This window comes from Astatotilapia calliptera, chromosome 5 (assembly GCF_900246225.1).
Source record: "Astatotilapia calliptera chromosome 5, fAstCal1.2, whole genome shotgun sequence".
Taxonomy (NCBI): Eukaryota; Metazoa; Chordata; class Actinopteri; order Cichliformes; family Cichlidae; genus Astatotilapia; species Astatotilapia calliptera.
Window position 1 is genome coordinate 11912617 of NC_039306.1, and position 58388 is coordinate 11971004.

At 39.3% G+C, this 58388-nt stretch overlaps 1 protein-coding gene across 4 annotated transcripts; it reads right to left on the bottom strand.

Annotated features, from left to right (window-relative positions):
* Positions 1 to 248: 248 nt before the first annotated feature.
* Positions 249 to 56419, bottom strand: ripor3 (RIPOR family member 3). 4 transcript variants are annotated; one of them, XM_026167269.1, is made up of 26 exons: positions 56371 to 56419; positions 40729 to 40821; positions 25418 to 25516; positions 21668 to 21823; positions 21120 to 21198; positions 20997 to 21020; positions 20817 to 20870; positions 20327 to 20476; positions 16854 to 16917; positions 16699 to 16742; positions 15775 to 15900; positions 13837 to 13982; positions 12186 to 12312; positions 11796 to 11956; positions 11269 to 11505; positions 10486 to 10582; positions 9429 to 9683; positions 9200 to 9345; positions 8956 to 9121; positions 7825 to 7954; positions 7466 to 7630; positions 4926 to 5090; positions 2615 to 2817; positions 1037 to 1120; positions 813 to 903; positions 249 to 713 (listed from the first exon to the last, which is right to left on the bottom strand). In XM_026167269.1, exons 3-26 carry the CDS (start codon positions 25513 to 25515, stop codon positions 613 to 615), a joined length of 3069 nt encoding a protein of 1022 aa, XP_026023054.1. In that variant the 5' UTR covers position 25516; positions 40729 to 40821; positions 56371 to 56419; the 3' UTR covers positions 249 to 612. The 4 variants fall into 4 exon arrangements, with proteins under 4 accessions (XP_026023054.1, XP_026023053.1, XP_026023055.1 ...); XM_026167268.1 differs by lacking the exon at positions 56371 to 56419 and adding an exon at positions 53469 to 53783; XM_026167270.1 differs by lacking the exons at positions 40729 to 40821; positions 56371 to 56419 and adding an exon at positions 26575 to 26881 and having other exon boundaries at positions 20327 to 20389.
* Between the last annotated feature and the right edge of the window lie 1969 nt (positions 56420 to 58388).

Here is a 58388-nt window from a genome sequence, read left to right on the forward strand (position 1 = left end):
TAATGTGGATTTCATTAATCTGCCAGGGTTTAATATTCATGTGATTTTTTTTTTTTGTTTTATTGTAGCTGATTATTGCTATAAACGAACACACACACACACACACACACACACACACACACACACACACACACACACACACACACACACACACACGCTTGCAAGATTATGTAAAATAATATTATATTTATCCTTCATGTCCCAATAAGACAGTCATATCGACTGGTTGGTGAAATAACTCCCAGCACTAGAAAAAAGTCAGACTACAGCTGACGTCTTCTTTAAGAAAAACTCTACATATCTAACAAAAATAAATTCAAATTCTGAGTAAAACAATACAGGAGAAATAAGAAGTCATTAATCAACATCAGTGAGTGAATGATCCATCCAGGGAAAGCTGAAGTCTCCATCATGAGATCTTCCTCTGCAGTTGTTGAGGAAGATCTCGTAGCACACGCACCACAGATTCTTAAAAGAAAATTATGTTTTCCCAGAAGGTGCGACGTCCTGACAGGTTTGTAAACTTTCTCCATTTTGACATAGGCTTGGTTTTAGTCTCTTGGCCAGCATCATTACAACATTTGTGCCTATTCTTTGATCCAGATCTGTTTCCTAAAAAATCGTAATCTCAGTCTCTTGGTTCTGGTAAGCCTCATCCTGCATCTCAGTGTCTAGCTGGTCCATCCTCTGGTAGGCCTGGTATCCCTTTTTACCTGCAGACAGATTGAAAGAAAAAGTAATAAAAGAAATAAAAATACAATATAGGTATATAAAAAAAATAACCCTGTGATGAAAAGGGATAACGCTTGTACCAAAGGAGAGGACAGTTTCTCTGGCAGCACTACGCAGATCTTCATCTGTTGATCTCCATAAATCTGCTATGTGGTCCACACTCTCTGTCGCCTGACAGAAGAACACAAAACAAAAACAAACAAACAAACAAACAAACACTTATGCTAGCTGATAAAAACCAGAGAGTTCTGAAAACAGGACTTCCGAGTGTTGCTGTGACTGTGTAGAGTTGTGTTCTGCTTACCCGGAGGCATTTGAGAGCCAAACAGGAGCTCTGCTGGATTTTAATATAATTGCTTTTCAGGCTTTCTGTGTAGTAAAGCACCGCCTGAAGAAGAAAGTACACACACACACACACACACACACACACACACACACACACACACACACACACACACACACACACACACACACACACACACACACACACACACACACACACACACACACGAGGTGTCACTTATGCTGCTGGATTGGCCTCATACACTGTATATAAAAGATGGCTGTGGCCACTGTAACATAACCCACTGGTTTAGTTTAGTGATGTTGCTGCCACCATGTTTTTGTTGTTGTTGTTGGGTTTTTTGGAGCCCGAAGTTACCACATCTGGAGAGGAGGGTGGAATGCTAACTTATCAGTTAATGCCAGCAAAATTATCAAGCTGCATTAATAAACTGAATGGTTGCAATACACGTAACTGTTAATTCTAACAGACTAAAAGCACTAACGATAACAGAAGCACATCTGTCTTTGTCGTACATCAAAGCAGACCATATTATATGTCAGACTACTCAATTGAAATAATTCAAAAGGCTCCAAACAGCACGTTAGATCTTCGGGAATCCAGTTGAGTGACTGGAATTAAAAGGTGGAGATGGCTACAGCTCCCACTACAAGCAACAATATCCTAACTTTAAGCCTTATCACTATGCAAATTAGACTTTTTATTAAAAAAACAACAAAAACTTTTATATGTTGCTATAAAAGGAAGAATCACTGACAAAGGCTAAAATGTTCTTTTATACCAGGCTGTAAGCATGCTTTTTTTAATGCTGTAAAGTTAGACATTTTGACATGGAAGTCAATGGGGATTGACTCATTTTTGGAACAAGCCTTAAGTTGTCATAAGAGTAACTGCAGTATAGCTTAATTTTTCAGCTCCAAGCACCACAAACTGTCGATATGACAATATTAACTACAGCAAATTAAGGTTCATGCAATGCTAGTAAAAGGGACAGTTAGGCCTGTGATAAACTAAAGCACCTTACAAGCTGTCGAGTCCAAGTCTACCCCACCTCTCACTCTCACACGTGGGATAAAGGCGCTGGTCATTTGTTTTATTGATATTCACACTGGTAGCCATAAACCAATGTTTTGGACCCCAAATCCTTCCCTAATATTAAGATGTGGATTTACATTGTAGCTGTCATATCAAAGTCCAATCAATAAAGTTCAAATCCTTCAGAAAGAATTATCCACTAAGTGTGCTATAAAAAAATTTCCTTAGAACTTATTAACCCGAGTTCCTCCAGTGGAAATGCACAGAGAGCTCCTTCACTGGCTTGCTGTAAAATACCTCATTAGTTTTAAAATTCTGCTTCTTACTTTCAAGTCTCTCCATAACCTCGCACCTCTACATCTCTCTGATTTTCTGCATGTTGCTCTTCCTTCCTGTATTGAGTTTTGATATTGTTATTATATCCATACTGTGATTTTAATATTTCATTGCTTGTAAGGTGTCTTTGAGTGTCTTGAAAGGGGCCTATAAATAAAATTTAGTATTATTATTAATCTCTGCAAAAGATGACTTGTTTTCATGTACCTTGTTCCTGAAGGCCTTGCAACCAGCAGCTCTGGAGATGCAGTTGGTGGCAGCTTTGCAGACTTTGTGGTTGGAGTCGATCTGCAGGGAGGCGAGAGTCTGCAGGGTGCATCCCAGTGGAAGTAGCTCTGTGATCTTCCGGCCCCTCAGCTTATTTAAAGCCCGCCGCCGTTTGGGGCTACTCAGGGCTGAGAGGATGTACTCTGAAATGCACCAATGAATAATAATGAACAACAAAATAATTAACAACATACCACTGAGTGAGCTGAGTGAGGGGGCTCACATCCATTTAGCAGCTTTCATTCAAATCTCATGATCTTTATGAAACGTACTTATTACTGTTGGCTGAAAAGTTTTAAAGTTCACCCTTTATGGAAACCGGTCAGGAAAAGGAGAGGAAAACGAGGACCGTTCATTTAATAATTATAATAATAATATTTTTGGTTTAACTGTTTCCTTCTCTTGGTGCTGTATTAACATTCTTACACATATTTGTGTGCACTGTCATGGTCCTGACTCTTTGTTCCAGTATTTTTGTTCCATTTCTGTTTTTTGTATTTTTGTTCTAGTTCTTGAGTAAGTTTGTCTATAGTTCTTGGTTTCTTAATTGACCAAATTAGGTTCCTTTTGTGCCCAGTCTGTCTCAGCCTCATCTCTGCATTTTGTCACCCTTTTTGTCTCCTCAGTCATGTCCTCGTCTTTGTCTGGTCTCCCTGTGTCCCGTCTCCGCGGATGTCTAGTAAACATGTCTTCAGTCCCGGTCCCTGTGTTTATCCCTTCCTGTTCCCATTATGATCTCTCTGTGTTTCATCCTTTTGTCTCCCCACTCAGTCATGTCTCTGGTCCCTGTGTCAAGTTTGCATTTCTTAGGCTGGGTCTCTGTGTGCATTACTTCCCATTTTATTTTGATAGTCCCCCATCTCGGGTGTGTGATGTTCAATTTTGGCTCCCCCGTCTCGTCAGATTCTGTTAAGCCCACTCTGCCCTCCCACTCTCTCCTCCTGTGGACATATCATCTGCCTCTCCCTTGTAGTGTGTGTAGCTTCCATTGGTCCATTTTGGCTCCCTATTCCTACCCAACTCAGTCATTGTTTTTGTTTTTTGTTTTCTTCACCCTTTACCAGCGTTAATAAAACCGTGATTTTGAGTCATGCATCCTGGGTCCACTCTCTGCTGGCCACTGCTGGCCGGTTCACAACATGCATAATATTATCATGAAACAGAATATGCTTGTATTTTATTTTTATTTATTTATTTATTTATTTTTATTACATACTAGAACATTGTGTAATGTTTTTGCAGCATAAAAAGTAAATGATGTTTTATCTAATCTCTCTGGCACACTTTTTGTCTTTCTTTGTCTTGTAAACTCCACCCACTGAGATTTATTTCAGGAGTTATTTGTCCCCAAATGAACCAAGCATACAAATGCTGTTGTTGTTTTAGCATTTTTTTTCTCTTCAGTGCAGTGGTATGCAAACCAAATGCAGTTTAGCATTTAAATAAACAGAAGACATCTGTATACTGTAGCGAAATCTAGCAGATTGAACAAGAGGAGGTGGAGGAATGGAAAGAGCAAAGGGGAGGCGGAAAAGTTGCTGTGTGCTCATGTTTATAGTTTGACACCAGGAACTGTGTGTTTGTTCTTGAAATTTATTGAGCCTCTACAGAGGCTTGTGTCCCCCTGAAGTAAACACAAGTACTACTTCAAACTATTGACATCCTGCATTTCCAGGCTCCTTACTCCATCTGTGACAAATGCACGCCTAACGCAGACTCAATATTTCCTCATATTTTCCTCAAACAGTCCTTTGAAGGTCTGCTTACTATTCTTCACTACTGAAGAAATATTCTCACAAGATGTAAACCTCAAAATATTTCTCATAAACAGGCGTGCAAGAGAACACACCCTGTTTGTTTGGGGTGACCATTTGGCTGTAGAGTTAACAGATGGTCCAGATGCCTTTAGTGAGCTGGAATCTCTGGAAGCTTAGAAGTATAACACCATCCCATTCCTGATACCTCCAAACACAGTCTTTGGAAATGCCTCTCATGTATAACTTCTGTATAAATACTGTAAAGTTTCAAATATAAAACTATTAAAATGGGTTCATATGGAAATGAATTTCCATGTTTAATGTCCTACGGTGTTTGGTTATAAATTATAGTTATAAATACAATGTGGCTACTACTACTATTACTCACTGTGATATATGTTTATTTCACGAAAGTTTTTTTAAACGAATAATAAGTTAAGGTAGATAATAGTGATATATTTATCTGTTGACAGCTTTGTAAATTGAAGCTTTACCTTCTTTTGAGAGGCGGGAGATGTGCTCTCCAAGCTCCTGGAAATTCCAGCGCTTCAGGTAGACTGACAGCTGGAAGAGGGTGACTCTCTCCGGGCTGCAGACTGACCGAGAGCTGGGCACCACCCGGCAGGCCGCCTGAACCTGCTGCAGGAGCTGAGAAAACACTGCAGAGGAGGTAAAACACAAAAAATTAATACATCAAGGTGGTTTTGAGTCAACATTACATTAGAGTAAACTGTTCTTTAGAATCCTGCTTTAAGTTGGCTATAAAGCCAACTTAAAGCTTTGGATATTATTGGATAAACACGCTGAAGATTGTCTGAGCTACAGTGAGACTTCATGATATAAGCTGAGAAATATGATTTTAAGTATAAGCAGGCGTCTATACTGCAGAAATGTACACAAAGTACACGAGCAGCGCAATTTCAAATTGAACAAATGTATCCAAATTGTGCTTTTCACAAGTTGTTATTTTCCTGAACATTTTTCTCACTTTCTCAAAGAGTTATGAAGTTTACTGAGATATTTCCACATGGCTTACATTTCCATTTTTTACTTTTCTGCTGTTTCACACTTTTTTTATGATCTCATGCCAAAATTATTTTCCATTTTCTCTCACCGTAACTGTTACAGTAGTTTTGTTTAGTTTTTTAAACTTTCTGGATCAGCTGCTAATCGGTTTCAGTAGATATCCACCCATCTTTTTTTTGACAAACTTTTCTTTTATTTGTGGCAATTTCCTTCATATTTTCTCAGGTCTGCAAACCTTGCCACTTTCTAGTGATTCATAATATGCAGCAGTAAAACATTAGCTGCACTTAATCTATGATGACGGCATTCCTTGCTTTTTTATAGCCACTGGATAAAAGCCTGACTTTTATTACAGTGTGGGGCACTGTGAGATAAAAATGCCATGCATTCTTTCATAAAGTGGGACACCTGATCATCCCACTCAGGAGAGTCTGTAAATACAGTCCCGATTGAAAATTTAAGACCACTTGAAAAATTGCAAAATTGCAAAATAAAAAAATAAATCAGATTTTGTATGGTTGGATCTTAACAAGGTTATAAGTAGAGCTTCAAAATGCAACAAGAAGAATGGGAGTGAGAAAAAACATCTTTTTGAGCATGCAATTTATCAAAAACAAAGCTTAAACTGAAACAGGCTGTTTTACAGCTGGTCCAAAGTTTAGGACCACACCTCCAAAACCCCCGTAAACCCACTTATGAACTCAGTAATGAGTAGCTCCACCTCTTTTGTTGATAACTTCAAAAATTAATTGCGGCATGCTTGATGCAAGTGTTTCCATGAGGTGAGTGGGAAGATTTCTCCAAGTGGTGAAGACAGCCGAAAAAAGGGCATCTACTGTCTGGAACTGTTGTCCATTTTTGGAAACTACCCATCCCCAAAGCTTCTCAATTGGATTTAGATTGGGGAACACACTGAATGGTTCAAAAGAGTGATGTTATTCTGCTATAAGAAGTCCCTTGTCCTGCAGGCATTGTGTACTCCACCATTGTCCTGTTGGAAAACCCAGTCGTTACCACACAGGCTCTCCGCAACATCCGGACATAGCCAGCGGACGTTTGACGCCCCTGCACCTCCTGAAGCTCCATTGTTCCTCTGAAGGAAAAAGCACCCCAGACCATTATGGTGGGATCTGTTTGTCATGCCAGTATCGTTGGAAACTATCAGGATGACCAAGTTTGAATTTTTTTTCTCATCACAGAATAAAACTTTCTTCCACCTTTTAATGTCCCGTGTTTGGTGCTCTCTTGCAAAGTCCAAACGGTCAGTTCTGTGGCGTTCAAGGAGACGAGACCTTTGAGGACGTTTTTTGTTTTTAAAGCCCTTCAATCTCAGATGCCGTCTGATGGTTATGGGGCTGCAGTCGGCACCAGTAACGGCATTAATTTGAGTCAAGGATCGTCCAGTGTCTTGACAGACAGCCAATTGGCTCCTCCGGCTCAGTGTTGGTGAAATTTTTCTTGGGTCATCCAATTGACTTTTTTGTGGCATAACCCTCATCTTACTGTGTCCCACCTCAGCAGTGATAGAGCACTGTGAGAGTCCCTGCTTATTCAGTTCAACAATCTGACCACGTTCAAAAAGGGAACGTTTTTTGCCTTTGCTATCAGAATGTCATGACAGTGTGACTGCCTGACAGAAAATGACGAAGCCACGGTTTGTTTTTGATTTTTACAGATTTGGCCTTTTAAAGGCGTGTGGTCCTAAACTTTTGATCAGCTGTAAAACAGCCTGTTTCAGTTTTGGCGTTGTTTCCAATAAATTGCATGCTCAAAAAAATGTTTTGTCTCACTTGTTGCATGTTGAAGCTCTACTTGAACCTTGTTAAGATCCAACTGTGCAAAATATGATTTTTTGCCATTTTTCAAGAGGTCTTAAACTTTTGATCGGGACTGGATGTCCCGTTGTCTTTTAATTAACACTCATGGTCATAGGGGCCACTGTTGAGCAAAAAAAGGGGGTGAGACTTGTTCAAGCATTTGTAGTTAAGGCGATGAGGTGCTTTTGTACCTTTCTCTGATTGGCCGGGCTGCTTGGCCTTCACCTTGTGTGTGTAACGCTTCTTCAGTGTCTTTGTGAAGCTGTCGATGTGGCAACAGAAAGGAGAGCTGTTGTCGTGCACACACTCCTCCCAGAACAACAGCAGACCCCTCGTTCTCTGGGCCTTAGGAAGGACTGAGGATAAACAAAAGGAGAATCACTGTAAGAACCTGGACAAGGTTTTTATTGAAAATGTGAAATTGATAATTATAATTAAAAAAACTCAATTTATTACTCATTTGCTTTGAAAATAATGTGAATAAAAGAATGTGCCTTGTTTCATGCATTAACGGCAGATGTGGTTCTTAGATTACAGATTTTCCACTAACTGTCTCGTGTAGAGATGTTGTCATTCTTCTCCAGCAGCAGACAGCTGATTCTGTCCAGGACCTCAGCCTGGAGAGACATTTCCTCCAGCAGCTCCCTTCTAGACGGGGTGAAGTCGGTCGTTCTTATCATCTGAGGAAGCAGAGTTCACATTTGTTTGATTTAGAAAAGTAAGTTGGAGGTTTGACATAAATGAGAGTCAGGGATTTTGTAATCCAGTACACTGGAAGAAACAGATTACGGTGTAAGTGGTTGCCATCAGACTAAACAAGCAAATGCTGTCATGGTCACGAGGATTCAGTATTTGTTTTAGTTATTATAGACGTTTTGATTTAGTTTGTTCCCTTTTTATGTTCTGTTCTGTGCCAGTCTTGTATCAGTGTTTGAGTCTGTGTTTGTCTTTCTATGTTCGCCTGTCTTGTTCAGCCCCCCCGTGTTAACCCTACTCCTCTGCGCCGATGTTTTCTTGTATCAAGTGTTACTTTCCCAGTTTTATTTTGCTACTGTCTTCAGCTGTGTTGAAGTCCCACACGTCTTTCCTCCTCTCTCATCACCTCTTGCAAATATATCACCTCAATCTTCCTTTGTTTTTTGTTGCGTCATCCCCATAGCTGTGTCCTCTAGCTCTGTTTAGCCTGTGCTTGTTTACATAAGGATTGTGGACTTTGAACTGTCTTTGGATTATTGGTTTTGACTTTTATTAATCTCTGAACTTCAAAATTAAATAATCGCTTTGAATTCAACTTCAGCCTTCACATGTCTGCATTTGGGTCTGCTAAATTATCCACTATCCACACTGCACCACATGACAAATAGTCGCTTATGAGTGAACCCCCCCATATAATAACTTGATTACTAATTCCACTTTCTATTTGCCAGTTTTCTGTGGGTCATGTTTTAGGTACTAATAAACTATGAGTATGAGACATGGTTTACTGTAACAATGTTACTGTTGATTTATGTATTTATCTAAAAACTTACTACAAAAACATGAACAGCATTGTTCGGAAGAACTTGTTAAAGAGAGCAATGTGAAATGCTTAGGGGAAGACGTTGGACCCCTTGTGTGTATCTCAGTATGAAATTTCAAGTAAAGTGAGCACGTATCTGAAAATAAAATGAAGATTCTGTACCTGCAGCAGGATGCAACAGATATCCAGGTGAGTCTCCAGAGCTTGATCAAGACCCCAGTTTCCAGAGGTCAGAGGAGTGATGACTAGCTCTTCCTCAGAAGCCGACTGGCTGCCTTGAGAGAGAATTCCATGACTCCTCAGCGTGCTCTGCTGGAAAGAACTGATGCTAATGGGAAAAGAAAGTATGCATAGATCAGGCTTTTTGCAGGTCGCTGCGGACTAAAGTTTCTGTCTCTGAACTCACCCACTGTCCTTCAGTCTCAGGCTTCCCAAACAAGAGGCGTCATCATCTCCGTTCAGGTCGTTTGACAGAAAGTCAAAGCTACCCAGCACCTCCTCAACAGCCAGAGTCTCCTCTGATGATGAGCTTCTCAGCAGTGATAGGTCGTTCTGGTAAGACATGAGGAAAGAGAAGGTTCACTCACAGCATGTGTGTTTACAGGTGTTTCTACAGTTTTTGTATAAATACAAACCTTCAGTATGGTGGCTAGATGCAGTATCTGGTGCTCCAATGCTCTCAGCTCCTTGTCAGCACAGCTCTGATCCTGTAATATTTTCTCCAGCTCTGCAATAATGGCTCCCAGTCTGAGCGCCTGGGCATGACGTTGGACCCCGCTCACAGCCAGCCTCGGAGCAGCTGCTGCAGGGGAGGTTTGTGGTGCAGCTGGGGTTTGAGAAGGTGGTGTTGGCAAGGCTGTGACAGAGTATTCCTCACAATCTGTGGAGTCCTGGGACAAAGTAGGAAAAACTGAGTTTAAAAATGAGAAGACCAGACGAAAGAGACACGAGGTGACAAAACCGAGAAGGACACGTTTTCAACAAGCTGTGACAGCGAGAGAAGAAAAGAAGAAGAAAAGAGAGAAGCTGGAAAATAACACAGACAAGCAGAAAAGAGATGACAAAAGCTGAAAAATGAAAAGGCCACATGAAATGAGATAAAACTGCAAAAAGCGACCACAAAAATGCTTCATGTCTTATTGAAGGTTGAATAAATACATTTTTTCACCTCAGTGAAAAACATGCAGTCAAGCACTAGATGCACTCAGTTCTTTGTCTTCTTTTAAGAAAACTGGTCGAAATTTGTCTGACTCTGAAATATCTTTAACTCTAATTTGTTACAATTAGTTGCTAAAGCGAAACAGCAGTAAATCAATTGTCTTGTCTTTGCATTTAATGTTTTGTGCCTTTTCTCAGGGGTTCCCACAGTGTTCACGCCACCACTCGTGTATCATTCTTATATACAATTACAAAACACAGCAGCAGATCCAATTGTGACGAATCATCACTGAAACCGACACTGAAAGTACAGTCATTGTTAGATAGGATATATTAATAGGTTATTTTTAAAAGTGAAAACAACCCCCCTCAAGCCCACATTTAAATAGAACTCTGGAACAAGTAGAAAGCTAGGTCAAGGACATCAAAACAACAGCTACAGCTGCTTTTTTGACTTTTAATTATCGTTTACCATTGCAGTGTGAAAGTGACTGTCAGCAAAGTGTTTCTATGACCCGAGTGTGGGCTCTTTACCTGCCCAGTGACTGTGTCCTGACTTGGGGCTACGCTGTGGGTCTCAGGCTCTGCTTCTCCACATGTGTTCTTTCTCAGGATGTCTGGAGTGCTCGACCTGCATTAAAGGTAAAAACATTATTATTACTGTCCAGAAGTACTGTGCTAGTCTGTTTGTTCCTCTTCCACTGGCCAAGTTTAAGGCGTCTTTGCATCAAGCTACCGGGCTGGTACGGTCATAGTTCGTCCTCTGTTCTGACTTTCACCTGTGATTGTTAAAATGGATTTTTGCCATTCTTATGACACCAGAATAGATAACGAACAGATAAACAACAGGAAGGTTCCTGTTTTAGGCTCTTTTAGGAGTACCTCTTGTCATTGTTAATCATTGTCATTGTTAACTTTACATTTGAAGCTTTAACAAGTATTATCAATAAAGAGAGTATTGACTCAAAAAAGAAATTCATCTCAAATTGTGGGGTTTTGCATCTTTTAAAAAGCTGTTTTTTTCCCCCTTGTAAGTTAAATATTGTATCCTGTATTGTAACTTTGCTTACCACAAAGCTTTAAGCTTAGATATATCTTGTTGTTGTACTTCCTGCCTTTGCTCCGTTTCCTCCTCACCTTCTGGTTGTCTCACAATCATTATATATCATTTTTCCCTCCATCTCAGTTACATGCTGTTTCACTCCTGTAGTTGTGGCCTGTATTCCTTGAATTGCTTTTCACATGTAACCAATTCTTAGCTTCTGGGAACCAATAAAAACATATTTAAACATAGTATTCTCTTGAGTGAATCCTCACCTCTGTAAGGTCATAAGGGAGTCTGTTTTACTTTCTTCTGGTAAGGATGGACTCTCTAACACAACTCCCCATTCCTCCTTCTCCTCGTCTACCTTCTTGTCCACCCTCTTCTTTGTCTCCGACTCCTCTGTTGAGATCTCCAGGGATTCTTCCTCTCCGAGCGACAGCTGAGTCCGACTTCCTCCCAGACTGGTGTCTCGACTCGGGCTGAAAGGGTAGCTGTGAGCCCTTGAGAGACTGTGGACAGTTGACCAGAAAGCAGTCTTGACTAAAATAATTATGCTGGATAATTCCCACCACATTCAAATAAAACGGTGTAATAAAGCCAGAATGGTTGCACTAACTTCTTACGCTTATTATTTACATCTGAAATAAGGTTTTTTATTCTGTACAGCAACAATCCAAAAATGCTGTTAAACACTGCTTTATAGCTGATGAATACAAAACAGTTAATATTCCTAACACGTATTGTCTCTGTAGCCACTGTGCTCCCTTCATTTGAACCCTTTTAACTTCATACTTCATACCTCGGGGTGTATGGGCTCTGAGGACTGTGGCTTGATGCGATAGAGGTGTTTGAAGGGTTGGAGAGGTAGCTGAGCAGAGACATTCCTCCTCTGTTGGGATGACCTTTGGGCACCAGAGATGGAAGAGAACCTTCCTGATCCCGCAGCTCACGCACCATAGACTGAAAAAAGTAATAGGATAAACAGTCTGAGTGTGCTATGAATTTGAGTTATTTACATAAAAATGTAAGAAAAACTTAGGATATAGGATAAACAAATTTGGCAATATAACAAAACGGGGAATAAAAACAGAACTGAATGAAAAGGTTGATGCTGAATCCTGCTACCAGTACATGTGCTTTGCATTAATAAAACCCCTGAGTGCGTGCATGTGTGTGCACACATACGTACAATAAAGTATTTCTCAGTGAAGGAGGGGGTGCTCGGTGCCGTCCAGCTGTACACTGAACTCTTTCTGCTGGACACTGACTGCTTGTTTCCAGACAGCGGCCTCAGCTTCTCAGTGCCGTCAAATGGACTGCAGGTGTTAGCACACAGAAGGTTATACACTGCACAACAAACTGTATGATATGCACTGCATAAACATATGTTTTTATCTATTTGGTATTAAACTGGCCGTGATCATTAGCAGTCTGTTCAATGAGTTACTTTTCAGAGTTTTGCAACGTTTTATGCTGTTGTGGGCTTTTTGGTTACCTTTCCTCACATTTAGAAGCATTTCACAAAGTGAAGCGCTAACTGCTTCTGTAATTTTCATGGCCTGTTTTATTAGTGGGTGGTTTCCTCAAAAAGTGCAGTGCTTCTCAAGTTGATATGATAATATGCTAAAGCTATAATTCTGACTTGTATTTGACTAAAAACGTAATCATTAACAATCAAAAAGATGTGATAAAAAAAAAAGTGTTTTGGAGCATGAATGTTTTTTAAAATAAAAAACATTCGACTTGCTAAAAATCGTTTCTCTTCTTAATCTGAGCTTTCAGTGAATCATTTTCTTTCCATCTTTTTGTATTTGCTGAACCCATTTTGTCACATTATTACATTTTATATGCATAAGAGAAACGAAGGGAAAGCAGTGAAATGTTACTTATCTTTTAGCTTAACAGAGGTGCATAGTGGGTGTATGTGTGCGTATGGCCACAGCAGCCTTTTGTTTGTGTGTGAGTGTGTGTCTGGCAGCCTTGTACAGCTTTGTGTGATTTTTCCATCTCTCCAGGGGGAGGATCTGTGAAACGTCCTCCACCTGGCCCCTCTAAAGCCTGAAATGTGATCTGTCATGGTGCAAGGGCACAGCGGAGTGCGTCTGCGTGTGTTACTGTGTATGTGTGTGTGAGTAAAATGTTCATTCTGTATTCAATCAGCTGCTCAGCAACAGCTGGCTCAGGTTAGAGGTGCGGCAGAGACTGAGGCTGAGAATGAAGAAAACAGCAGCTACAGCTTCAGCAGGACGAGTGGATGTGAATCTGTAACATCATTTGTTGTTGCCTGCTTTGTTATATTTGATATTTTCTCTGGTTTTACATCTGTGAGCATCTGGAAAAGTAATTATTTAAAAAAAAAGTCTGAAATTAAAAAAAAGAAAGAAAGGAAGAAATTACGTTGGCTGAGAAATAAATGGAAAAAACACGACTTGTTATCCAGTAGTAAAATCTGTCATCTCTTCATTCCACCTTTCACTGAAAAAAGGAACGTTTCTGATGCGGTCGCGTGGACCAGCTGCACTTATCATTCATGTGTCTCATGGAACATGATATCTACACCAGCAGCAGGACAAAAAGTGGAGCCATGATGGAGAGGTCAGGACAAAAGTTCAGCTAAAACTTTAATATTTTTTATGCTGCAGATTAAAATTCCTCAATCTGTCATCCAATTATTCTCATTTCCTTTTTGGAATTTTGGTTATTCCCACTTCACCCTTTATCACAGCAGAGGAAATACCAGCATTTCAGAGTTGTCATCATCGTCATCACCTCATCGGTTAGTTTCAAATCAGATCTTTATCTTGTTTTCATGTGTGTGTGTAAGAAGTCTGCGTTCGTACTTCCAGGTCACTTCCAGCTGCAGTTTGATGGTTCCCAACTCCGTGATGTCCACCAACATCACCTGAGGCCTTGCCACAAAGAAGTCTGCGCTTGCACACGTTACCATGCCAACCAGCAGCCAGCTCAAACCCTTTGCTTCCGTCACCTTAAACAAAGGATGCCACTAGTTAAAGATACAGGGAGTGCAGAATTATTAGGCAAATGAGTATTTTGTCCACATCATCCATGACATGCATGTTGTCTTACTCCAAGCTGTATAGGCTCGAAAGCCTACTACCAATTAAGCATATTAGGTGATGTGCATCTCTGTAATGAGAAGGGGTGTGGTCTAATGACATCAACACCCTATATCAGGTGTGCATAATTATTAGGCAACTTCCTTTCCTTTGGCAAAATGGGTCAAAAGAAGGACTTGACAGGCTCAGAAAAGTCAAAAATAGTGAGATATCTTGCAGAGGGATGCAGCAGTCTCAAAATTGCAAAGCTTCTGAAGCGTGATCATCGAACAATCAAGCGTTTCTTTCAAAATAGTCAACGGGGTCACAAGAAGCGTGTGGAAAAACCAAGGCGCAAAATAACTGCCCATGAACTGAGAAAAGTCAAGCGTGCAGCTGCCAAGATGCCACTTGCCACCAGTTTGGCCATATTTCAGAGCTGCAACATCACTGGAGTGCCCAAAAGCACAAGGTGTGCAATACTCAGAGACATGGCCAAGGTAAGAAAGGCTGAAAGACGACCACCACTGAACAAGACACACAAGCTGAAACATCAAGACTGGGCCAAGAAATATCTCAAGACTGGTTTTTCTAAGGTTTTATGGACTGATGAAATGAGAGTGAGTCTTGATGGGCCAGATGGATGGGCCCGTGGCTGGATTGGTAAAGGGCAGAGAGCTCCAGTCCGACTCAGACGCCAGCAAGGTGGAGGTGGAGTACTGGTTTGGGCTGGTATCATCAAAGATGAGCTTGTGGGGCCTTTTCGGGTTGAGGATGGAGTCAAGCTCAACTCCCAGTCCTACTGCCAGTTTCTGGAAGACACCTTCTTCAAACAGTGGTACAGGAAGAAGTCTGCATCCTTCAAGAAAAACATGATTTCCATGCAGGACAATGCTCCATCACATGCGTCCAAGTACTCCACAGCGTGGCTGGCAAGAAAGGGTATAAAAGAAGAAAAACTAATGACATGGCCTCCTTGTTCACCTGATCTGAACCCCATTGAGAACCTGTGGTCCATCATCAAATGTGAGATTTACAAGAAGGGAAAACAGTACACCTCTCTGTACAGTGTCTGGGAGGCTGTGGTTGCTGCTGCACGCAATGTTGATGGTGAACAGATCAAAACACTGACAGAATCCATGGATGGCAGGCTTTTGAGTGTCCTTGCAAAGAAAGGTGGCTATATTGGTCGCTGATTTGTTTTTGTTTTGTTTTTGAATGTCAGAAATGTATATTTGTGAATGTGGAGATGTTATATTGGTTTCACTGGTAAAAATAAATAATTGAAATGGGTATATATTTGTTTTTTGTTAAGTTGCCTAATAATTATGCACAGTAATAGTCACCTGCACACACAGATATCCCCCTAAAATAGCTAAAACTAAAAACAAACTAAAAACTACTTCCAAAAACATTCAGCTTTGATATTAATGAGTTTTTTGGGTTCATTGAGAACATGGTTGTTGTTCAATAATAAAATTATTCCTCAAAAATACAACTTGCCTAATAATTCTGCACTCCCTGTACACACAGAAAGTTTTTTTCCCTACACAAACAGTAAAACAAACACAGAGAGGAAAGAAATTACAGCCCAAAGAAATACAGGTCACTGTAATAGCAAAATTCCTAAAAGGACAAAAAAGATGAAGTATTCAAATTTCTGGAATAAAAATATGCAATAGGTGTTTACACTGCCGTACACCTGCAGACATGTCCGATTACCTTTATCTCAAAGTTGTGGTGAATGTGTGGGAGGAAGACCATCTCCTCCTCATCCCATGACTGACTATCATCTGATTCAATCCTCCCTCTGATCTTCCATCGCTGGCGGCCCAGTCGTACTAACACCTGTCAATGTGACATCATTAAGACACGACGTCATCATCCAGAAACCATAAAACACCAACCAAGTCAGTAATTTTGGTCTAAGAGTCCAAAGGTTCAGTTCACAGTTTGTCTGTTTTTCCTGACAGTGCAGGTAGTTTGTGGAGGATTTATAACAAATTTGGCACGTTATAGTTTGAAATGTTAATTTAAATACAAGTACAAATAAAAATACAAATACAAAGTACAAACAAACAAAAAGAACCTAAGTGATAGTTGTTGCATTTCAGATTAAATTGATTAAGTCTTCATGGCATTATTTTTAAAATGTTTGCTTTATTTTTTCCATTTCTTAAACTTTTGCACAGCAAAAATAAATGAACTTATAAAGAGAGATCTTATTTTATTTAATTTTTTTTTTGTTTTTTTTTAAAAGAAATGTCAAAACGTCCTTTAATTATCTTCTATATAAATTCTTTTTTTTAAATTTTTTTTAGTACTTTGGGGGACTCCAAAGTAACATTTCTGGATGAGATCCAGAAGTTGTTGTAAAAAAAAAAATTTAATTATGTTGACATTATTGTTGGTTGGTGTTAGAAAAACAAAACATCCCCCCCAGGGCAGAGATTCAGATTTCAAAATGATTCAATTCTATCTATCATCAACAATAAAAGAACTTTCAGCTGTACACTTAAAATGTAAATATTAAAAGCTTGATTGAAAGGACAAGACAATAGATGGTGTTTCTTTCACTTGTCCTGCACATTAAGTTATTTGCATGCAAATGCTGAAAATTCTTGGTTTTTAAATAGAAAATCCAACCTCGTACTGGTCTCCTGGACAAAGTCGAGCGAAGCCGATGAGACCTGCAAGTGAAAGCAGACGTTAGATGTCTGGGAGATAGTGTGTCACTGATAACCTGTAAATTGCTCAGGGCTCTGAAGGAAGCATGTGTGCGTGTGTGTGTGTGTTCGCACCCTTCATTTTAATGTGTAGCTCTCCTAGCAGGATTTCTAACTCTCCTTCCATTGTTGACATGTCCTGCAGAGAAGTTTAAACACACAGAGAAAATAAAAGATCTTCTCTAACAGTTCTTTGTCTATTTTCTCAGAAGATTGCATGACTCACAGTTCATCAGGTTATGGTTCAGCTTTCCCAGTCATCCACTCTCTGAAACCTGGTCTGGCTGTTTTAGCTCCTTAGCTGCCTTACCTTTTGATTTGCTGTTCCTCACAAACAGAAGGTTTGACTGTGCTCACAGCTCACAGCGCGCAGGAAACGACCATTTTAAGGATAGCCAATATTTATTTCGGCAATAAAAGCCAAAAGCAAATCTCTTTAAAATATTTGGAAAGGTTTATGCACTTCATTACTAAGAAATAACCATCAGCAATCCTCAGTATGTTTTTACTCTTAACATCTAACACAGGTGACATGTCCAGAGGTAAAAATGTCTCATTTCTTTTGGGTTTTTTTTTCAATTTTTTTTTAAAGAGATCTCAATAAAGTTGACACACTTTGCAATATGCTAACAGAACACCATAAATGTCCTGGTTCTTGTACAGCACTTTTCTGTTCTACTGGAGCAGTCAAAGCGTTTTATACAACATGCCTCATTCACACCTGTTCATTCAATCACTTTTTCACACTCCATTGAACGCATCACAGAGCAACTTGGCGTTCAGTATCTTGCCCAGGGATGCTTTTGCTGCAGATTGGAGCAGCGAGGAATCAAACTACTAACTGATTAGTAGAGGACCTGCACTACCTCCTGAGCGTAAGCCAGCCGAACACTATGTAGCGCAATATTTAATACATGATGAAAAACACAATTTAATGTAGGTATGCATGCATGCAAATGAATTTTCTTATATAAATAAATATAATAATTACATTAAATGTTATTGTCATCTGTGTCTCCATCTGTCTAGCTTCCATTTATTAACTATTAACCACAGTTACAGTAGCAATGAATTATGTCTAAATAATAAAAACAACTATAATTTAACTTAAAGGGAAGAAACAAACTGTAAAAGAACAGTGACCCCAGTAAACAACAGTGTGCTCATTTAATGATTTATTCTGGCTCTCTCTCTATGGAAACCTTTAAAGGATTATTATGTTTTTGCATTTTAATGCTGACTTTCTGGCTAAGAGCTGGACTTCACCACAAAGAAGAGCAGATGAAGCAGCATGTGTCGAGCAGACTTTTGTCATCTGTGTGGGCTGAAACTGCCTCCTCGCATAGCACAGACCAAAACTGAGGACCAAGTGGCCAATTTATCAGTAGTGAAGACTTTTTAACATCATTCCTAATATAGATGCATGCCTGCCCATATTAAATATGGTCAGTTTTAAATAATGAGGCCAGCATACAAGTAACATGCAACAGATCGTTTACCAGATCTCCATTTATTATGGTCACATTGTTTCTCATGTGTCTGTCTGATTGCACGGTGGGCACGTTTGGATGTTTAAAAGCTGATCAAATGAAGGAAAACCCCAATCACCACAATCCAAACATAACGAGAAATAAAATGTTTATGTGATGCCTACACAATGTCACTAATTTAATTTACTATTGTGTTACGCTGCCAAAGAGGCTTCTTTTATAATTGAAAAAAAAAAGAGAGAGAGTTAGTATTGTGCCGGCATTTTTAGTTCTTGATTTGACTTGAAAAGTGAAGTTACACAGCCTTAACTTCACTCTTATTTTATTATGGAAACAAGGTCTTCTTAGAAAACAGTGACCTGCATGCAAGCATTAATTACAAGCGTGCAGTTTCAGCTTCAGTTTATCATTTAACTCCTTCAATCCACTTAAACTTCAGTCTGTTTTCTTAATCTTAAGACAAACACCCAGATTTTTGCAATTGTAATAAAACAACACTTTAATCTTTCCTATGGGAAGTTGACTTCATCCTTAAAAACTGGCTTTCTTCTCACTCTGTCAAGACCTTATATGCCAGGACAGTAGAAACTGTGTGTGCAGAAGAACAATTCTCCAGTGGCTGCTGATATTAAAAAGAAAGAAAAAAAACAAAAGCTCTTCTACGGAGTTTCTGTTCACCTGCGAAAATCACAATGGCAAATGCAGTAAAATGGTTTGTGATGCTGTGGTGCCCTTAATACCTACAGAAAAGTATCTTGTTACATCTGAAAACTGTATTTATTATCTCAGCCTCTACTATCAGAGAACACATGAGAACATTTAACCCAAGAAATTTACATGTTGTGCTAACTGTATTTTGAAATTGACTCCTAAGCACAAGTTCTGAATCACCCCAGAAGTGGGAATGATTGTTATTTTAATAATCTCGTTGTTGTTGTTTTTATTGTATTTGACTTAATTAGGCATCTGTTCCTATAATACCCCCAAATTTAAGTAAGCTTGTGGATGATGATGATTATTGGAGAAAAGAACATCAGTGGCCTAAGATTCTCAGTAAACGAGGTTATTCAAGCTTTGTAGGATTAAGTCAAGGTGAGCTTTAAGTTATCACCTCTCATCCAAGTAGAGTGTTCAGTTCTGAAAAACCTCTTAGCAGAGGTCAGAGATTTTAACTTTAAAGAAACTTCAGACTCTGAACATCTTTTGTTGAGTGCAGGTCAAATAGAAGGAGAAGTAAGAACGTATATGCTGGACGGTACATAGGCATGCATGCAACCGTGTATACAAACAAATGATGAGCACACCATTCATATATAAGTTAATCTTTATAAGATCTGGTTGGTGTGTGTGTGTGTGTGTGTGTGTGTGTGTGTGTGTGTGTGTGTGTGTGTGTGTGTGTGTGTGTGTGTGTGTAAGACCAGAGGAGAGTTTAAAAAAAAAAAAGATGTGATATCAAAAACACTGAGGGTGAAATGATGAAAAGAAAAAACAGGAAAGTAAGAAAAGTTTGTGAGGAGCTGAGAAAAAGAAGATGTGGGCACATGTTCGAAGCTGAATCTATGAAAAAGAGAAACCACAGATCGACAGAGGGCATGAATGAGTCTACAGCTGTCTTTTAATGGCCCTTATCCTGCAGCTGCAACCAGAAGAATCACTGCAGTACCATCACTCACATGTCAGAATATTTGATTTGGAAACTTTATGACCATTCAAAGGCTTATTTTGCCACTGCGCTCCTCGGACATGATGGATATGTGGTTGCCACTTTGGCTGTGAGTACGTCTCAAAAACAGTCCAGTTTACAGATTCTCTCTGGGAGGTTTGAATGCACATGGTAAGCTAGACTGCTGCCTACAGTAGGTGCCAGAGAGGAAGAATAAATATTGTCTGGTGTAATAAAAAAAAAAAAATCTACACACAATGTGCCTAGAACAAACAAACGAGGCATGAATACCCTTTTTTGTGCAACATCATCTCCAGCTAGTTTGAACTTTTAGAAACTTCAAAGAACATTTGTGATTTTCCAAAAATACTTTTCCAAAATGTCACTGATCCTACCTGCAGGCTGTGTCTGTGGTTGCGGTTGAGCTCCAGCAGACTCTCTCTGGAGGCTCTGGTGGACTGGGACAGTGAAAAGGCTCTCTTCATGTTGACCGCTCCCTGACACAATCTCCACTGAATACAATATGTCTCATACAGCTCCTCTACCTGCAGAGGCATGGAACAGATGAAGAGTAACAACATCAACAAACATCATCATCAACATTTTTCCCCCTCTTTTACATAACGGATTAGACTGGTGGTTAATCAGTGTGCAGCACAAAGTGTCTCCCTGTGCGACAGGGGTGGCTCATCTGCTGCTTTTAAAAGCTTTTGAGTAATAGTTTAGTGAATTCATACCATAGAAATACATCTGAGTAACTGACAGAAAGATAATCACCAGGCTTGCATGGAGTTAGACTCTTTTCTACAAAACAAAGGCTTTAGTAGATTTTTTATCAACCTCAACTACAGCCGAGAAAAACCAGTCTAAAATCCAAAATTTTACCTTACTGATTTGAAATTCTAATCGTCGTATATATCTCTCCAAAGACCTGATCTCCTGTAAAAAACAGAAAAAAACATATTGAGCTTTGAAAGCTTGAGAAACATTTATTATCACTTATCCATTCAAATTAAATAACTTAAAATAAGATCTTGCTTAAAAGGAAAAAATGAAAACACATACCTTCTCCAGATCGTAAAGAAAGGCCTGAAAATACAGAAAAGTATAATTACCATCAGCACTGTTGTCATCACCAGGCGCACACATTTTTGTACACACAGACTTTCTTCCTCTCTCCCTCCTCACCAGTCTCGAGTTTCTTTTCGTCTCTCTCTGCTGTGAAGACAGGAAGTCCATCTCAGCTTGGTGACCCTCCAGGTAGTCCCTGAAGAGAGAAACACACAATTAAAAGTAACATTTTATGAAGATGAACAAACTTTACCTGCCAGATATCAGCTGAGAAATTCCAACTCGGGACTACCAAACATCTACTGCATGTAGCAGCAGATGTGAAAAGTACAGCTACATTTACTGACAGCGTAAAATATTCTTTGCAAAAATTAAACTAAATATCAAAACTCAACCAATTTTACTCTGTTAAAGGATCATTAATCATAAATGTGACTGCCTCCTATTCATCTTGTGGACTTTTGAAGGGTCAAACCACAGATTTGGAACCACTCAAGTAAATAAATGTAAGGAGGTGGAAACAAGCCTCGCGCTGACCAGCTGCAACACTAAAACACTACAGAGACATGGACAAGTTTAGTATTATAGCACTGGGTACGTCACTGCCTGCTTGTACTTTAATGTTTAGTGGGATACTTGTTTAAGTTCAGCAGTACTACACATACTTGAGTCCTTTGCGTAGTGCCTGAAAAACCCTGCCGACCTGCTCCGGCTGCAGAGACCAGATAGCGCCTGAACTTCTGCGGGGGGAGACGGGCGCCCTGCTGGCTTTATTTCCCGTCATGGCTTTGACGCGAAGAGAGTTACGAACAGAAGACGTCCTAAAAACAGAGAAAGTGAATGAATAGTCATAACAACATTTTTACAGGGTAAATCAGAATCTGTAGTTACATAAATTGTTATCAAAAAGAGCTTGTTGGAGTTTTTTTTATATTCCTACCTCTTTATTTTCAACTGTGTTCATCAGTAAAATCTGTTCCCATGTAGTTCCCTGTATATTAACACTCCTGTCTTTGGCCCAAATCTAATCCAGCCCCTACAATCCACATTAAGTGTGGATCCAAGCAGGTAGCCTTTAGTGGGAGTGTGTTATAAGGCCCTCCAGCATAAAGTCTGGACCAGTGTAGGTTTACCACCTGTTTTTTGTCTGATACGGAGGAAACCCCACACACTCAAATGTGGTCCATATGATTCAGGACTGTCTGTGCAATAAATAAAATGTCAAGTTTGTGAATGACCATGAACATGGTAACAAGAAAACACACCCAGTTTCAAGTCTAAGGTTTTTATAGATCAGGACATAATAAATAGTAATCTTAGCCGGTCTTAGAATTAAGTAAATACAAGCCTCAAAGTATGACATATTACACCGTGTCATTATTTATTTAATAAAAACGTAGCCAAAATGGGCGCAGCAGTGTGTGAAAAAGGACACCCTTACAGGTTGCGTAGGAATTAGGAGGTTAAGTAGTGATCCAAGTGTGAGTGAATACAATACCAAGGAGGATAGATCAACACTGATCTTAAATAAGAAGCAACTGTTTCAGTCCATCATTCTGGAAAAGGATTAAGTCTATTTCCAAACACTTTGAAGTTCATCATTGTACTGTGAGAAAGAAAGCATTCAAGACAGGAATGGATGTCCCAGTAAATTCACCCCAAAGTCAGACCGTGCAACACTCAGGGAAGAGCTAGGTTAACATAGCTTTGCAAAGCTGCATCCGACCCAATCACAGAGACATCAGGATCAATGTTCTTTGGATAGATGTGACTAACAGATGTTTGGCCATAATCCACAGCACCATGATTGGCAAAAACCAAATACAGCATATCAGTGCAACTGCTTCATACCAACAATCAGGCACAGTGATGGGCAGTGGATGATTCTGACTTGTTTTCCAGGCACAGGACCTGCGCATATTACAGTCTCAAAGTCGACGGCCAAGTCCTCTGTATATTAAACTATTTCAGAGTCAAATGAGGGGCCATTTGTCTCAGGCTAAAGCTTAGCTGCAACAGGGCCATGCAACAGGACAATGACCAAAAGTACAGCAGCAAATCTACAACATAATGACTGGGGGAAAAAAAGAATCAAGGTTTAATCCATAATTCAGAAATGAATATATGCTCCCATCCAACCGACATCTTTTTAGGCAGGCTTTTCATGCTTCAGGAAGACAATCGCAAACAAACTGCATACAGCATGACTCTGCAGAAGAAGAGCCTAGGTGCTGAACTGGGCTGCCTGCAGTCTAGACTGTTGAGCAGAAAGAAACGTCTATCAGACCAGATGGGCGCCATTCCTCTCCACCAGCTGGTCTCCTCAGTTCCCACACATTTATAGACTGTTGTTAAAAGAAGAGGGGATGCACAGTGGTAAACATGGCTATTTTTTTGGGTCCAATTTCTGAATTTAAACATTTGATATGTTTGCTGTGCACTATGGTGAATACAAAAAAAGATTTATGGAGAATCGGATGGGGGATGTGTGTTTAGGATGGAAAAATGTGTGGATGTTTGTGTTGTGTGTATAGAGTATAAACAGCCACACACACACAGAGAAGTGGAATGCTGCTTGCTTTCTTTTTTTAACACAACATTTTGTTCTCGGCCTCTCTGGGGGACTGACAGTTTTCATCTGGGTGTTTATCACTCTGTCTTCTTTCATTCGCAAATAACATCTGAAAGTCTGTGGTGCTTTCACTGCCTGCCCATCAGCGGAGAACAGACTTGTCTGAGGGTGAAGGGAATTCCCTCCACACAACGTGACGTTTTTATTTTCTCTCATTCATTGTTTCACTATATGGAGAAAAACAGTTCAACAGAGGGATGATTTATAACATGATCACAGTATCAAAGTTAATATCTGTAAAATCACAAAGTTAAAATTCTTTTTCTTCCCATTTATCCTGACAGCTACGAGAATCGAAACAATTCCTCAGACATTTTTCTCCCAACAAACTTCTGTTTGTTTTGTTTTAGACAGCGGCACGTTTTTCTTTTATAGAGATTCAGACTCAGTGTTTCACATAATGAGATCAGTATCTGTACAAGTCAAAAACTCGGGCTTCACACTGCTGACACTCGGTTTTATAAAACTTTTTCTACTTAACGTGATCCTCGTCACACTCACTTAATGTCTAAATTTTATTGATAAAACATTATTTCATAATGCAATGTCAGGATTTTTCCCCCTGACTGAGGATTTCTTTACATCAATTCATAATGATATAGTGAATGTTGATAATGGCAACACTGGTGTTTCCATAATTCCGTCTGCTGCTTGACATGAAGTCTCCCGAGAAAACGAGCTGGCTGCTGGCAGGGAAGAAAAGGTGGAGACTCTTCCCAGAGGAGGACGAGACAAGAAGACCAACAGGGAGGGAGAGAGAGACCAAAAGTAAAACAAGCGAGTCCTTAAACAGACTTGTCCTTTAAACTGCCTTATGGCTGGCTATTTATCGTTAAACCAAATAAATGCTCACACTGATGAGCTCAACGCATGCTAATAAACACGAGGGACAAACCAGGGCTGGTTAAAGTGGCCAAACTACTCGTAACATTCACAAAATGTGCACCTGTAGCATCCACTTGCTCGTCCTTCTGTCTATTGTCATCTCTGTAACCACACCCTTCCCTCAACTTTCCCATCTCTATTCTTACATCTGTGCTTCCTTTCAACAGTTGTGGCTTTCTACTGGCGCTGCAGACACACCTGAAGACAATCGACTAATCACTTGCTGCATTCAAACACCAGCTCTCACACCCACCCCTCACCAGATTGTCTGACATTTAAAGATTGCCTTCTCTGCCAGTCTCCCCCCGTTTTCTCCCTGTGCTCCAGCTACGTCCTTGATCTGTCACTGCATCGTTTGACCTTCCTGCTAAACAGTGTGATTCTCCCAGTATTCTGCTTTAGAGTTCGCCAGTTCAGTAGTTAAATCCTAACACTTGTACTTTATAGCTACAGCACATTTAGCAGCACCAATACCTCTACATGACACTTAACAGAGTTTAGACGCCTCTGTGGTTTTTGCTCTTTAAAAAAAATAACACTAATTACACACTGTCTGCCCATGATATGTAGCTACACCACACATTTGTTGACTATTTCTCTGCCAGTCAAACCCAGACAGACACACCCCTGCAGCCAGATGAGAGAGGAAAGGGAGCATTTCTGATATCTTTACCAAAAACCTTTTCTTTTGTTAAATAAACAGTTGCTAACTTCTTTAAAACTGGCATAAATATCTGAGAGTGAGCGAATGTTTTGGACATCCTTTGGAAGATCCACTTAGATAACAGGACCCAATTAGTTCTTACTAGTTGTTTAAGACTAAATTGTAAACCAGTGTTAGTCGTTATTACACAGATTTCTTTCTTATTGGTTGAAACAATAGGAAAGTGTCATTCACCTCTGTCGACCAGTCAGAGAAGAGAATCCAGTGAAGGAGCGGCTTCTGTGGATCAGGCCTCCATCTGAGGGAGAGTCAAATCGCAGCTTCACTGACATCCTGCAGAGTAAATAAGAGGTGTTTTAGCCAATGAGGAGACACGTGCTAACAAAAGATATCCCAAACTCTCAAATATTACCACTTTATATTTCCAAGTTAATCCTAAATAATGGTGAGTCACAAAATCAATCACATGAGGTCTACGATACAAGAAATCAACCACGCTAATGTTGGAAGTAGAATTATAACAGAAATGATTGGAAACAAGATCAAACCAAACAAGCGACAAGAGCTGAGACCAAACAGACGTTTGCTTGAGAAAGGATCTGTCACTGTTTACTCTTTATATTAGTAACTGGATGTGTAAGACTGTTTGTTAAAGCCAAAAAAACTGAATATCTTAAGTCACTTGAATTAAAAAGAAATATTTCCTCCTTTTTCTTTGTTAATTTTAAATTGATGTTCTTTATTTCCACAGTCACTCACGCGAACATTTAAATCAACAAGACCACCCTTACTCTCAGACAATCCAAAACAGGAAACAGAGCACCGACATCTGTGGGACAAATTAACCAAAGAACATCTTGAACCGGACCCACAAATATGTGCACAAACTGCAGATGGAGGACGCTTATATATTCACTATACTCCAAGTATGGCAGCGTTGGTCTGTTGGCTCGCCCACACACCGTAGATTCGGGTTGAACAATCTCAGAAAATGGAAATAAAATCAATAACTTACAGTGTGCACCATTCAATATAAGGTTTATGCCACAATGGCGTTAAATTAACATTAGTACATTTTAAATGCAATGTTTTATGAAAAAAAAAGCAGAAAAAAAACAAAACAATTATTTTGTTTTGCACTCCTGACAGAAAAATTTGTTTTAGTCATCTAGTTCTACGCTGTTATGCTTGAATCAGTGTGAATCAATGCTTAAAGTCCTGCTGGCTTAAATACAGGTCTAAAAATATTCAGTTTGTTACTTGGCTGATAAATAATCTTATTTTCTGTTTGATTTATAAAGTACTTTGTCTTCTTGTTTTTGTGAGAGGTGGTCTAATATACGTGTTAAGTAATTTAATGATAGTTAAACAATTAAATGACAAGAACGTACCTGTTTTTCCACTATCTGCTATAGAAATGTCTGCTTCTATAGTAGACAGAAAAGTATCTTTTCCTCTTTCAGCTGTCTCAATCTGTTGTTAAAGTTTAAAATGATTTTAAATTGGTTATGATGAGGAAAGTGTTCATTCGGTTCTTGTGTTTGCATGAGCTTCGCTCTCATTCCCTCTGCTCAGCTGCAGCGACTTTGCTAATGAACCCAGTCAGTGCACATATACACCAAACAGCAGCCTGCAGAGCTGAGAAATGAAGCAGTTCCTCTAATGGCCTCTTGTTACTGGCTCCAAAGGCATAGAAAGCATATTTATACCCTGATACAGGAAAGGCTTTGTTCCTGTTAATTTAGGGGCGTGAACATGTTGATTGACAGGTTTAAACTGCCTGTGATATACACAGAAATCCCTTGACCTCTCCAAGTGTCTTGTAGAGTGGGCTTTGGTTTTTCAGTGCCTTTTTTTGTTTTGATCCTGATTGTTTTTTTTGTCACGGTCCTGGGTTTTTGATTGAAGTGTTTTGAGTTTCCTGTGGGGTGTGTGTTTGTTTGTTTGATGGTTGTTTTGTTTTTTTGTCACTTTGTACTGTGAATTATGTTCTCATCATTGGTCTTTTGTTACTCCCTCGAGTCTAGTTTCTTGTGTTCCATGCTTAGTATTTCTCTCTGTGTATTATTGATCATCTCTAGTCTTTTGGTTCTTAGAGTTCTCTGCCGTATGGTTACGTCTCTGTGTTTCTTAGTTGCTCTGTCTCCACCATGTTAAGTTTGCGTCTCAGTGTTATACTTCGTGTTTTACTTTGAAGGTCTGTGTCTCATGTGAGTGTATCCTGCTTTGCTTCCTTGTCTCGTCAGTTCTGATTTTCCCCAGCTGTGCTCTCCTTCTGTGTCTGATTCCCTCGTTATTCCCCGGTGTATTTAAGCCCTGTTTTTCTCTGTGTCAGTGTCGCGTTGTCCCTCATTGCTGTGTGTTAGGCGCTCCCTGTGTTTCCTTAGTAGTGTCGCGGCGCAGTGCTGATGTCTATGAAAATGTTTATAGCTGCATCACCAGGAAATAAGACAGAGGCAAAATAAGATTATTTTGCTAAGTTACCGAAAGAGCCTTTCCTTTACGGCAGTAAAGACAAAACTAACAGAACACAATAAAGGCTGACAAAGTGAAAAGGTCAGTCGGTTTTATAGAAGAGTACTGTGTGTAAACACACAGTCTGGATGCCATCTGCTCAGGCTCTTTCATGTGGTTCAAATAGCGAGTCTAGTTAAAGCTAAAACAACAACATGACTATATTTTTACCATTAGCCGTTTCTTCTAAACAGCCTTTATGCAATGATCTGTGTATGATTGTGCAAACCTCCTTATTCAGCATGTTAATAAACCACAAAGATGTTTGGCTGAACTTTATTATTACCAACAACCCAAATTTGATAAGGTAGAGCTGAATTGCCCCTTTTATCCGACTTTGCTGAACTGATCTGTTGAACGTTATCATGTTTTGTTTATGCACTTTTAGATGGAGATTTACATTCAGCCAAATTTTTGAGTCATTGTTGCTTCAGTCACACAAACATATATTTATACACTCTTTTTTTATTTTACACACACAAACAGGACTTCCATCATACACGGATGGATGCATCACAGGGGCAAAATGCTAATCATCATATTAGTGGATGACACACTGTACCTCCTTAACTACAAGCATCCGGCTGTTTCAGCGTGTCTAAGATGTGATACTATTATCATAAAATGCTGGATCTTATGCATGTGCTAATGTGATTATCTCAAAAAATTATTCTTCATCCCTCAAAAATATGAAGCCATAGTTTTGAGTCAAATGCAGCTTTAGGTTTATTTATTCAAATAATTAATCATGAAAGAAAACATGCTCACTAGAAACTGAGTGTATGATATAATTAAAGTACTTAAAGTCAGCATTTGTGGGTGAATACTGAATATTTTTTGAATGTTTTTATACTTCAGCCTCTTTGGTGGCCCTGAGAGGTCGAGCACACTGCAGCTTAAGAAAACACCAGGAAATAGAAAAACACTGCAAAAGATAAAGAAAAAAAAATCCCAAACACAACAGAAGTATTTTTGTTAACACAAAAATGTGACAGAACACCTGCGAAAGTGACACAGATGAACCCTCCACTTCATTTCAGTCTGTCTCAGTTACAGTCTCTTCACATTTTCTGCCACTTCTCTCACTGACCCGCCCTTTTATTGTGTCCCCAGGAGCTCTACTATTTTGCTGTATCATTTTTTTTCTTCTTCTTTTGGCTTAAAAAATCATTCTGTTGTGTTTTGGGTGCTTTTGCAGGACAAGTGCACTTGTCCTCTCGGGGTCACCGTATAAGCCGGAGTGTGAATTTTAAATGTTTCATGCATTTAAAACACTTGGAAAAGAGCACGTGCAACAATACTGGAGGTATGGGAGATCAAAACTTCATAAAACTAAATCAAGCTCATCCACACTAAGTTTGGCACCCTGTGGCAAGGGTTTGAACCAATAGTATGGTAGAAATACTGAACCCTGCCAATGTAAGTAGTTCAGATTAACCCACTTTGGAGTCCTGACCCAGAATGTGAAACTCACACTGTGGTCCTGATGCCAACATCAACAGAGTCACCGAGCAACCAAACTTAACAGATGGGGATAGGAAATCCAGGTCTGATCATTATGAACCAAAGTTAGCCAAGACACACACACACACACATATGCACACACACATATACACACACTTGGTTTTTCCCTGTAGAGGAAGTTGAAGTGTCTTTTGTTTTACAAGGATAATATTTTTCAGTACATGTTTCTAGCCTCTTAAATCTAAATCTGTCCTTAAGGTAATCCTCAAGGTTAGACAGCTCAACAACATGCAGCGGCTTGAAGTGGGCCAATTATGCTTATTATAGCTCTCGTTTTGTCCTTGGACTCTACTAAAGCAGATTTCAATGCTTCATTATTTAAAACTTTCGGCATGTTTGATTTGCTCATTCAACACTATGACCAGATAGGTATGACAGAAAATAAAAAAAAGTATAAAAGGTCGGCTTTAAACAGAAGTATTAATTTGTTTTACAAATGAACTTCATGTCACAGCTGCGGCAGCAGTCGTGTGGTGTTTGTGTGAAAGGACCCAAAATGCAGGCACTTGCTGTGATGCGAGGGAGCTTTATTGTAGAAGGTGAAAATAACAAAGGCGAGGACAGAACTAAACATAAACCTAAACTGGGAAGACTAGTAACAAACAAAACCCGAAACCATAACTCACAGAACAACATGCAGTAAAAAACATAAGGAGGTGACACAGGGGATGAGGAGTGGAGAATGAAGCGCAGCGAGACACCAAGTTACACAAATGGAGCGACGACGAATGGAGGCAAACAGTCTGGGGTTAAAACTGAAGCAATACACATACAGTTCATATCTGTGAATAAACTGACCAACAGGAAAGCAAAGGAGCAAAGAAAAGCAACACACAATGCCTACGAAGCCTTTAAAGACTGTTTAAGTTGTTAACAAATATGCAATAACTGCTGAAATAAATGAGTTGGAAAAGATGTACTACATGAAGTAGGAAGATATGCACGTGCACATTATTTTTGGTGGATTTTTGACACTGTATGAATGTAAAAAAATAAAAATAAAAATTGCTGCTAAGCTAAGACTCGACATTAGCATTTGAAGGGCCATATTGCACTGCTGTACAGTTACTATAAACCGAAGCTTTGTTCTTCTTTCTATTTTTAAAGCTCATTTTAAGAAACAGACAGCTGAGTGGATGCTTTAAGAAATGACAAATGGAGAGTGTTTGTCATTTCTCAGTTTGAAGCAGAATTATATACTCTGGCTGAATGCCACATTAACCAGCTGTTACAGGCAAAGAATGTGACACACACCGAGCATAAGCAAAAAGTTTGTTTCAGTAGTCACATACTACACCTTTCTCCACCTGTCTGCTCTGTTACAGCAGCTGGCTGAGCACGCAACATTAGTAAAGAGCACAAAAATCATCTTTAAAAACCTTCAGATTAGTCTGATTAAATTGCATTTTTTACTTTTTCTAAACTTTAAATTTGATCTCTTTCGAACCACCAAACATCAACCACATGTGTGGCAGAAAAAGACAGACTTACAGAGGGGAGGACGCAGGGTTGTGATAGTAAAAGATAATGCACAGTGAAGCATAATGAAACTTAAACAAGAAACAAAAACGGAATATTAGATCATTGTTGGAAAAAGAAAACTAGAGGCCGAAGAAGAGTTATAATTCTAAACGGCGTAATATGATACATCCCAAAAAACCAGTTAAATGCTGAACATCTGTGGAGAATATAAAAATCACACAGACAAGAAATGTCCCAGATCCCCTTTAACAATGTTTAAAATCCTGACACACCCTGAACTTCTGTAAATGTGCTGCTTAAAGGGATCCGGGTCGCACTGACATGAACAGCTGAGGCTGCTGGATGTTGCAACTGCCAGTTTAAGCGATACATAGACTCTAAGTGTTTACAGTGAGAAAGAGCCTAAGTAGAGCCAGAGTAGAAGAAGAGTAAGAAGCTACATCTGACCCTCTGGCCTACTTCGTATGCTCTGACTGCACATGTTATTCTTAATTTTAAAACTTATTTCGAGCCTGAGATTTACCCTTAGATGGCTGAAAGTGGCCTGTTTGACAAACAGAAATCTGGCATACTGAGAGCGATGTTAGACAGTAATTCTACATTCCACATGACAATAAAACTGCATTTTTATTGGACATCCACGAGAAGACTTTTAAAGTTTTTGGAAAAAGTTCAGATCCAGTCTGTGGAAACAAATTGTGACACATAAAACTGTGCAGATTCATGACCAAAGCTGAGACAGAAATATGAATGCGCATTCTTCCTGTCTGATTTATAAAGCTGCATGTGCACCTTGCTGTGCTTTTTAGTCAGTAGTAATTGTGAGTATGGGCCAGCCTGCTAGGTCCTTATTTTTCACCTCTACTCCCTACTTTAGCAGCAAGAGGAACAAGAAAGACAGTTCTCTGACAGGCAAAATGCGGCCACCCGACAGGGCAAATGTTCAACTCCATTAAGGACGTGGACACAGGATGGGCGTTATATGTAGTAATACTTTCTAGCAGAACCTCTTGCTGAATCATTTCTCTACAGTTGTTGCTCCCATGTGGACACATAAAACACATTCACCCATAAAAATTTGTATTTTCTTGTAAAATACTTTCCTGCAACAAAAGATCGCTATAGCAGGTAGCTTCACATGTTTGTTTTGGCAGAGGTTTATGCTGAAGGATTTGTGTCTCCAGCTGGAGTCAAACCAACAACCTTTCACTTCAACCAAATGTGTTAACCACGACACATCTGTAATTGTAATTAGCACATAAAATAAATCAAACAAAAAACTGATGCCGATTAAACGAAACTGAACATTTTGCTCTACAGCTTAAAGATTAAAAATAATGAGGCATTCATTTGTGTGCTTGACCACCTTTGTTACTTGTACGTTCACGACCGCTGTTCCAAAACAAAAAGTTTTAATGTTGAAGCAGAGGTTTAATTAAAACATTAAAAATAATAATATTATAGCCAGTTAGTTAATGGCAGCACGGTACCGGTTAGCACTGTTGCCTCACAGAAAGAAGATCCTGAGTTCAATTCAGCACAAGGCCGGCGCCTGGAGTGTTCAAAGATATGCAGTTAGTGTTAGGTTAACTGATGATTCTACGTGTGAGTAGTCATCTCTATGTGTTCGCCCCATGATAGACTGGTGACCTGTCCAGTGTGTACCCTGCCTCTTGCCCTAAGACAGATAGAGATCGGCTGCAGCCCCCTGCAACCCTGAATTGGATAAGCAGTAGAGATTAAATGGATATTCTAGTTGGTTTATTATTATAAATAATTTATTATCATAATTATATTATTATAAATAATTTATAATTTATTATTATCAGTTATCATTTATTATTATCAGTTTGCTACTGTGATCCAATCTGCTTGAAACTTAAACTCAAATGTTAATTATACTTTATTGTGTTTGGATAGCTGTGTTCATGTAGCTGTGGTAAATGAGCTGCATCAAACCTGAAATACAAAGTGACTGACCTGTGTCATGAGCAGTGTTGGTCAAGTTACTTGAAAAAAGTAATCAGTAACTAATTACTGATTACTTCCCCCCAAAAGTAATCCCGTTACTTTACTGATTACTTATTTTCAAAAGTAATTAATTACTTAGTTACTTAGTTACTTTTTAAAAACACGATTTACAACCTGAATAGGTGATAAAGCGATAGATCTTTCAGCCCAATTCTACTTTTTCTGCATAATCCATCATACAAAATGTAATCAAATGGAAAAGTCTCTTTTTAAAACTTTTAGAGTTTTATTAATTTTAATCTTTTAACTTTATGCATCAAGCAAAAATGTAATTATATGCAACATTCTCTGACTGGAAGAAATTTGTTTAATATTTAAACCTATTTTCTGCACATTCCAGCACATAAATTTTTTTTTTTTTTTGTGTTTACACTCACTCTTTCAAATAGATGCAAGTAAAACACAGCAGAAAATAAATAAAATCAAAGACTAGCGGTCCTGTTGCTCTATTTTCACCTGTACAGCAGGAGTTGGGTAGGCGGAGGTTTACCCTGGTGCAGGTGTGCCGCAGCGGTCAGTGGAAGGATACGGCAGTTTCTCTGTGAATTTTCCATTACGTCATAGCGCACTCGGTGCTTGCTTGGAAGTTTAGGGGTTTTTTTCGCTGTAAAAAGATGTTTTCTTCCCACGCACAATGCTAATGGACACTAATGTTTTTGTCACTTTTTATGGAATCAAACTCAAAGTAAGGTCAGTAGTTCCACGCTTTAAACGCTGCACGCTCATACTCTCTCCCGCACTCGATATATGATCCATTGTTGATCTGCACACAGTTGTTGTCACAACCGTAGCACTCGCTTATGTCACTGTCATGAGACATTCTCGCAAAAAAATCACGGTTTTAGTAACGCAGTAACGCAGCGTTCCTACGGGAAAGTAAAGGTAATCTAATTACCGTTTTTGCAATAGTAATCCCTTACTTTACTAGTTACTTGAAAAAAGTAATCGGATTACAGTAACGCGTTACTGCCCATCTCTGGTCATGAGGAGCTGCGTGCGACAACAACCTCGCTGTTTCTTTCTTATCTCTTGGGTAAACTATAGATTTTTTTCCCCAGCGTATGATTTTCTAATCACTTTTGCTCCTACAGAATATAAATACAGTGCCCATGAATGCGTGAAACCCAAGTTGTTATCAAGTTAGCTAATCAGCCTCGCCCACATTATTATTTTGTAAAAAACACAAACAAGCCCAATTTATTTCTCATCTGTAGTTTTTATTCATGAAATTACATTATTTGCACTCTTATTTTGTTTATTTATTTTATGATCAGTTTTAAATCCTTTCTGTTTCCATTCAGCCAGGCCTCACACCAGTGATTTCTTCAATGATTAATTAGCTGCTTGTTAGCTGGAGGCGGTGCAGGCCACTGACTGCAGCTGCTGGAGCTGTTGTTGGGAATCAAAATCTACACGTTTCACTGTGATTGAAAAATGAATTATTGGAACAACTTGAGCAAATGAAACTGAGAACAGTGGAAAATTATATTAATCAAATAAGAAAGAAAATGCTGTAATTAAAGGCTTGGGTTTTGTTTTGTTTTGTTTTGTACTCAAGAAAAGAACAAAGAATAAATTATGTCTGGAATGTGATTTGAATGAGAAATGAGGGAGAGACATTCCTCAACAGATAAGACAATTTGAAGGGGAACAAAGGGGGAGAAATGTGTGTGTGTGTGTGTGTGTGTGTGTGTGTGTGTGTGTGTGTGTGTGTGTGTGTGTGGTATCTGAGCATATCTGACCAGGCTGGGGTGCCATCTGGTCTTAAAAAGTTTGCTGTGACCTGCAAGTGGTTTACTGGGTCCCATGCAGTGTGAAGGTGGGAGGTTGGGGCCTTTGTATGTTTTGTATGTTTTTAAGTGTGTGTGGATGTGAACACATAATGTGTCTGCTTGTGTGTATATGTGCGTGTCTTCTACCACACATGATGTGCAGGCCCCTTGTGAGGGTCTGCTGCAAGCTAACAGCTCTGTGACCATGCCAAACACACACACACACACACACACACACACACACACACACACACACACACACACACACACACACACACACACACACACACACACACAGAGAGAGAGAGTTCCAAACTGCATGCAAACCTCAGAAGGATTTAATTTCCTTCTTTCTCTTCCTCCCCTGCAGGGTGTGGTTGTTTGACAGCGTGTTTTAAGTGTGGTTGGTGCTCACTGGTAATCACTCTCATTCTGCTCGCCGTAATTAAGCTCATTTCCACTTCCACATTCACTCGGGTTTGGCTTTGTAGTCTTCTGTTACTTTTGTCGATCACACTGAAAAAAGCGAGCGCCATCGATAAGACACGTTTGTAAGGGATGTATAGGAAATCCTGAAGAGTTATGGGACCATAGGCATGTCTCATCCTATGAACACATTCTTTCTCAGGAGGCCTAAAAAGCGGAATTTGAATTGCATTTGCTAATTTTTTGCAACCATCACTTACAGTTGCAGGATGTCGGGGTGCATGCGGTATTAGAGGAGGTTCTCTGGCAGAACCTCTTCTGTAGCTCCACAGATTTTGCAACACATGACATGGACATGCTTCCATCCCAGCACTGAGACGATGCAATATCTGTTATTAAAATGCACCCTCTGGCATTTAGAGATTTCTGACTGTGGTGCTGAATTTTGTTGAGATGCTGACTCACTGTGTCAGCATCTCAACAAACTTTTTAATTTAGACTATTGAATGGGTGTAACTGAGGGCCTTTCAAGTTTACTTTGGTCGAGTGATGAGGACAAGGAGAGCGATTCCATGGCAAACTGTCTTCTAACCACGTGAGCCAAATTTTATTTAGAAAAGGTAAATAAACAAACAAACTTGTAGTTTTTGACAATTTCTTATTCAAACACAACAAAATAAGCTCTCAGTGTTTTCCAGAATGACTTTTGAACACAGCTGAGGTGCATACCTACTATAACCTACAAGAAGCCACACATGCACATCACTGCAAACATTGCAGTCATTCACGTAAGTTTTTTAACGAATTGAATCTTACCTTTGCAAAACTTTAAGCCTTTTGTTTAGAGACCTCTTTCTGGTTAGTGTGCGGGTTTCTGTTTTCTCCTGTTCAGTCCTTGTCTTGTCTCTTGTGCATTAGTCATTAGAGAAAACATGTTTTCTAGTTTTACTCTTCCATTCTGCCCTCTTTATTTTGTTTAGCTTTATTTATTTATTTTATTTCTAATTGTCTTTTTTATATAGAAATATATATTTCCATCATTTTCCCCGCCCTCTGCTAACTCCCAACAGTCTCTGGCTCAGATATAATCCGTGATAATTAGAGGAGCGCTTTAAATTACTTTGAATGCTCCTCGGGGATTTTCATCCAATTTCCAAGTAAACAAGAACCACAAAGAATCATTTATCTTCTCGAGAGCAAACCTACGAATCTGTGAATGTTGTGTTAGTGCAGTTAGTTGTGATAAATCAGCAGATGAAAGAGATTCTTCAGCAAGATGAGAAAAAAGATAGTGTGATGGGATTTGAAACATTTAATTATCTTCTATTTAAATTGAAACATTTGCTAATACTTAAGCTGTTTATGTCTGGTTTTAGATCATCACTGACACTGGTTGACACTACTGGCTCATTTCCAGCTGAAATGTAATTGGCTGGCTCTTTTTGAAGGGGTCAGAGGTCAGAGATGACTCATGTCCCCCAGGGTGAAGAACTATGTTGTTCTGGATGGAGGTGCACATGCGTACACACTGTTAGCTCATGACATTCCTAAAATAGCAAGCGTAGCTGCTGGGTGTTTAACCTACTCTGTCTCCTGTAAGCTTCAGTAATGTAATGAGTGCTGTGCTGCTGCAGACTGCTGCAGCTCCTCGAACATCTACACCGTGCTGTGGCAAAACCCAAAACAGTGTGGTCTGATACTGGGGATGTGAGCATGAATGATTGTCTGACTCCTTGTGTTCTCCCTGTGATGGAGTGGTGAACTGGATGTTAGAGAATAAAGACGTTACAGAATAAAAACAAAATGAAGCATTTTTCCCACATCCACTTGGGGAAAAATGTTTTTTTTCTGTAAAGAAAAAAGAACCCAGCCACCAACGGGCAAAGCAAACTAGCACAGTATAAACACAATATCCCCCACTGTTTATCTTTCTGTGCTCTTCACAAAACATTTTGGGTACACTCTGATGCCAAGCATGATCCTATGGTTTTAGGAGAAAGAGGAAGCACTAAACTATCACAATAATCTGTCCTCACAGAAAAATTTATCATATCTTTTCCTGGTTTCTACACGCAGATGGGTGTGTCTCCACTTCAGATAACTGATCAGATAAACCGGTGGAGTGCTCTGGTTTGCTGTAGGTATAAAAACTACCTGATCAGGTTTAGTTTTGCAAATATTCACACATTAGAAAACTTAATGCTCCATGGGTGCCGAGTTCCCCTCCATCTACAGCATACATTTTACAGGCAATGATTCCCATTCCCATTAGAAACCACCTAATTGTGAACTTAATAATCGAGTCTTGAGTAATTCCTGCTTGCAAAATCGACTTATCTGGTTGTTTTCTGGCCGACTCATCCACATGGGGAATTTTTGGCTTGAGACATCATAAATTCTCCCATTATAATCAGAGGGTGGAGAACAAAGGAAGAGAGAATTATGTCAGGGTAAATATGTCACACTTTTCTGTTTTGGTGTGTAGCCATTTCCCTGGCGAGGAGTCTGAATAACATAAACATCTAAAAGCATCGCAGTGCTACGATTGCCGGTGACTAATTTTCTAATCATTTAGCAGAATCAGTCCCTCGTGTCCATACCACATGCTGAGGTTTCTGTTTTCAGGTCATTTGAACCATTGTTTTTAAAAGTGAGTGAATTAGCACGGAGCTGGACATCAGCTAACAGTCTGCTCTGTCAAAGTGTCAAACTGTTTAGAGTTAGAGAGTCTGCAGAGCAGAGGAGGGATGGGCATGTTAGGAAAGAGAGATGGCGACACATATTAACGAGGGGGTCAGTGGGGGTAAAATACTCAGTTGGGAAATACTAGTAGAAAGTCGTGACAACATTTTGCCTTATTTACCCTGCATTTTCCTGCTAATTTATCTACAAGCATTACTCTTGATTGAATGTTTTGGATTTAACTGTAAACTACAACTTATACCTAAGAACGTGAAACAAACTTTACACAAAATAAAAAAATTGGTTGTTGAGTATTTTTCACACATCCCATTTCACAAAGTCTCTTTTTTTTTGTCCCCATTAAAAACTGAAGTTCAACTAGAAAGTTCGTAATTCTTTTAATTAGAGCCAAAGTACATTAAACTTTTTAAAACACTGAATTTATTACATATTGACATAAAAAAATACCAGCTAATTATTAAAAAACAACCTTTCAGGAAGATAGTTCAAAAATATGTTGCTTATGAAATAAAGGTTTGAAGACAATGTTTGTTTCCACAGTGCAGTAAAACATGGGCAAAAAATTATTATGAAACCCAGTGATCTGTTGTATTTCAGATGTTTTCATATGGAAATGATTAATCAATAGGAGACAACTAAATCCAGCCTAAATACATTATGTATTTCATTTGAGGCAACACCCTGGGCACAGTCTGCCAATCTAACAAGCATGTCTTTGGATTGCGGGAGGAAACCCACAGACTCCAGGAGAACATAAAAACACCACACAGATGTATCACCTAGCCGCTACACTCAAACCCAGAACTGTCCTTTTGAGAGGAGGCAACTAATTGCTGCATTACTGCCACGCCTGACACAGTAACATCCATCCATCCATTTTCTTCCACTGGAAGAGGCCGGAGCCTATCCTGCCTCCCACAGGGGGAGAGGTCGGGTACACTCTGGACAGGTCACCACAGTAACATGTTTGATCAAACAAAATATCACATAACGGTACTTTAGATTCGAAATCGGCCACAGGCATGAATATGAGTGTCTCTCAACATGCATTAGCCCTGTGACAGACCGGTGATCTGGGATATGCTCCAATCTCCCAGTGACCCTGAACTGGATAAATGGAAGAGGATGGATGGATGGATGCATAGAGTTCTCCAAACATGCTCATTCCGGTTGTCATCTATATAGGTTTCCCAGTTTTGCAAACTGTTCATTCTCGTTTACGTGCCCCACCCTCCCTCCCTCCTTGTTCTCAGTTCTTTAAATTCTTCACTCCTATTTAGTACACGGGGATCTGCCAGTCCCGGGAGCTGTTGGCAGTCCCCAAACCGAAGCTTAATTCATGTCCGAGCATTCACCTAGTAGGTAATACTATAGTACTATAGTAGGTAATACTATAAACACTGTCAAACCTAAATTGAGGACGTGGGCCCAGCTAGTGAATTTAATGTTTCTTCTTTTGTCTTTCTGAAGATGGATGGATGTGATCTCTTTTTTGTACCTTTGTTGGATAGTTTGGCATCCTATCTATATGATGCAGTTACAGTGTCTGCTTGAGTTTCTCTTTTGTTTTCATTTTCACTGTGACAAGTAAAAATACAGTTATATTTATTTGCTGCAGGAGTGCAGTAAGAACAGAAATCTGATTGTAGTCTTCTGTGTTTAAAAAACAAAACTACACTATGTGAAGACACCAAGAAGACAGATGAAGACACACAACTTCTATATCAGGAAATAATATAAAATATGAAGTTTTCTTCCATCACTCCTGTTCTTGCTGGCTTGCACTGGCTTCCAATTAAATACCGTATTCAATTTAAAATATTACTTTTCACCTACAAAACCATTAATAATTTGGCGCCGAGCTACCTCAATGAGCTTCTCAGGTTACACACTCCTGTCAGAGCACTTAGATCTGCTACCCAAATTCTTCTGGAGCAACCTCGTTCTCGGCTGAAGTCTCACGGTGACCGCGCGTTTGCTGTAACAACCTTCCTGTTGCTATTCGGGCGTCTGACTCTATGCCACTGTTTAAATCACGGCTGAAGACTTATTTGTTATCTTGCCTTTCCACCTAGTTAACACTTGGTGTGCGTTGGTACATTTTTATCCGTTATGCTTGTGAACTACTTTTATATCTTATGATTGTCAAGGTTTTTATAATTGATACGTGCCAGGTCCTTTCTCTTTTCCCTCCCATCTCCCTTTTCCTATTTTATTTTTGTCAAGCACCTTGGTATACCCTTGGTTTTTTAGTGTGCTTTATAAATAAAGTTTATTATTATTATTATTATTATTATATTGACACTGGTAACTTTTAGGAATATTTCCCATTTTCCTTTTCCTTTTGACTACTGACTTGTCCTCCACCTCATTCTGTGGACCTCCCTAAGTCCTCTCTTGGTGCCTGTCGCTCAACCCCAGCCCTCTCTCCCTGCTGTGTGTTGTGTTATGCGGTGATATCCAGGGTTCCTGTGTGTTTAGACCGAGATAGGGCAAAGATTAAAAGACTGAAGTAATTTAATCTCTTAAATCTATTGACATAAACTCTTTCGCACACAGCGTACATCTCTATTTTCCTGTGGAGATACAAACATCTGGACTAACATCCATGTACACGAGCACGCACACGCACACACACACACGCACGCACACACGCACACTTGCCTGGTTTCTCTACATCCTCAAAGATACAAACATCTGTACTTTCCAGCACACACATACACAACCCTGCCAAAGACAAAGGCATGCTTGCGTGCACATTTGACTTGATCTTCAAAAGATGAAAAACATCTGTCTGGCCCAACACACTTGTACAGATGTGCACACACACAGTGACTGTTTACATCAGTGTGCACCGGCCAGTTGATGAACTGATTATGTTCATCAATAAACAGCTTGGTGTGGAACTATGTGAGCAATGGCGAAGATAACTTTGGCATCCAGATGTGGATTACACTTAAATCCAAGCTGTTTATGTTTATCAGGCTAACTTCCAGTTGTTCATGGGAGCAGCAGGATCCAGATAGAAGAAGGATTTATCGTGAACTGACAAAAAGCTTTAACATGAGCCAGTTTGCCACTTTCTGTTCTTACTTTGTTGTCCTGTTTTGTCTGTTTTGGAGACGTCCAAGCTGTAAAGCTGTCAGGGCTCAGTTCCAGCTGCTGTCACCGCATCTTCATACAACACTGAAACAATAAGAAAATGAAAAAAGGTTGGAGTCTGCCGTAAAGTGTAGAATGAAAATGAAACTGTCATGCTTTAAAAGCACTGCTGTTTTCATGCATGATCAACAATCCACAAATGCCTGTTTCTGATCACAGTAGCTGTGTATGAATACATTTTTAAGCTGACCTGAACCTCAGAAAAGGCAGAATCTGTTTGAAAAATAAAATGAACCGCTTCAGTTCTTTCACCACAAACACTGAAATCAACTCAATAGATGTCGTTTAAGTTTATATTTCTTTATCTCCAACATAGAACTCAGAAAATCTCAGAGCACTTCACTTGGTCTGGTCAGTTGTTGCAATGTTATACATAATCTCCTTGTACCGAACATATTCATTTGTTTCGTTTGCTGTCATATATGTAACTAAAGCTTTGTATGGTCTACAATTAAACTGTATGCAGTATATTATAATAAGATTGCCAAAGGTAGCATGCATAAGATAAAAAAGTATTGGTCCTAGACCAGAACCCTGTGGAACTCAATGACTTGTTTGTGTGTGTGTAAAACTTACCATTTATGTGAATAAACTAGAATCTACTGTATAAATATAACTTAAACCAGGGCAGTGGGTTCCTTTGACCCAACGATATCTTTGGTGTCAAATTCAGCACAAGGCTAGAGCTTTTTCCTTAAGATGATATGCCAAGTGCTATAATAAACTGTAAATCTTCAATGAAACTTTAATCTGAACTTTGCTGTATGATTTGCAAATCGTTAAATTTCTTTTTAGAAATATAGGGGAGGTTGACTTCAGGCCAACCATGAGCTTTAATGGTCTTTAATGCTCTCTCAGATGTAGTTTTGTGTTTTTCTACATGTTTTTCATTGTTTGTTTATCCCTCTTTACCTGACAGACCCCCAGTATTTCTACAGTAAGTTTTTTTTTAGGTGAGTGGAAAGCAAGAGGGAATCCATATTTAGTCTATATGGACTAAACTAAGAGTGAAATGTAACTATTTCCATTTTTCTGCATTCTTATTTCCTAGTTTGTGTCTCTCTGTCGTTCTTTTCACATTTTTTGATCTTTGATGAGAGGGACACAAAAAGAAAGAAATGGATATGAGAGGAAGAGGAGGACAAGATGTGGAAAAGCTCTGGGTTTGTAATCATACAAACTCCCCACAGTATTCCTCTTTGATTAAACTGGCTGTCTACACCACCTAAACTGAGCTCCAAGCATGCTGAACAACACACCGCACAAATGTAGAGTTTCAATTTTTATGCAAAATCACACGTTTTTCTATCACTTTTTCCAGTACAAACATAACGTGGATTATTTTTTTCTTCTCCAGTTCAAGTATAAATTTATGTTTGCACACTGTATGTTAATCCTCTGTGCGTGTTTGTGCCTCTATATAACAACTACTTCAGAACAAATGAAATTCTTATCAGCTGTTGTATTTTATCTTTAGAGATAAATTTGACTCTGTGTTGAGTCTACTGCCTCTGTAGGTTTTAGCTTTCCATATGCTGCAGACACTGGTTTGTTGATTTAAGACACTAATAGATTCAACAAAACGTGGAAGGAAAGATGCTCATAGCAGATGTATTACATGATACCGGAGGGTCCTGTGGCAGGAGACTGAGATTTACCTCAACTACCGGTGGAAGCTTGTTAGAATTTAAAGCTGTGATATATCACACTGTTTTAATGACAAGACCAGTCCTGCTTTTCAGTGCTGAGTAAAGACAAAATCTGTAATTCAAATCTGTACATGTAAAAAGCACATATGGACCCAGCACCTGCATTCAAACTTATGTTTGTGCCATCATGCAGTTATTTAATGAAAGGAGCTCATTTCTGTTTCCTTATTTTGTATTCTTGGCCTCTATGAATTAAATTGTGAAACTTGAACAATCTTAGTGAGACTTGCTCTCTCTGACATCATACAGAACCAAGAGCAGAAAAAGACAGTGTAGGTATTTTAAAAAAAATATTTTTATTTAAGGGTTTGTAGCCTGCAGAATAAAGCACCTTGAGTCCACACAGTCTGATGATTTTAGCAGAAGATGGGGAAGGAAGCACTTTGCATGAGATTACGGCACCAAAGGGTCTCACAGATGTTACTGTGGTTTAAGATTCAATAACTTTAAACCACTGACTTAAAGTTAGCAATAGGCTTCTAGAGATCAGCCTTAAAAGTTAAACAAGTTTGGATTCTGCTACATTAACAAAGATTTATTTCACTTAACATGTTAATTAAAATGACAAATGGCTGCATTAAGGCTGTACTTTCCAGTTTATTTGACCAATTAAAGTGCAAATACAAATCATTATCAGCCTTATTCATGCAGTACTTTGTACATAAGGATCTGACTATCTCACATGCTTATAGGCTTTTTTGTGTGTGCCCAAAAACACACACGCCTGTGGACTGAGCAATCAGAGATAAAATCATCATTCTGATTGTTGGATGACTAACAGATAAGCTTAAATTTTAATGAACCTGCATCACAATGAACCATGACACTATTCACCTGAATAAACTTTTTTGAAACACAACAACAACAACCGTGGTTCGTGAGAGAAAATATGAAGTGCTGAAAAGTACTGAAAAGTTTGCAAACACACACACACACACACACACACACACACACACACACACACACACACACACACACACACACACAAAAGAAAATAAGAATAAGGATCACAGTGGGAACTTGTTGTGTCGTATTTGATACCCAGTGGCCCTGCAGGGAGTGAGGCCAGCGAGTTCAGTCCAGCAGGGAGCAACTTCTGCTAGAAAACACAACCCACACACACACAAACACACACACGCACACACTCATACGTTCACACAGACAGCAGGTGGAGACTTGACCTCTTCTTTTTAAATGCTCAAAACTTGTGTAATGACTAATTGGCTGTTATTTAATACAATGACATTCTCTGTTGGTGTCCACTCCACTCATCAGTTCATTTTCAGGTTTGAAGGTTTAGGTACGGCCACCCGTTATTTTATTTTATTGACTCCTCTGAATTAAATGGTGATCATAATTTCTTAATGAATCCAAATGGAGGCTTTGCATTGGTTCGTCTAACCATGAGAATATTTCCCTAGCATTAGCCTCTTCTAATAATCCTACAGAAACACCTTCGACACTAGCCATACGCTAGCTACTGTGAATAAGAGAAACTAACCCTACGCATTATTCTGAGCTTATGTTTGCGCTATCATGTCACTGTCACTTCCAGTTCCTCTATTACACATGGAGGTAAATGTCTAAAGAAATCAGGAATTTCAGATTTTATATTTAGATCTGATATATAGGAAGGCGTTTAGTACAGTTTTTCCTTTCAAATGATTGATTTCACTTGTCATAATGTAAGCCATTGAAAGGGCCCTGTGGTGTAAGCTTGGCCAATCTGGAACTTCAGCCAAGCATGAAATGGAAATTCCTGTTCTGCCTCCTGAGGCTGTAAGCATTTCACTCAGACAAATGGGACTTGTGGGGGGCATCGAGGCTCCCAATCCAACCTAAAACACAACACTTGTTATTCATTTAACCTCAGATCAGCTGTAATTTGTATCTCCGAGTCAAGCAAGAGCAAAGAGATGTTTTCACTTTAACTCTTTTCTCCTCAGCAGGTACAACAAAAAACACAGATGCTTTCTTATCTATGTGCAGTCATGACCAGGTTTCTGAAAGGCTGCTATAGTGAGCACATGTGCCTAATTGACTGGCACTCAATCACAGAGAACAGAGATGCATGAAATAAAAAGTATAGGTGCTATTTGCAGAGGAAGTTCACATGCTGTTTTAAAAAAAAAAGGTGAAAAAAGCTTACTATGTGCTGTGGTTGTTAGTGCTGCCATGGGATTCTGTAACCTCCATAAAGGAAAAAAAGCATGATATTTTTTAACTTCTAGCTTCACTTAGATTTAATATGAATTCTGCAGACGCTGTATGCCCAAGCAGCTTCGAGAAGCAGGTTTACTGAGTCGTCTGGATAAATTTGCTGAGTACACCATGCATCGCTTTTGTCCATCTGCCTAACACAGAGGCACACATTATCATCTATCAACAGCAAACAGAAAAGCCTCCATGCCATATGCTTAGAAATGATTAAAATAAAACATACCCCTCCATATGGACACAAAAGATCACAAAGATATTATGATCATATTGTCAGTGTTAGGCGTAGTGCTGTGAAAACACAGAACACACACTCTACTTAGCATGAGACTGACCTTTACATTCATCTTCATAGCCACAGTGTATTTGGAACGCTTTTGAAACTGCTGACCTGTCAAGGAGAATATCATCATTTTGACCTTTGACCCTGAGTGGTTGTCTGTGCTGAAGGAGGTGGGGAGTTGCAGTGTGTTTTGTTATAATAGACTCGTGGGGCTTGAAGATTATTGTAAAGCCTTTAAAAACAACCAACCAAGTCTGTGCATCATGTCTGTGTAGTTAAAGACATAACATCATTACAGTATTTGTACAGGCTTCAAATGCTGGTTTAAATGTCTGTAAAGCTCTGGTGTTGAAGAAACAATACAAATGCATGCAGACCAATTTGTTGGTCTCTTACTTCATTTTTTTGTAGCTTACTAACATCCTGACAGCATTCTTGAAAGCACTAGAACAATTTAATTTGGATGTTTTCAGCTGCAATGTGAAGTTTATAGATTTTTTATTTTATTTTGTTGTAAGAATAAAGGCTGACATCCACTCACAGCTCTGCTTGTTTCTTTGAAATTGTGCATGAGTGTGCAAGACAGGTTTATGGCAGCATTAGCGCCCAAACTGCTGCGCTATACTGTGACTATAATGTAAGGTACAATGTGTGCTTTGTTCAGCACTGTGGCCATTATACAGCTGTTACCGACGTATACGCTCAGCTCTAAAAGCTTTCTGTAACTGTGGGAACATAAAAATGAGTGAAAAGAAGGGTTACTGACTAATTACAGAGGTTTCCTGCAATAATTTCCAACCTAAAAAAGTCATAAAACTCGTCTTATTGGGCTTTTTTTATTATTATTGTTATTCACATTTTAAAACTTTAAAACTGAGGACAGTTAAAGAGAAGTAAAACACTCAAGAAAGTGTTAAAAATCCCACCTGAAAAAACACATTTTCTTTATGTATAATGTCTATCTTGTCTGAGCAGTGAGGTAATTTTGTAGCTCTGAACTCTGGTAAAATAATAAAAGTTGCTGTGGAGCCGAACGTCAGAGTTAGTTATTGCTTCACAGCTTATTCTACAGTTGCAATTTTTAAGAGGTCGTGGAATCAGACTGATGAGCGCCATCTTGTTAGACTGGACCCCAGAGGACTGTAATTCACCGAGCATGCTGTCAGGTCCATGTACGCTAAGTTGTTTTTACACATGAACTGCAACCCCAAATCTTTCTAGACATCACGCGACATGTGAGAATGCAAATTAGATATTAACTGGTCCAGGTAGCTCCCTCACCTGACTCACAGGTTCCCTGCTTTTCCTGCTGCATCACTAACGAAAATATCCAGAACTGATTCCAGCAGGTTGTCCAGAGTTTATGAGTGAAAAAAGCATATTAATGTCTTTCTGTGTGCAGGAGAAATAAGCTCTATAAAACTTTAAACAAAAACAAAAGACTTACTATTCATACCTAAAAGTATGAATGATGCTCAGCTTAGAGCAATGACATTCAGCTAAGTGGCTCCCAAAGCAAAGATCAGGCCTCTCCAAAAGTTCTTCAGATAAATGTGACAGTTTTTGATGATTAGAGGGAAAATGGAGACACAAATATGTTGGCTCTTTCTGTGTGGAATAGTACTAGTATTAATATAATAATACCATAGTATAATGGTGTTTGACTGTAGTTTAAAATTAAACCATTAAAGTTTAAATTATAACTTTTTCTTTGGAGCAACTGCTTAAAACTCACAAACAAATGCAACAAAAGTGTCCCAACTTGACATTAATGTTGTTTGTAAGGGGTCACAAATACTGATACGAGTTCTTAACTCTTCAACATTATGTTATTTTCTACAACCTCATCATATGTTTTAATGTAACCTACTAGAACCTTAGTGAACCTTAGTGTCATTGAATTAACAATCACTAACACTGTTGTGTATCTCAAAACTGTAGTAATGCACATACAGTAATGATGCTAAAAAAGTGCTTGAACTGGAGTATGAATGTTAGAAAGCACATAGATGTAAAAGTGATTACATTAATGAATGGGTGAATAAGACATCCTGTATGAAATAACTTCCCTTTTTATAGCCCCAACAGCACTCGTGCTTCCAAATTACCGATTAATTGAAATGAGATTCCTCACATTTTACGAGTTTTAATCAGAAACTTCATAATTACTAATAAATTAAGAAGTGTAGTAAATAAAAGTTCTCCCTGAGTGCAGCAATAGATGCCTGACTATCAATAAAAACACTATTAGCCTTGGGGACATAAATAGAGGGCTTATTTTTAAAGATTTGAAGCATTCTTGGTTTATTAGTCAGCGCTGCGCAGTGACTTGTGACAGGAAATATGGCAGAGCTGGTTAACAGTTAAAAAATCCACAGTGGGCCAAGTGTGTGTGAGCCTGACTGTTCGGGACGCCTAAATTTGCGACACATCAAAATGATTTTCTACACATTGTTCTCACAGGCAAGAGTTACCAGCTGGGTTTAAACAAACAGTTTTATCTGAAGACAAAAAAGCCATACTGGAACTACGTTGCCATGACAATGAAAAATAATTGCTTTTCTGACAATGAACACATGCAGAGTACTTGTTGCTGAAAAACCTGTTCGACCACAGCCGCCAGGTCAAAACTCGACACATTCCAGTCATCGTCGGGGTATTTCGCTGTAGTTAACATGAGTTATGTAACGGGATGACGTACTGACAGTAAGAGCTACAGATCTGTTTATACATGCACAGTACACCTGACCAAAACCAGTTAAGAGACCAGTTTAGCTGAGCTGAAACCACTAAGTGATTGAGTGGGTAGTTTTTTTTTTACACAAGTTTCTAAGAGACTTCATACAAAAGTCCCTTTATGTATTTAGAAAAAAAAAGTCTGTGTTTGTCTTCACTCCCACTAAAATAAAGACATATGAGCGGTCGTGGAACAATGGAAATATTCCCTTCCAATAATCTGATATCCACCATTGCAAAAGAAATCACTCCTACTCTTGAATTATTTCCCCCATTAATTCAAAGCACATTTTAGTCCTGAAAAAGATTTCGTGAAGGTCCTAACCGCAAATACAGATGTTTTGAGATAAGAACAAACGCTGTTCTAAATGGTAATTTGATTTAAGCCTATCTGTTATTGTTCTTTCTCAAAACATTTATAATTATAAACTGAAGCTTACAGCATGATAACATGTACAGCACGAGCTTGCCAATCATTTGTGGGGATCCCAGAGGTTTTGTTTTGTAATTTTAGAGTTAGATACCACTCATTCAGGGCTTTGATTTTATCAGGTCATTATGTGTCAGTCACTGATGATAGTCACTGTGGCTATTTCTATTACTATTTCTTTCCACAGACTGTATATAAAAAAAAAAATAGCTGTATCTTCCAGGTCTCAAAAGTGAAGCCAGTACAGTCCCTTAAGCCTTCTTTTTTCTTATTGTGAGCAGGACCTGAGAACCACTCTTCAGCACTCTCGCTCTGTGGCCTCAGTAAACATTTCCTGATGAACTTATGTTCCCAATCACCTGCTTTAAGTCTAATTAAAAACATTATCACATTTAGTTCATAGATTAGAGTCGAACATCAAGATAATGCAGAGTATGCTTCAGGGAGGTATGAAAGTGGATTTATAGTGTGCCTGAGTGTCCCATTCAGATCCTGCATTTGCTGATGACATCTGCTGAAAACAGTTAATGACCAATGTGTGATGCTGTGTTGGTTACATTGTATTTATACAGACTTGCTCATTTCCAGTGTTAATGCAAAGCTGAGCAGCAAGCTTCTAATTTAGCACATCTCTGACCACTAAATGTTATCTAACTCTCACGAGAAGAATAGTGTTGTTCTCTAGTGGCTCATTCCATGTCAACTGACCAAATTTAAGTAAAAGCTTGACCATCTCTCACTTCCCTGAAAAACTTTCCGAGGTGATGATGCACTTGTCAAGGAAAACTACCAAATTTTAGCTTACTGCTGTTACCTGTTTGGACAAATATTTTGGTGATGAAGTTAGAGGAATGGTCAAACCTCTCTTCTTTTCACTTAACTCTACTTTCTCCTGAGCACAGGATTCTTCATCCTCATATCGGCTTTGAATTTTTTACAGTGGGACAGCCCAGTGGAAGAACATGCTGCTCAGAAAAGATGGCTCAGAAATGCCCCTAACTTCATTACAAAAATATTTTTGTGAGCAAACTAATAACATTAGAAAGCTAAAATAAGATGTGTGTCATCACCCTGGAAATCAGAGCTGGTCAGGCTGTGAGCATTTGGCCAGTTGACATGAAATGACCTCAGTGTGTCTCAAGATTTCACTTGATTTGGTGCATAGTTTGGCACTGAGCGTGGCATATACATTGGGTTTTATATAAAAAACATACTGGGTTTTAAACCCGGTAACAACATTTTGAGAACAGCAGGAGGGAACCAAAGCAATAAAGTGTAGCCGCAGAGCTAATAAATGAGCTGAAACTCTTTTTACAATACTGAAGGGAGCTACAGATTAACTGTGGGTTAATGACATCTTCTGACATTTTTCTCTATTTTTCACTTTCCTTTTTACTCACAGATGACAAATCTCAAATCAACCCCAACAAATTTTCGCAAGATAAAACAGAAGCTTTGCATAGATCTGCTAGCCAAAGCTAGTCCATCGCATCCAGAAATGTTTCTAGAAAGAATCTAACATGTCACTGTGGTGTAATTAATCAGGCTCAGTGTAGTGCTTCCATCTGCTCTTCTGGATTACTTCCCTCAATTGACATTTAATTTATTTGCTAGCAAATAAACAGCTTTGTGGGGCTTTCATTTGGCACATAAAAAGATCATGTTCTGAACAAAACATTTTCATGTGGGGCAGGAGGAATAGATTTCTTCAAGCTGTGGATTTTTCTTTCAGTTCATCATTTTCTCCAGAGGGATCATGGACCTAACCTGGAGGTCACAGAGCATGGGTCAAGATAAGCTTTCAGTGAGTCTGTGCTCACGTGGGTCCTGTAAAAGCATCTGGTGGGTGATGTCATGATGTTAGTGTTACTAATGTGTTCAGAGGCAAAGCAAAAGGGGAGTCATCAGACAGTTTTAGCTGTACGTCTGCACACATGTCACACGCATGCAGCATTTACCTCAGATTTGTACATGTAAACACCAACACATACACACATATGGCACACAAACTTCAAATGTTCCTCAAAAGTCCAGTGTCAAATTTTGAAATACTAAAGAGCGTGATCAGCATCTCACTCCGAATTTAAGTAGCTTCTTCTTTTTCCCATGCATCACAAAAAAAATGGCACAGAAAACATATCCCAACCTTCACCCCTCACGTGCGTGGAAGAATTAAACCCAGTATGTTTTTATATTTATATCTGATCCAATCACACAAACACAGTTAATTTCTTTCCTAGACTGCTGTGCGCTGGAGTGGTTAGAAAATAAGTGACTGCAATCGTGTATAAAACTGATCCTCTTCGCTCTGTGAGTTTACACTTGTTTATCTCAGGTTAGGTATTTTTTATGTACATTATTTCTTTAAATAAAAAAAAATGTCTGCAGATTATGTCATTTCTGTTGTTTTAGTGTTGTCATGTCATACCTCTTCCTTGCTTTCTTTTCAGCAAGCAAAACTAAACCATGCATCGCTGCAATCGTTTGGTAAAGCGTGAGACAAACACAGCACAGCTACACAATTGACTTGCAGGCTGAAAATGACTTCATCACCTGTCAGCTGCTTAATCCACCGTTCAGTCTCCCCTCTGCCACCCATCCTTTCAAAACCAGCTAGATAAAGTCTCCTCAAACACAACAATCAATGTAAATCTGACTGATAACAAAACAGTGACGACAACGATACCAAATAGCTGCATGCTTCATTAAATCATAAAGACAAATGCTAGTCTGCGTCCCCACTACTAATGTTGCCATTGTTCAGAAGTCTGAGCCAATTAGTGTGGAACCAGCAAATGTGGAAGAGTGACCGACACAGACAGCCCAACCACCTTCTTTATTGTTAAGTGTCTCTTGATCCCCTCAGGCGCATTTTCCTCAGTGACAAGTGTTAGCATTTAATTCAACCACAATGGAACCACTGACCTCCTACTGCGTCTATCTAATGATCCGTGTAGCCAAAGCCACACACAACACACCACATGAACTTAACAAAACCAGGGAAGACTTGGACTAAGAAAATCCCCCGAAAATCAAAGGAGCCAGGAAATAGATGGTGAGAGAGAAAAGAACGAGACATAAATACTGTGCAGGAGAATAAAATGAGGAGAAGGACAGAGGGGAGGGAGTGGGAGGAAGGGGTGGAGTGAGGGTACGCGAGCAGCAGATTCTGACCCGGCTTGTTGTGTTGATATTTTCTCTGGCAGCTTGTCAGTTTGAGCTGCACTCGCTGAGGGGGTTCATGAGAAACTGAAAGTCTATGAGAGCAAATACCCTTTATGTATTTGAAGGAACGGAAAAGGTGGAGAGGAGGAGAAGTATGAGGATACAGGGCGGGACAGAATACAAAAGAGCAGAGGGGGGAAAACATTTGGAGATGTTTTAATTTAAAACTGAAAAAAGAAAATCATTGATGCAAGATGTAAGGTCACAAACTGTGTCACTGATACCTTGAACAGATGCCAGGCTTTGTCTGAAAATATGCTCAAGAATGAAGCGGATACTGAATTACTGCCAGATTACTTATACATTGTCACAGTAAACAGGATATTGTATTAGAAGGAGTAGTAAGTAGCTATATTTGACCACACAAACACCCAGTTACAGTACTAGGCTGAAGAAAGATCAAGAAACAAAGAAGGAGGCTGCAAACACCGTGTATGTGCTTCTCTTTGCTTTGGGAGGGTGAGTAACAGTGAAGTTAACTACTCAGTTTAATGCATCACTACTTGAGCATGTGTAAAAATAGATTATAAAATAGCTAGTGATGACCTGGGAAGGAAGATCAGGTACTAACCCCTGGTAGTAGCTGATCTTTATCTATATTATTGAGGAGTTGGGGAAGTGGGTTAAGTGTGAGGATATATAATACAATGGATTTGCACAATAAAACTGATAAGTGGGAGTGATAAGGTTCCCTTTGATGTTGGTGCCGTGACCCGCTGGTTGCAGTTGGTGAGACTGGTCTCCCAGTTTGCCAGATATTTACTTTTCAGGATCCCACTGGGTGACTTTAAGCATCATTTTCAGTGTTTAGGTTAGGAAGCAAAAGTTATGAAGGGGTGTAAACCACAAAACCAAATCATTTCCTAATACTAACCAAGTAGTTTTGGGCCTCAATTCAGGTAAACAGCAAAAGAGGAAGTGCAAAATACAAAGATGGCACGACAGTGGGTGACAGTCTTGTGACTTTTACACTATTCCTTTAAGCAGGACTGTCTGCTCTCTCCATCTGATATGGTTGCCCAACCCCAACTCAATATCATGGCAAAGTGTCTGTTACATGTTTTGCTGTGATACTGGGTTGGATATTGTCACGGCAGGTGTGTCAGGGCACCAGTGCCAAAGGATGCCTGTGGCTTCAAAACTACAGCAATTGATGAACTGAGATGACACCGTGTCAGTATACAGTAAAGTGCATCTGGTGATCAACATTTCAGAAATACCTCTCTGACCTTGACAGTTAAAATAAAAGTGTAGAAAGTTTTTTTTATTTTCGGTAAAGATGTTTATAAGAAACACAAAATCTAAAAATGCACGGCAACAATTTTGCAAAGACTGGAGGAAAGAAGTCTGTAAAATCATTGGATTAATGCAGATGTCACAGACTGACTCAGAGTTCAGAAGATACTGTGACTGAGACCAACAATATCCGGCCACTCTGGGCTGCTAAACCTGGAAAACCTGCATCCCTGCCCTGTTCTGTGTATGTTCTAAGGAGACCTTTTATCCTCTAAGCCGGGTGGAACCAGGCACAGTCATGATCACCTGCCCAATTTACACTGTATTTTTCCACACTTGAAAACGCTTAAAACAAACAGCATGAAAAACAAATCTTTCTTTGGTTCTAAATATCATGGAAAACACTCAAACTACCAAGTTTTAGCTTTAAAAAAACTCTAATCAGGCAACATGGAGCTACACAAGCAGAGAATCTTCCTTACTGTGGCAAAAAAAACAAAAACACAAAAAGATTTTGCATCTTCATACAAATATTGATACAAATAGTTTCTGATTTCCCTTAAAAGACCAGATTCCAAATGTTTTTTGTTGGGATATCAAATATCAGATATGGAAATATGTTAACTCTAATGAATGTTTCAGGTCGGCTGGTAGAAATTAACCAGAGATCAACAACGAGAAAAGGCAAAAAAAGAGACACTTTTCCTGGACTAATTTTGCAAGAATAAGGCATTCAGCTTTCACATTAATGCTTCGTTAATGCTCAGAAACACAAACTATCACTAATATAAGTCCACATGATATAATATAATCTTTAAAGTCATATTAAACCTACCTGACAGGACGAAGAAACCAGTTATTCCCAACTGTCACTCCAAGTCCACCACACCAAACCACCTCAGCGGACGAGTCATATCCATTTGTGTGTGTGTGTGTGTGTGTGTGTGTGTGTGTGTGTGTGTGTGTGTGTGTGTGTGGGTTTGTCGGCTGCCTGCTCAGGACTGATAGCGTTCAGTCATGCAGCAGCAGCGCAGCTCAAGAGGGTTTCACAGCAGTGTGAGAGGCTGGCTGGAAACACAATGCTGAATTAGGTTCTTTTCTCAGGTCTCCTCACTCCTTCTCATATCTGCTCTCTCTTCTTCTGTCACACACTGTTTTCCAGCTCTGCCTCTCCTCCTCTCTTCTCCCCCTCGGTTCCCTCTCCACTCCCTCTTCTGTCTTTCTCTCCTCCTCTTTCAGGGCTTCCCGCACTTAAAATCTGCCCTTTTTCCCTTTAGCTGCATTAACTGAATCTGACAAAGTTTCCTCCTGCTCTTCATCACCCCTTTCTCTCCCATCCTTGATTTTTGTTAAACAAATTTCTTTTCTTGAACCACTTTGGTTCTTTCTCCCTCTCTGAGCTTGTCTCTCGCATTCAGCCTGCCTCCCCTCTTCAGAACATTCAACACTTGTCATTCGGTATCTTTCTTTTCATGCCTCCTCCTTCAATCAACTGTTTCCACTTTTCCCAGCTTCCCGTTTTCTCCTCTCTTCTTTTCCAGTCATTGTTTAGATGCTTCATTTCTTCTTTCTGCCATCTCTGATCTGTTATTTTCCTTGCTTCCTTCCATTCGACTCTGTGATACTCTCTCTCGTAAACTGTCCCTACTTTGATTATTTTATGACCTCAAAATCTCTCGTTTTCCTTCCGCTCTCCTTTGGGTGATATGTGTTCTCCCTTTCTAACTATCCTCTAATCTTAAGCTCTTCTTTTAACTTCACCTTCCCTGTTACTTCCCTTTGCTTTTACTTTCTTTGTCTTTTCTGAGTTGCAAATGAAAATTTTTTAGAAGATCCCCTCCTCCTCCTTCTTCCCCATTCCCTCTTTTTCTTCCCCTTCCCCCAGCTGCGCTTGGCGAGTATCATGTTTGGCTTTAAACTAAGGAACTTGGCTCCAGCGCAGACCACATACATCAGTGCTGACTGATGGCCATGCATTCAGAAAAATAAACATTGAACACTGCAAGCAGAGTCGTCACATCTATACGCTTGGATGTAAATGTAGAGTGGAGAGAGCGAACCTCCAAATTGAGTGAAGGCGAGAAAAGACAACAAACCCCTAACAACTTATAACCTGGGAGGGGTTTGCTTTAAATCACATACTTGTATATAAATATATAAATCTTCTTCTTTTTCACTTTCACATCTTACTTATGCAACAAAGCAAACAAAAAAACAACTCAAAACCTTTAAAAGAAGGAAACAGCAACCTGTCTACAAGTTGCACACGGCATACGGTTGGTTATTACACACTTTTACTGGTTTGACCCACTTGAATTTAAATTACTCTAATTAAAAAGAAATCTCTGTCGCACTTAAATATTCTTCAGATTTCAGGCGATCACAGTTTGGCCAAAGTGCAGATAATTCCCCTTTAATGGCACCAGAAAACATTAAAAAATGAACACAAAAAGAAGGAGATGAAATGTAAAGCTGAACCCAGTGCAGGTAAACTGCTTGCCTTGCAGCTCATTTTAGTCTCACATTCTTATGTTGTTTTTGTTGTTGTTATTTGTGTTATTAGCACGCCCACATTAGAGGCTGACAGAGCCATCAGACAGAAATGTGCAGTCTGTAAACACAAATTGAAAAATGTTGGATTGTTTAAAGTTGGAACAACCCAGAGTTTTTTCTTGTTGTTGTGTGAAAACCTCAGAAGACATCTCACTCTGACCAAAGCCCTTGAAGTTGCAATTAAACTAAAAGCTGTTGTGTGAAATTCTCCAAATCAGCCTGGTGGCTGAAGCCCTGATGTAGGAGCACTGACACCACTGAGTGTTTAGCCTTAGTTTGCCTTTTTGGCATTTTTATGGAAGCTGCTTCAGTACACAGTGTTGCTGATGTTGATTACACCAGCGGTCCCCAACCTTTTTTGCGCCACGGACCGGTTTATGCCCGACAATATTTTCACGGACCGGCCGTTAAGGTGTCGCGGATAAATACAACAAAATAAAACTAGTACCGGTACCGAAAAAAGAAGATTTATTCATAACACACGTGAAAAGACCCAGGAAAACCAAGTTAACGATAAAAACGATAACAAAATAACACTGAAAACCAAAAAAACCCCTGAAAACCACACATTTCACACCTGAGCCTCAACTCTCGCGGCCCGGTACCAAACGACTCACGGACCGGTACCAGTCCGAGGCCCGGGGGTTGGGGACCGCTGGATTACACCACTGGTGTTGAAGATAATCTGTCCAGCTGAAGCAATACAATGAGGCAATAATGATGCACATTATGATAAATTAATTATAAGTATTTCTAAATCTATTTTTAACAAACAACAGAGAAATTCTGATAGTCAAATACATTTTGATCTTCAGTATCGGAAAACATAAATGATTCAAGTGTTCAAATTATTAAAAAATACAGATGAATATGTCCGACTCCATATTTTCATATTTGGGCTGATTTGTTTTAAGTTAATAAAACTTTATTAAGAGCTTTGTGGGTTTGGGCTTGGGGGGTCAGTTACCAGTATTTGATATACATATGGCAGATATTAATGCACACACCCAAAAACACACCCACTAAGGTTTAAAATGCAAAAATGTTTCCGTCATATCTCAATAAGATGCATGTACACACACACACACACACACACACACACACACACACACACACACACACACACACACACACACACACACACATATATATACATATATATATATATGTAAAAATGCACATACCGTGAACAGCTACACTCGTGATCACCTGGCTGCTTGCTCAGAGATGTAGTCTGATATTTACTTCAGCTGGCTCATACACATGCACACATACACACACACACACACACACACACACACAGACACACACACACACACACACACACACACACACTACCGCATGGTAGGCAGAGATAAGGGTGGAGAGCTGCCATCCTGAGTATCTGGAGGCCTCGGCTTCTCCACTCCCTCATCACACACTCTCTGTAACAGCTGACTGTGCATTTGTGTGTGTCTGTGTGTGTGTGTGTGTCTGCATGCTGCTACTTTCATCTTTGTTAGGACCAACTGCAGTTTATTCAAGGACAGTTTTGGATAGTATAGAATGTTGGACCATCATTTAATTAGTGTGCTGTTTTAATGTGAAACTAATGTGTGTGTGTGTGTGTGTGTGCGTGCGTGCGTGCGTGCGTGCGTGCGTGCGTGTGTGGTTGACAGTCCTTTCTATGTTTGGGATAAAGTTCTTGCTAAATGTCTTAAACTCTCTTTTGTTTAACATAAAATACTTTTAGATTTGAAAAAAGATCTATAACAAGTTAAATTTGATCCATTACTTAGATGGGTTATAAAACATGAGCTTTGTCTACAGCTCTGAAAGTTTCAGCATCTTAAACTTGAATTCTTTCTGTTAGCCAGCAGAGGGCAACTTTTGACGACGTCTGATAAGAAAATCACCCTACTTTTCACTGTCTTTATGTACTCAGTAATACTTTAGTTTTTGATCACCGGTACTGAGCCTTCTTCGATAAGGCATGGTGCATCTTTTGTAAGCAATGTTCAAATTTAGAGTAAACTAGATGATAACACCAGGTATGTTTTGGGGTAGTACTATGTGATTTATTGCATTGTGTCCTTTCATTGTAAATCTGATCCATCCTTCAGTCAAGACATTCATAAAAGCAACACCCATCTTTTATGTACAGACTGTAACCCATCTTTGATGTCCAGACATGTCGCTTGTGAGCAAGAGAGACATCTGATCATGTGACTGACTTCCAAACCTTCCATCCTGATGAGTCAAACATTGCAACACAAGAGTAAGATGGTTTAAAAGCTATAATTGTCTGTGAACCACACTGTGATGGGAACAGAAAGGTAAAATCCTACATCGTCCATCTGTACAACCTAAAAATACATTATTGCATTTTCATATTTATTGTAGAGTTGCAGTTGACTTTGTCTGAATTTGTTGTGTTAATTTTTAGAACAGATGTTTGAGTGAGAAAAAAAACATGGTCATTTAGTGCACTGATTTTTTAAGGACATGAAAAATGATCCAGAGGTTTGTCTAGAATAAGTACTTTTGAGACAAGCACATGCAGAACACTGATAACTGAATCACCGGGTAAATCACCTCAATTATCGAAGCACAAACTGTGCTAAAGTATTTTGACTCTGAAGCGCCAATCATAAAAGTAAAACTGTGTAAATGGTTTTTGCCCAGTTCATATTCAGTGTGCACTCTTGAGCTTTAACTGAAGTTATCAGAGATGTCCTTTAGCATTGTAGCACGATGCCCTCTGCTGTTAATACGATGCTACTAAGTGAAAAACATTGACTCCTTTTACACCCCAAGTTTTACATGTACAGGAAGCGTAGTTTAAACATCTGGTGCACTGCATAACCTTCTGAACTTTTGTCACCACATTTTTCATGTCCAACCTTTTGAAGAGTGAAATACAAAAACACAGAAGATGAACTTACTCAGTGTCTAAACCTATTCTGAACTGAATCACAAATTGCCTGGCAGTGTGTTTAGAGAAGCTCAAACTAAATTCCCAGCTCCATTAAACTAGAGCCAAACCTTAGAAACTTTTCACATGGCTTCATCACGCATTGGTTCGTGTGAAATTCGTTTTTTAAAAATGATCTCAGCTGTCTGCGGGTCAGAGTTCACTATTACCGTGAGAAAGCAGTCGTTGCCTGATCATTTTGCTGCTCTTGTTGCAAATATGTTGCAACGTCCTTCGCAGAAGTGCCAG

Excerpts from the sequence above, each read along its gene's own strand:
- ripor3 (XM_026167269.1), bottom strand. The coding sequence starts at position 25,515 with ATGTCAGTGAAGCTGCGATTTGACTCTCCCTCAGATGGAGGCCTGATC. Across the intron at positions 11,957-12,185 it reads TCACTGAGAAATACTTTATT|TCTATGGTGCGTGAGCTGCG; the intron begins GTACGTATGTGT and ends TACTTTTTTCAG. Across the intron at positions 904-1,036 it reads TGGCTCTCAAATGCCTCCGG|GCGACAGAGAGTGTGGACCA; the intron begins GTAAGCAGAACA and ends TTCTTCTGTCAG.